The sequence below is a fragment of the Myotis yumanensis genome, unplaced genomic scaffold, assembly GCF_028538775.1.
Source record: "Myotis yumanensis isolate MYYU_CA2020_CCGP unplaced genomic scaffold, mMyoYum1.0.hap1 SCAF_6, whole genome shotgun sequence".
Classification (NCBI taxonomy): Eukaryota; Metazoa; Chordata; class Mammalia; order Chiroptera; family Vespertilionidae; genus Myotis; species Myotis yumanensis.
In genome coordinates, this window is record NW_027223757.1 from 11,170,253 (window position 1) to 11,232,389 (window position 62,137).

The 62,137-nt window shown below is 38.5% G+C and overlaps 2 protein-coding genes across 2 annotated transcripts; one reads left to right on the top strand and one right to left on the bottom strand.

Moving 5' to 3' along the window:
• The first annotated feature begins 2,331 nt into the window (after positions 1–2,331).
• On the top strand, positions 2,332–44,484 carry KPNA5 (karyopherin subunit alpha 5). Its single transcript, XM_070417537.1, has 14 exons — positions 2,332–2,439; positions 6,381–6,514; positions 10,873–10,974; positions 11,083–11,182; positions 16,621–16,715; positions 17,627–17,758; positions 19,897–19,985; positions 24,882–24,981; positions 28,563–28,726; positions 31,246–31,324; positions 33,500–33,625; positions 34,531–34,658; positions 37,225–37,403; positions 40,552–44,484. The coding sequence occupies exons 2-14, from the start codon at positions 6,386–6,388 to the stop codon at positions 40,737–40,739; spliced, it is 1,611 nt and encodes a 536-aa protein (XP_070273638.1). The 5' UTR covers positions 2,332–2,439; positions 6,381–6,385; the 3' UTR covers positions 40,740–44,484.
• Positions 44,485–45,949: 1,465 nt separating this feature from the next.
• FAM162B (family with sequence similarity 162 member B) lies at positions 45,950–53,937 on the bottom strand. The gene is made up of 4 exons (XM_070419207.1): positions 53,722–53,937; positions 53,500–53,611; positions 49,097–49,205; positions 45,950–46,125 (listed from the first exon to the last, which is right to left on the bottom strand). Exons 1-4 carry the CDS (start codon positions 53,891–53,893, stop codon positions 46,027–46,029), a joined length of 492 nt encoding a protein of 163 aa, XP_070275308.1. The 5' UTR covers positions 53,894–53,937; the 3' UTR covers positions 45,950–46,026.
• Between the last annotated feature and the right edge of the window lie 8,200 nt (positions 53,938–62,137).

Sequence of the window (62,137 nt, forward strand, 5' to 3'; positions counted from 1 at the left end):
ACACGTATCTATAGTTCAGTCCTTATTTCATTGGACAAATATTTAATGAGCGTCTATTAGCAAAGCATTCTGCTTGGAACTGGAGCTGCAGTAGAAATCAAAATACACAAAATCCAGGCCCTTTGAATCTTACATTCTGAGGTAGAGAGAAAATGAACAAATAAATAAACTGATCATGATAAGTGCTATAAGGGAAATAAAACTGGGTTGGTTATAGAAAGGACAAATGTAGGTAGCAAAGGTCTTTTTGAAGAGGTGAGTGTGCTTATGAACAATCTTGCACCAACAGAAGGAAGAGCATTCCAGGCAGAGAAAATGATAAGAAGAAAGCCTCCCAGACTGGAGCAAAAAGAACTTTTGTGAGCTGAGCGTAATGTTCTAGAAGTGGTTACAACATGAAGTCAGAGTTGTAGACAGGGGTCAAATCATGTAGGGTCTTGTAGAAAACTATTGGAGTAATTAAATAGGACAGTGGCATGACCTGATGATGTACAATATATATTTTAGAAATCATTCTAGGTGTTGAGTAGTTAAACATGGCAAACTAAACATGTACATTTTTATACCCTGCCTCTCAAAATCTACTAAAATGACAGTAAAATAATAAAAAATAAAAATAAATGCTTAATAAGATTTTAACAAAATCTGGAAGCTAAAACAAAGGATGAATGAGTAGTAACTAGCTTAGCTAAGCACAGAAATTCACTAAAAACAAGTCACTTCATACGCCAGAAGTCTGGAGATGTTCAGAAATTAAAGCCCAGATACTTCTAAGAAAGATGTTAAATTTGGGCCTGAAAAAAGGAAAATTTTGCTGAAATTCTGTATCGGGAGCAATTAGAAGCCTACCTCCAGATGTCCTCTATCACGAGGTTGCTAAGTGGCTCCTCTTTCCCTCCCAGACAGAACACTACAGGTTTAGCTTATGAGGAAAATGAACCAGAGAGGCTATGAAGTTAAAAGGACGAGGGTCAAGGTATTGAACTGAAAATGGGAAATAATGAAAGCTAAATACTGAATTATGAGGCCCCTCGCCATTTCCTCCCCTCACATTCTGATGTCTGATTTGTGGCTCCAAGTCAGGAGATTGGAACATTATTCTCCAGGAAAACCATTGGTCCAAGACAAAAGACTTACAGATAATGGCTTTTAGAAAATCCTCCGAAGAAATACTGAGATCTCATTTAATCTCTCTGTAGGGAAGCCAACAATCAGGGAGTCAACAGGCCCCACTGATACACAGGCTTCCAATGAGTTTCTTTAATGTCTCACTCTTAAATATGGATACTCAACAATCACCAGGCATTGGAGTACAGCCTGTGGCAGGAAAGATGAGAATCAAAATGACCAAAAAGGAAAAAAATAACTCTGAAGAAACAGAGACAGTGAATAAGGGCGCAAAAAAAAAAAAAAAAAAAAAAAATAGTTCAAGGATGCTATAATATCTTCAGAGACAAGAAAAGACATATAATCCCTGAATCAAAAATAGGAAATAGCTTTTGGGATTAAGAAAAAAAAAATACAATAGCAGGAATAGAGAGCTGTCGGATAACCTGGAAAACAAGAGCTTCTTAGGGGTAGGAATTGTGTATGTGGGTGTTTAAATCTTGTATATTCTGTGCCTGGTATTGGGTCTGGAAAAGTCTGTTTTCAGTACTGTTTGTTGAACGTCAGGATGGTTTACCAGGCTATCCAAAATGTGTCATATTAATTTAGAGTACTTTATCTGGAGTTATTTCACATAACAGTGACTACTGAGTGTGAGTGTGTGTGTGTGTGAAATCCACAGACGTTATAGAATCCAAAAATTTAAATGGCAAGTCGAAAAGCTGTAAACAAAGGGGAGCGTATAGGAACAAGGTAATGCAGCTGGAGATGGAAAGAGCCTCTGTGAAGCTCCATGAGGTTAGCATTTCTATCCGCTGTGAATACTGTTGCAGCTCCAATATCTAAAACAATGCCAGGCGCCGATTAGCCTCCATGAATACTGCGCTGGGGGATGGATGGGGGGGATGGAGGCGGGTAGGGATGGAGGGAGGGGTGGGAGGAGGGATGGGTGGATGGATCGGGGGACGGACAGACGAACGCGTGAGTGAATGATCGACTGAGAGCGCGCACGGAGGACCTGGGCAGTCGGACGCGCTCCTGCCACGGGGCCCTCTCGGGTTTAAAACCCCGAGGTCCGAGCAAACGCCGGCTGGTCCTTCGGAGGGCGCGCTCCTCTCCGCCCCGCGGCGGGTCCCCGCGGCCGCCGCGTGCAAGGGCTTCTGGGAGCCGGGGCCCGGGGTCCCGGGGAGGGGGCGCAGGTGGCCGCCATCTTGAGCTGCGAACCGGGTCGCCCCGTTCGACGCTAGGGGCGGAGTGGCGACCCCGCTGTCACCCGCAGCCGACGCGCAGCCGGAGCCGGGCCGTGCGGGCGCGGGTGGAGCCCGTGAACGGGTAAGTGGCGCGGCCCCGCCGGTTCCTGAGCCCTGGGGCTGGTCCCTTGGGAGCCACGAGTTCCCGGCGCCGCCGTCTTCATTGACCTTTTCCCGGCGAAGGTTCAGAACCGGCCCCGCCGGGGTTCCCGCAGGTTCCCAGGGGGTCGGCGGCGGGGGCGTGGCGGCCGGACCTGGCCCCGCGGCGCCGATCCTCCCAGGCGGCCGGCGGGTCCCGGGAGGGAGCGCCCGGCGGCCCGTGGCACCCTCCGCCGCTCTGCCCGCCTCTCGGTTCCTTCCTCGGCGGCACGGGGTCTGGCCAAGGTGGCCGTCCCTCCTGGGCTCGGCGTCTGCCCGTGTCCGGCGGCTGATGACAAGCACCGGGGCCGGGACGGAGGACGGCGGCTGCGTCCTGGGCCCCGCGCGTCGCCCCCTCTCGCTCCGCCGCTGGGGCGCAGGTGCCGGGGAGGAAGGGCTCGTCCGGCTCCGCTGGCGGCGTGGATGCTCCGCTGGCAACTCCGACCACGAACATCCAATGGTGTCCTCCATCTGCCCGAGAGGGGAAGGGGTCCGAGAGCTGGAAACGGGGCGGTGACGCCTCGAAAGGAATGACATTGGCATTTACTCTTGAACTTCTTGAACACGTTACACACACACACACACACACACACACACACACACACACGAAAGAGCGCTTCTGGCTTGATGTCTCCGTTACAACACTGCACGATTCTCATGCTGCAGGAAAGTCACTTACTTCTGGGTAAAAGGAGACGGTTCTGTCCTTTTGATTTCAGTGCGGGTGTAGGGGCTGTAGCCGCCCGCTGCCCGCCTTGTGCCCATCCTGTCATCTTACAGGCGCCCAAGCCCATGGAGAGGGAGGCTGGCGGGTACAAGACATTCCGTTTAACAGATGTTAGAAAAATGTTAGGTACCAGTGATGTGCCCAACCTCAACACAGGTTTTCACAGAGCTGGGCCAAAAAGAAGCTTATGACGGAAGAAATTCCTCTGTTTTGCAACGTCAGAGTGCCTGAATAGCGTTTCTTACATTTGAAATAACTTGCAGGAGACCGCAGCCTTTAAAGCATAGGATTCAAAGTTATTTTCCAGAGAATGAAACAGTCCTCTTAACTGGGGAACCTTGAGAGCTGATTTTCTTTAGGCTTTACGTCCTCTTTAAACTGCTGTGAAGACGCAGGCAAGAAGTTAGTACCGTAGAAGAAAAGGGAATCGATGATATATCAGTGCTGGAGCTAGACTTTAACTTGGTTAACATATTTATGTAAAGCAGTTTTAATGTGGTTACCTAGATTACTGGTCTGTTGTATGTGTTGAGGAGGCACAAGTGATTCAGTTAGATGTGGAGAGAAAATATTAGAACTTCCATTAGATTACCTTTTAAAACTATTACTTTAAAATTGTTTTCTACTTGTGGATTTTGTAATGGGATAGTGTATTAGGCTAACACTACATGTATATAAATAAACATACTGAGGATGAATGTACAAATGGGGAAGATGACAAAGTAGGTTAATAGTTGCTTCTATGGAAAATAATATAATCCTATATAATAAAAGCATAGTATGCGAATTGTCTCCTCAACTGGGAGTTGTCCGAGAGTTTGACCAGGGTCGGGGCTGGCCAGGGGAAGGGGGGAGGCCCTGGCTGTGGCAGGCGGCTGACAGCTGCTAGGAACCCTACCAGTGCATGAATTTCGTGCACTGGGCCTCTAGTAATTAATAATAAAGACAAGAATAAACTGTTTTTTGTACTCACAACTGTAAACCTACTTTTGCGCAACCCTGTATTTTTTGTATACAGACCTACAAGTGATCAAAACAGTTTACAGGTCAAGGGCCTACCCAGATAACGCCTTTTGTATAGGAGATAAATATTTTTAATAGTATTATTGCTGTGAACATTTCACTTTGCTGAAATATTTTCTACTTTTTCAGCATACAGGGGGGGGGGAAGTAGTTTTACAATTGTGAGTATTTGAAACACGAGTTTATTCTTATATTATTATTTATTAATTATTGTGTTATTTTCCATATGAACAACTGTAAACCCACTTTTGTCCCACCCTGTATAAGAGTCTACAATAAGCTAAGTGCCATCCGAGACATCAGACTCGATAATTAGGTCACTGGTAAATAGTGGTGGAGCCTTTTAAAGGTAGAACAGAATGGGCTGAGGACTTTGGAATGATTTAAAAGGTACTTTGTGTATTTGAATTTAACACGTATTATAGCAATTAAGGTATATTTATAATCCACCCAAATCCCTATTTATATATTTAATGAATTGATTTCAGAAATAGTGTGTGCACCAACACATATTTGTCATTAGAAGCAACTCGTTCAAGCTTTATTAATAACAATGTTTAGCATTGTTCTTTATTTCATATATAAAAATTCTGTGTCATTAATAAGAACATAGTCCCTTGAGGGAAAAAATGGAGATCAGAGATCATTACTGATCTTCAACTGAGCTTCAACATGAGTTATTGAATTAAGTATTCTTTATGTTCACTAGCCTCTAATTATTGAATCCATTTCCAGATCACAGGAGCCATACGTGTTCTTACCTACCTTTCTAGCTTTATCTCCTGCTACTGCTTCCATATGTTCTCTTATTCAGGCACACTCAGTTTTTTACCATTTTGTGTTTATGTCAGGCTTCTTCAAGAACTGTCTTTACAGATATTCCCTCTGCTTGAAATGCTTGTTCCTTCCCTTTTCTCTTTTCATCTCCTTCCCTGGGAAATTCTTGTTCATCCTTTAAGAGAGGATAACTGTGAGTACTTTCAGAGCCCCCCAGGCACAGTTTGTTGCTGTGTCTTCTATGTTCTCACAGGGTTTAATGCAGATGTTTTAGTGTACTTTACCTCTTACAGTATAATTTGCCAGTTGAATAGTCTATTTCTTCTACATCAGGGATGGCCGTTAATGTCAACTTTTTCTTCTCTGTGTTTACTTCATAAGTGCTAATTGATCACAACATTCTCTCTGGTTGAGAGAATGGGTATATTATCAAAATTTATCAGACTAATGTTAGAAACAGACATTAATTATCTCATGTTAAATTCAAGTTGAAACCCTGTATTAGACTCATATTTTAATGTGTAAATCCAGGATAGGTTATAATATCAGTAACTTAGTATTCATTTCAGATATCAAAATATCAATGTAATACTATTATTAAAAAGTATTTATAATTATTTTCCTAAAAGTAAAACTATTACATGTATTGCAAATATAAAATTTCGTATTTATATAAAATAAACATTTTAAATATGCTTATAAAATGCTAATGTTTTAAAATGCATTTGTAATAAGATTAACTTCCAAATAAAATATACAAGCATTTCAGTATTTAAAAAGAACGAATTATACTGTAGCAATGAAATCTGGTATTGCAGTCATGACTCAAGTCATGCCTGTGTGGCCTTAGTTCTTAAGCAGAGGCTAAAGTGAGTGAGAGAAGCCAGCCTGCAGTAAATATTTGAGGTGAGCTTATTGAAGCCCAATGCCATAGTCCTTTGGAAATAAGACACTTCCCTGCTGGCTATTTCTTGATCTTGCCAGAAGCTGTAATTTAGAAGTTTTTTACCCAACTATTTCATGATTTTTTCCTGGCTGACAGTGGTTTTAAAATGCATCCCACATCAGAAAGGTTGAAATACCAGGGATGGGGCATGCACCTTAGAATCAGTGAACTTAGGGTAATGACTTTGTGTTTAGACCGGAATCTGTTATTTGTTTGATAGTTTAGTGCTAAAATATTAGGTCATTTTGCTCAAATTTGATATGGAAGTGCGGGAATGTGTTCTTTGTACATAATTTTCAGAATGGGTTTTATTGGACTATTTAATCTGTGAACCTGAATTTAGATGCCGTAGGGTAAACATCTCATGTTTGAGAATTATCAGTATCCATTTTTTTTCTCTCCCAACCTTAAGATGCCATGGCTTATTCAGGGAAAGATAACTATAGAATGAAAAGTTATAAGAATAAAGCCCTAAATCCCCAAGAGATGCGTAGACGAAGAGAAGAAGAAGGAATACAGCTTCGAAAACAAAAAAGGGAAGAACAGGTAGGTGTTTTAAAATAATTATGCTTAACACAAAAACATTATATGCAGATTTTAGAAGTTGTATTATGTTGCTAATTTTTAGAGAATTTTAAATGAAAAGTGTTTTAGGAAATTGAATATAGATAAATCTATTCTTTAATTTACTGGACTTTAGAAATAATATTAGCAAATTCATGTGTCAGAATCCTGTGCTATTTTTAATCACTGATAGGCATAGCTTTTCTGTTTTATTGATAAATATATTATGTTAATTCTATTTCTATACTAATGCTAAAGAAATTTTTTACTTTTGAGTCTATTTAGATCACTTCCATTTGTTATTGTAAAATTTGCCTCCTAAAATAACATTAATTATATTAATTTGTTGCTTTTGTGGTTTTCATAGCTTTTGCCCCTAAGTTAAGTATAGTCTTTTTTCTAAGCTAATCATACTGTTCCTCCTGTAGTTTCATTATCCAAATCTCTTAGCCTTCTCTGTTTGAACTTTGTCTGTATGACATAAGTAATTTGAAAATCTTTTAAAAGAGTACATCTCAACATTTTTCATTCTAAGATATACTTAAATTTAGAAGTATCTATAATAATAAAAGCCTCATATGCTAATTAGACCGGATGTCCTTCCAGACGACCTTCCAGGTGAAGCTGCGGTGGGCAGGAGCCGAGGCAGAGGCAGCCGCTGCGGTGGCATGGGCCAAGGCAGAGGAAGCTGAGGCAGAGGCAGCTGTGGCGGTGGCACGAATTTCGTGCATCGGGCCTCTAGTTTATAAATAATAAGGAGGATGTGGGTTTCACGTACATGAATTAAAATGAATGTGTCAAGCCCTAGCCTGTTTGGCTCAGTGGATATAGCATTGACCTGCAGACTGAAGGGTCTAGGGTTCAGTTCCCCATCAAGAGCATGTACCTTGGTTGCAGGCTTGATTTCTGGCCCCAGTAGGGACATGTGTGGGAGGCAGCCAATCCAGGTGTGTCTCTCACATCCATGTTTCTCTCTGTTTCTCCCCCTCCCTTTCACTCTCTCTAAAAATCAATGGGAAAATATCCTCAGGTGAGGATTAACAAAACAAACAAACACTTGAAAAGGACTGACAATGAAGAAAGTAGAGAAAAAGGCCTGTTTTAGAAATATGATTATGATTTGTCATCTCCCTATATATAGTATCTAGCACAGTCCCTTCTGTATTATAGGTATTAAAAAAAGAGAACTCTTGAATTAATTATTTGAAAGAGAACTGTGTACCGATTGAAGAAGACCAGTGTTTATTTAGCTATAAAAAATAACAACTTTTTTACCCTCAATTTTGACTTAGGAAATGTACCTTTATTTATTTTTTTAAATTTTTACAAGTCATTTGGTATCTTAAATGACAGTTAATGAACCAGGATGAAAATAGTAAAGGGACATTATTATGGCAATTTATATCAGTCATTCTTTAAATACCAAAAAAATGTGTTATTTTATAATCTATACCAGTGATGGCAAACCTATGACACACGTGTCAGAGGTGACACGCAAACTCATTTTTTTGGTTGATTTTTCTTTGTTAAATGGCATTTAAATATATAAAATGAATATCAAAAATATAAGTCTTTGCTTTACTATGGTTGCAAATATCAAAACATTTCTATATGTGACATGGCACCAGAGTTAGTTAGGGTTTTTCAAAATGCTGACACGCCGAGCTCAAAAGGTTCGCCATCACTGATCTATACTAATAATAGAGGAATATGCAAATTGGTCAGGACACCCTCACGCAAAGACCAAACAACAGGCTGCGTGGGGCTACCAGGCTGGCGGGGGGGGGGGGGGGTGCAGTTGGGGGCGACCAGGCTGTCAGGGGGAGCAGTGAGGGGTGACCAAATGACCAAACAGCAGGCTGTGTGGGGCGACTGGGCCAGCAGTGGGGGCAGTTATGGGCGATCAGGCCGGCAGGGGAAGGCAGTTACAGGCGATCAGGCCGGCAGGCAGAGGCAGTTAGGGGTGATCAGGCAGACAGATGAGCGGTTAGGAGCCAGTGGTCCTGGATTGTGAGAGAGTGCAGGCTGGGCTGAGGGCCGCCCCCCCCCCCCCCTCCCCACATACACACACAGGAATTTCGTACACTGGGCCTCTAGTGTTACTATAAAAGTCAATGCAAGATAAACTAGAAAGTGAATTCCATCTACCTAAGTGTTCTGCCACATTTCCTTCAGCATTTTAGGGCTTTCAAACAGACTATTCCTACAGTATCATAAAATCATAGGCTTTTATCCTAGTTCAGTCTCTTCACTTGCAAATGAGAAAACTGCAGAGAAATCAAGTGTTGTATTTACCTCCAAGGTCACAAAGTACTACTAAAGGCAGGTCTTAGAACCAGAATCTAGAATTGTCCTGTCCCCAGATCCAGTGGTTTTAATGTTCAAAAGGCTCCCAAGGACCTTTATCTTTTATGGCTTTGCATTGGTCTTTGGGGACCAGATGCACACGTGAGTTGCAAATTCCAAAAGGGACAATTCTAGAGCTCTGGAGAGTTGGGGACTAAATGTTCAGTATGTTATTCAAGTGATTGCATGCTCCAGTTATTTCCCAAAATAGTTTCAAATAGAAATCTTAAATGCTTTATTTTAAAGAAGCATTAACAAAATAAGGAAATGGAAAGTTCATTATTTCATGTTTAGAAAGAAGAATGGAAATACTGTATTTAGGATGACTTTTCTGTCCAATCTTCCACTTCCTAGCTATTCTTCCAACACTGTAATTGCAGAGCACCATCAACAAAGTCATTCCTGTGTCATCTGTGTCACATATGTGTACATATAATTTTTGTTACGCTTCATACACAGATGTTCCTAGTTGGTCTTGTTTTGCTCTGACCCTCCCAGAAATGGGCAGGAGCAGACAGAAACAACATTGGAACTTTTTGCAAGAGCTGTCAGTTTACAAAAACCCGTATTACTTCTCTCTAACTCTTTTCCCATGGAAGGTGTTTCTTGCTGCCTTGGCTGCTAGCACTCTGCCCCTCACAGACTCAACTATTAGGACTAAGGGAGATCAACTGCTCAGTGGAAGAACCAGAAATGACTGAAGTTCCATTGCAACCCAGATATTCTGCATTTCCTGGTTTATAATTTATAAATACAATCCTTCCGATATGCTTCTGTGAAATTGATAGTCCTGCTGATTCACACCACTAAAGCAGGGACAGTTTGATCAAAGAGATCTTCCCTCAGCTAGCTCACATCAGTCTGGTTTTGACTTTCAAACAGAATATAAAAGAGGGCAGGAGAGGGAAGAGGAGAAATGAAAGAGAAACGAAGCCAAAGAGTGAGAAATGGAGAATGGAATGAGGAAGAAGGAGAAGGAGCAGGAGGAGGAGGAAGAGGAACAGGAGAAGGAGGAGGAAGAGGAAGAAAAGTGTTAAAGAAAAAGAGAGAGTAGAAGAAAAGGAGAGGGATGGCATAGCATGAAGTTGATGTGTTGGAATAAAAAGAACAAAGATTTTGGAGCCTGAATAAATGGGTTTTATGTTCAGCTTGGCCTTTATTCGATGTTGAACAAACTATAATGTTGAACAAGATAGAGAAATCTGTTGTCTCTCAACTTCTCCATCTGACAGAGAAGGATAAAACACTGCCTATGTTATTTCATGGGGTTCTTACATGATGAGGTGACCTATGAAATGTACCTTTAAATTTTCCTTAGTGACCTCATCATGTTTCATTCCTTCTCTCTCTTGTTTTTTTTTTTCTTAATTTTTATCCTGAGTTAATAGGCATTGGGCCATCTTTTGTTAGAGGAGTTCTCTATTCCTTGTTAATCTGATACACTAACTGTTAATATACCACATTATCTCACCCATGTAATATTTACTTTTTAGTTAAGATTTTCTTGGAAAAGTTCTTAGGCATCTCATAATCCAGTGTGGTCATAATGTGCTTTCACAAATGCTATAAATTATAAATGTGTATTCTACTCATGAGACTAGCCATTTTTTATTTGACATAAAAACCAATTTTATTTTATTTTTTCTTTCTTTCTTTTATTTTTTTAATTGTCTAAAGTTTTACATTTGTCTTCTTTTTCCCCAATTGATGCCCCTCCTCCCCTGCCCCAGCCAAGACTAGCCTTTGATAAGACCTGAGATTGACCCAACACAGTCTACAGGACAAGAGCTAACCTAGTCCAGAAAGTATTTAACTTCTCATAAGACAATTTAGGTCTTCATGATATAATGATTTGGAAATATTAAAATATTCAGAATTTTTAATAATTTTAAAAATTATTAGCGTGTTTGTTCACTTACACAAAAAATATAATTCCGTGGGAATTCACTGTTCTATGGAAAACTCAATGTTAGAGTGATTTCTCTTTATTACAGCTATTTAAACGCAGAAATGTCTCTTTGCCCAGAAGTGATGAATCTATGCCAGAAAGTCCTATCCAGGATCCAGATATCAGTTCCACTGTACCCATTCCAGAGGTAGATATTATAAAAATTTATTTCAAATTATACTTCAACAATATTTCGGATGTTATCCATGTAAAGTATTTAAATGAAATTAATTATATTTTCTTTTCTGTGTTTTAGGATGATGTTATTACCACAGATATGGTTCAGATGATTTTTTCTAATAATGCTGATCAACAACTAACAGCGACACAGAAATTTAGAAAGCTGCTTTCTAAAGGCAAGAATTGTTTTCAATATGCTTATTTGATATTACAATATTCTGTAGTACTGTTTTTATTTATGAGGTATTTTTTGAAGTACTTTTCTTTGCTAGAAGGGTCTTGTTCTTTAAAATATATTTTTAAATAAAGTCAATTTTTAAAACATATTATCAAAGTAACACATGTTGATTATAGAATATTTGCAAATATAAACAGAAAAATTACAGAAGCAGATATAGAAATCATTATTCCCACTGCCAAGAAACAGTTATAGAAACATTTTTGTTCAGACATTTTTTAAATGGCAGCATAACATCAGAATATGAATATAAAATAACTCACTAAATCAGACATTTAATTTTTTTTTACATTTTGATTATCTTAAACAAAGCTACATAAATCCTTGTACAACCTAACACTTCCATCATATAAATTCATAAAGTGAAATTGTGAATTAAAGGGAATAACCAGTGTATTAATTTACACTCCCATTTTTAGTTTGTACAAGTATTCATTTCACTATATTCTTAACAGCATGATTGTAAAAAAGAAAAAAATACTCATGTAATAGTAGCTCATTATGTAGCATTTTTTGAGTACTTAAATTGAATATTTTTCTTTAATTTTTGACCTTTGTAATTTGCCTCTGTTATTTGTCTAATTTTATATTGAGTTTATAAAAATTTATTATTAAATAAAAATTTAACCCTTGTGTTTTAATTATGTAATTTATAGAATTAGTAATTCCAATTATACTGAGTTGTATATATGAATTGATAAAAATTTTGAAAATGCTCTTGGCTAGCTGCCTTATCTTCCTAAGAGAGACAGAATTTAGTTCTGCATGAGGAGTAAAAGAAATTTTATTTTCAGGTCAGCATAAATTACAAGACGTTTGCCTTTGCTTTCTTACTGTAGTTCTTGTTTACAGATACATTTAACTTTTGTTTTCCATTTCTGCAAAGCTAATATGGTTTAGAAATGTTAGGAAATCCTTATATAATCAAGAACGGCTTCCTCTTCCTCAACATACTCCACAATTTTTGTTTTTGAAATTGGGATTATTTTTTGAATCAGGATAATATTTAAAAGTACTTTACATTATCATATTCTCTTTCAAGATTTCTTTTTCATATAGCATTATATTAAAACGAATTAACAGGATTCATTTAGATTTAATTCTGTTTAAGAATGTTAGAATATGCCTACAGTGTTTTTATACCACAACTTCCCCATTGAATTCTTTAGTTTTAATATTTTATCCTCATTTGCCCTATTCCTCATGGTATTCTGTTTCTTTTAAACTGTATTATCTTTTTCATAGAGCCAGTGATTTTTTTCTGTTTCTTTATAGTGGGATTATGCTTGCCCAAGTTGGCACATAGCAGGAATTACAGGTGCTTTCTTTTACTGCTTGTTGTGAGTTCCTGCCAAATCTTTTAGGCCTAGAAAAATGTTAGGTTTACTGTCATTTTATTTGGTCCCTTACTGTAGGAAATATGGGAAAGGAGCTAGAACTAGAACTCTGATTTAAGCTATAATAGTGACATTTTGCTAGAATATCCTCTTTACTTCCCTATCATGGCCACTTTTGTAGATGTAAAATCACAAGTTGTTCTTTCTTAAATCCTAGTTTTGTAGAAATTTCTCCAAAGCTTTTTGGTAGTGGAGGACTCTTAGTTTTAAATGCTGAAGCAGATACCTGCTATTGTACTTATGTTTATACTAGAGGCCAGGTCCCTTGGCCTGGCTGGTGATCGGGGCCAGCCGGGAGGAGGTGTCATAGGAGGTTGGCTGTGGGAGCACATTGACCAGCAGGGGGCAGCTCCTGCATTGAGCGTCTGCCCCCTGGTGGTCAGTGCGCATCATAGCGACCACCTGACCAGTTGTTCAGTCATTCGGTTGTTCAGTCACTTAGGCTTATATATATATCCTCCTCCTACATAATAAAAGCCTAATATGCTAAGTATCCAGTCGACCAGTCGGCCGTTCAACCAATCAAAGTGTAATATGCTAATGATATGTTAAGGCTGCTTAACTGCTCACTATGACGTGCACTGACCATCAGGGGGCAGACAGTCGACTGGTTGACCAGTTGCTATGACGTGCACTGACCACCAGGGGGCAGATGCTCAATGCAGGAGCTTCCCCCTGGTGGTCAGTGTGCTCCCACAGAGGGAGCGCTGGTCAGCCAGAAGCCAAGCTCATGGCTGGCAAATGCATCAGTGATGGCGGGAGCCTCTCCCGCCTCCACAGCAGCTCTAAGAATGTCCAAATGATGGCTTAGGCCCGTTCCCCAAGGAACGGGCCTAAGCCGTCAGCTGGACATCCCCTGAGGGCTCTTGGACTGTGAGAGAGCGCAGGCCAGGCTGAGGGACCCCTCGCCCCATGGAGTGCATGAATTTTGTGCACCAGGCCTCTTGTCTGTCTATCTATCTAGATCAGCTGTGGGCAAACTACGGCCCGTGGGCCGGATCCGGCCCGTTTGAAGTGAATAAAACTAAAAAAAAAAAGACCGTACCCTTTTATGTAATGATGTTTACTTTGAATTTATATTAGTTCACACAAACACTCCATCCATGCTTTTGTTCCGGCCCTCCGGTCCAGTTTAAGAATCCATTGTGGCCCTCGAGTCAAAAAGTTTGCCCAACCCTGATCTAGATAGATAGATAGATAGACAGACAGACAGACAGACAGAGAGGAGGCCCGGTACATGGGATTCGTGCACTGGTGGGGGTTGTGACCTGTGGGGATCGGCCCGCTGAGGGAGCAGCCACTCATCCCAGTCAGCCGAGTGGCTGTGGACCCACCTTCTGAGTGGCTGCTCCCGCTGTGGGAACGCTGCTCATCCTGGTCAGCTGAGCAGCACTCCCACTGTGGGAGCTCACTGACCACCAGGAGGCAGCTCTTGGGTTGAGCATCTGCCCACTGGTGGTCAGTGCGCATCATAGCAACTGGTCCACTGGTCGTTCTGGTCGTTCTGCTGTTCGGTCGCTGGGCTTTTATTATATAGGATAGGATTGCCATATTGACTAAAGTCGTCTCTATAATAGTTGATCACCTTTGTAAGATAATATAGGCTATTATTCTGTCAATTAATATAACACCAATGTAAGAGTTAATAGTAGTTCATGATACCTGTTAGAGATTAGCTGATGACCCAACTGCACTTTAATTGCTTTCATTTAAATGAAAGTAATGATAAAGTTATTTTCCAGGAAGAGACCATATTTATGTTCTTAAATCTATATTTATATTATATCTATTATGTCTATTTATCTATGTATTTCTCTATATATTTAGCTATAACCGACAGTCTCAATACCCACATTTCTCACCCTATAACCAGAAAACCCTATGGGTTCTTCCTTCTGTCAACTTCTCCTTTCTCTCCCCTCAAATAAAAAGAGCAAGATAAAATTTTTGTCCCTTTAAAAAAAATGGGAGAGTAAATTTAGAATGTTTTTTTTTAATAAGAGAAAAAACTAGTGAGGTGAAGGTGGTAACTACCACCATGTAATTTTGTTTTAGTTTTTTAAAGATGAGGGTAAAGACATTAATAATATGTATTGTTTTATCCTGTTGATGTTTTATAGCTATAATTATAGTTTAAGCTAGGGTCTAGAATTAACATTTTGAAGATTTCAGACTTTTCATTTAGAACACCCAAATAAAACTTTATGTTTATGGCTTTACTAACTTGGCAGAAATAAACTAGTTTTTGAACAAATGAAAAGGACAGAAAATTTGTAGAAAAAAGAAGAGAAGAGAGAAAGAAATCCATTCCTAAATAAACCTTTCTTAACAATTGAGAACATGATTTCTAAGATTTACACTGATTTAAAATGTAATAGAGGTTTTTTTCTATATTATGACAGGATTTATACTGCTCTTTTATGGCTACACTTTATTTATTACTGATTAAATACAATATTTTAACATGTGTATATGAGTTATTTATGATTGGAAATGCAGCCAAACACCAGAATTTAGAAGAAAAAGAAGAGTCAAAAGTAGAAATGAGATTTTTTATTCTGTGAATAATAGATGGACAGATTACTAAGTAATAGACAAATTTGGGTAGTGGGTACAGGGCAAGGAGAAGGTATAAGCAGTGATATTATGAGTTTGGTTTTGGTTATGCTACATTTTAAAGAAGTTGGGAATAAGAAATGGGGCAAAAGACACTTAAGATGTGGTCTAGCCCTAGCCGGTTTGGCTTAGTGGATAGAGCGTCGGCCTGAGGACTGAGGGGTCCCGGGTTCGATTCCGGTCAAGGGCATGTACCTTGGTTGCGCGCACATCCCCAGTCGGGGGCGTGCAGGAGGCAGCTGAATCGATGTTCCTCTCTCATCGATGTTTCTAACTCTCTATCCCTCTCCCTTCCTCTCTGTAAAAAAATCAATAAAATATATTTTTAAAAAAGTAAAAAGAAAAAAAAGAGATGTGGTCTAGAATCTAAGAGGTAAGGATTCAGTTATGGGGGTTAGATTTGTGGATGATCACAAATGATAATCACAAGGGACAGGTGAATTAACAGGTAAATTTTCTAGAAAGAAAGTAGATAACAGGGAGAAAACCAACCTGAAGGAGCATCAACAGAGAAGTTCTTGGAGAAGCCTAGGGTCTACTTTTTGCTGAAGTAAGGGAAAAGAAAGAGTTCTTGGTACTTAGATTGGAGTAACTGAGATATGTTTAATTTTGAATGTTTTTGTTTTAAAATTTCTTAAAGATTTTATGATTCTCAAAAGCCCTCTGCATTTCATGAAAATTTATCAAGAATTCTAGATAGTCCAATAGCATTTATGTAAATAATAAATAGTACCCTGAGAAAATGAGACATTAGGCAATTCATGGCTAATATGGAGACATCCCTGGAAATTTGGGTATGGTTATAAAGAATTAGTGGGAACATTATTTCTCAGTTGGTATTTTGAGTATTGGATTGAAGTAGCTCCCGTGTTGTAAAGGTGAACTCCTTAATAGCCTTCAACTTATGAAATTTAAATACTTGTACACATAAATTTATTTATTCATTTATTTATTTTTCATCTTTTTAAAACTGAATTTATTGGGGGGACATTGGTTCACAAAACCATACAAGTTTCAGGTGTACAACTCAATAAAACATCATCAGCACACTGCGTCGTGCACCCATTGCCCTAAGCATGGTCTCTTTCTGTCCCTATTTCTCCCCCCTTTGCCCACTCCCACATACCCTCACCTCCCTTTTTCTAAATTTTCTTGTTATTATAGTTATTGAAAAAGAATTGGCTTTGCAGTAAATATTGCAATTATAAGAACATATGTTTTCTTCAATTATATCCAGCTAGAATTTTAAACTTGGTCAGTGAAACCTAAGAAAGAATTATTTTGTGTGCCTGTTAATTGACACAGACACCAGATCATTGTCTCTTTTTGTCTATGTAATAACTTAATTTTTTTTAATTTTTAGAACCTAATCCACCAATTGATCAAGTTATACAGAAACCAGGAGTTGTACAGAGATTTGTGAAATTTCTTGAAAGAAATGAAAATTGTACTTTACAAGTGAGTTCTATAGTTTTTGTTCTTAATTGCTTTCTAGAAATGACATGATTGAAGTTTCTAGTGAAAGCAGCTTCTGCAGTACTGAATATATTGTCAGCTTCCCTGAGTACTTGGCAACGAAAGGAAATGTGGTGTCACTTGTCTTGCCATGGTCATGGTTGTCTTCTAGGAACTGTTAGTAATTTTGGGAAAAGTTTAAAAAGTCATTCCTAATAACTTAATTGTTACTCCTTAGTTTGACTGTGGATTTGCAGGTCATTTAGTTTTTGAGACATGGATTGAATTTTCTCAGTTGCTTTTGTTATAAATCCATCACATATAAGTATATACAGATTCTAAGTGAATTGATTTAACTAACTTCTCAGAGGCTCTGCTGCTTAAAAGAATATCAGAGGTCCTACTTGTGGCCTTGTCAATAGTGAACTCTTTAACCTTGAACAAATCACCTAAATCTCTGGGCTTCTAATTTTCTTATTTCTTAAATGAGGAGGTTGGGGCTAGATGATCACTAGGGAAACAAAACTACCTTTTATATAGTTTTCATATATATATTTTCTATTAAGTAGTGTGTCATTAATTTTAACTGCTTGCTTTAGAACATCTGGCTCTCTAATAGACATTTAGAGTTTTGTGAATTATAAATTCAAATGTGTTCACTTATGGTTCATTAGTTGTAAATTTTTATTATATTCTTCTCAGTTCTTATTTTCCTAGATTGAAAGTTCTTTTTTTTTTAAATTAAGGTTTATTTTTTTCTGTGAAATCTGATTTCAAATTTAATCTTATTAAATATAAGGCTGTCCATATCTCAGACTTGTCCCAATAAGTCTTTACTTCCACTCTTCTTCCATTCTTTCTTTTTCTGACATTTCTTTGGTGCTTTCATTTATTCTACTTTTATTTTTCTTTAGTTTGAGGCTGCATGGGCATTAACTAATATAGCGTCTGGAACTTTTCTGCATACCAAGGTAGTGATTGAAACAGGGGCTGTTCCAATTTTTATCAAACTTCTAAATTCAGAGCATGAAGATGTTCAAGAACAGGTAAGTTTCTATTTGAACTGTTATATTTATTAGATTTTTAATTTTCTCATGAAAGTACCACTGGTGATTATGATTTGAATTTTATTTTTACTAAATTTCCTGTGTATTGCATTTGTTAAAAATACAGTGATTTTTATCATGTCAAATTGGAAAGAAAAATTAACTGTCTCAGGCATCATCCTGGTTATTTATGAATGTGATCTCAGTTACAAGGAACTACGATACCCATTTATAAAAGAGCATACTGAGACCCAGAAAGTTAGTAATTTACCCAAAGTCACAGTAATGGTTGAACCAAATTTTAAACCTGCGCTGTTCTGACTCCTTATTCTTTGCAAGAACATATATTATTTTGTTGTTTCTTTTTTTTTTAAAAAAAAAATATGTTTTTATTGATTTTTAGAGAGTAAGGGAGAGGGATCGGCTGCCTTCTGCACACCCCTTACTAGGGATTGAGCCTGCACCCTGACCAGGAACCGAATCCATGACCTCTTGGTTCCTGGGTTGATGCTCAATCACTGAGCCACACTGGTCAGGCTTGTTGTTTCTTTTTAAAAACATTACATGATTTAGAATAGAACCATTTAAAAATAAACTTTATGAATAAATTCTTATAGTTGTTGTACGAGAAAAATTTTAAACATAAAATTTGTGCCATCCAAACAAAATAAAATGTGTTGGTATTTTGTTTTAAATCCTTTTAATGCATATTGATCACATATATATTTATATTTTCCCACTTAACACTAATATTGGGAGCTTATTCTTATGGAATTAATTATATTCAAAGAAAATTTTACTGATTATTCATCCATTCAAGAAATTTATCTATTTCTCAATTATACATTGGAGTTATTTCTAGTTTATTAGTATTATTAATGTTGTGATAACATCATTATATAGTAGTTTTTATGTGCCTCATAATTATTTTATTAGGGAAAAATGACTTTACCCTGTCAATAGAAAACTTCTTAGAGTTTTTATTTCATAATTCAAAGTTGACCCCCCCCCCCAAAAGTTATACCAATTGATATCCTCACCAACAGAATATTAGACTTCACAGAGGGAAAATGTCATTATTTTAAGAGAGTTTTCTTAAAAACACATACACAAACTTAGGTCTAAAGTAGATGTTAAAGATATTAACTCATGCTTTTAAACCTTAACTATAAAATTTTCCCAATTGAAAAAGTAACTTATGTCTACTTTTGTGCTTATATGAAGAATTTGAAATGAGAATATAATAAAACTAGAGGCCCCCGTGTAGGACATTCCCGCCACCGTGGCTGCGCTCGCCAGCCGTAAGCCTGGCTTCTGGCTGAGCGGCGTTCCTATGTGGGAGCGTGAGAATATAATAAAATGATAATTCACATTTGCATAATTTCTCATCTAATTGAAATTTAACAAATGAAGAATTTGATCTCTTACTACCATTTATTTAAAAAATATAATGAACCTGGACTGATTCTACACTTTTTGTCAAGGATCAGTCCAAGCTATTTCTCTTATTAGCTTTACCTAACTTTTCTATGCTTTGACTTTCCCTTCTTTTACAAATCAGTTTCTTCCCAGTGAGTGGATTCCTTGTAATAGGAGCAAACTTCTAGTATATGTAATTGGAAAATTCACTAAATAGATATATTTTGTCTCTTCTTGAGGATTTGGTATTTCTTTATAGAATAGTATAAACATTTCAGTAGTACGTAAGAAAAAATTAAAAAATGTACTGTCCTTCAGTTTGATTAAATAACACTTAAAGGTTTTCTTTCTTACTGTCCTACTAGCATTTTTTAATTTTTTTGTTAATCCTCACCCGAGGATATTTTTCCATGGATTTTTTTAGAGAGAGTGCAAGGGAAGAGGAGAGACAGAGAGAGAAACATCAATGTGAGACACATTGATTGGTTGCCTCCTGCACGGGGGATGAAGCCTGCAACCCAGGTATGTGCCCTTGACCAGAATCGAACACCGGACCCTTCAGTCCGAGGGCTGATGCTCTATTCATTGAGCCAAACCAGCTAGGGCACTAGCATTTTTTTAACATCTGGAAAACTTTGTTCCTTCTGTACCAAAACCTCACGTTAAGAGGGAGCATTTTATTTACGATATTGTTATAACAATATTTTTCTTTTTCTGAGGCTGTTTGGGCACTTGGTAATATTGCTGGTGACAATGCAGAATGCAGAGATTTTGTTTTGAACTGTGAAATACTTCCACCTCTTTTAGAGTAAGTACTTTAAGTTAGTCACAATTGAAGTAATACTACTTTTGGAAAAGAAACTGTATTATAACTACATTTTTATGTACTTATAATTAAGTTTTTAAGTCATGTTTTTAAATTTGGCTATGTTTAGCCATGCCTGTAATCGCTTGAAAATATTAGAAAAAATATATGTCCTTTACTGGTATGTTTTCTTAATCCATACTTCACAGTGGTCATTGCTTATTTGATGCTTACTGTGTTAAATAATTACTCTACCAAAAAAGGGTATGTAGTAGTATTTTTATTTTATTTGTTTCTTTTTTTATTATTGTTTAAAGTATTACATATGTCTCCCTTTTCTCCTATTGACCCCTCGCCCCCCACCACTCCTGCCCCCCAGGACAAGCCCCACCGCCTCAGTGTCCGTGACCATTGGTTATGCTAATATGCATGCATCCAAGTCCTTTAGTGGATCTCTTACCCACCCCCACCCCCACCCCCCCAGCCTTTTCTTTGAGGTTAAATGGTCTGTTCAGTGTTTGTTTGTCTCTGGATCTATTTTTATTCATCAGTTTATGTTGTTCATTATATCCCAGAGGGAGAAACAGTATGAGAGAGCATGTGATATTTATCTTTCTCTGACTGTCTTATTTTGCTTAACATAATGCTCTCCAGGTCCATCCATGCTGTTGCAAATGGTAAAAGTTCCTTCTTTTTTATAGCAGCATAGTATTCCATTGTATAGATGTACCACAGTTTTTTAAAAATATATTTTTTTATTGATTTTAGAGACAGAGGGAGAGAGAGGGAAACATCAATGATGAGAGAGAATCATTGATCAGCTGCCTCCTGCATCCCTCCCACTGGGAATTGAGCCTGCAAGCTGGGCATGTGCCCTGACGGGAACCGAACTGTGACCTCCTGGTTCATAGGTCGATGCTCAGCCACTAAGCCACGCCGGCTGGGCATATCACCGTTTTTTAATCCACTCATCTGCTGATGGTCACTTAGGCTGTTTCCAAATCTTAGCTATTATAAATTGTGCTGCTATGAACATAGGGGTGCATATGTCCTTTCTGACTGGTGTTTCTGGTTTCTTGGGATATATTCCCAGAAGTGGGATTACTGGGTCGAATGGGAGTTCCATTTTAATTTTTTGAGGAATCTCCATACGGTTTTCCACATTGGCTGCACCAGTCTGCATTCCCACCAGCAGTGCACGAGGGTTCCTTTTTCTCCACATCCTCTCCAGCACTTGTCATTTGGTGATTTGTTGATGATAGCCATTCTGACAGGTGTGAGATGGTATCTCATTGTTGTTTTGATTTGCATCTTTCAGATGATTAGTGACTTTGAGCATGTTTTCATATGTCTCTCAGTCTCCTATATGTCCTCTTTCGAAAAGTGTCTACTTGGGTCCTTTGCCCATTTTTTGATTGGATTGTTTATCTTCTTTCTGTTAAGTTGTATGAGTTCCCTGTAAAATTTGGAGATTCAACCTTTATCTGAGATAGCATTGGCAAATATGTTCTCCCATGCAGTGGGCTTTCTTGTTGTTTTGATGATGGTTTCTTTTCCTGTGCAGAAGCTTTTTATTTTGATGTAGTCCCATTTGTTTATTTCTCCTTAGTTTCCATTGTCCTAGGAGCTGTATCAGTAAAGATATTGCTATGATATTTGTCTGATATTTTGGTGCCATTGGATTCTTCTAAGAATTTTATGGTTTCCTGTCTTACATTTAAATCCTTTAACCATTTTGAGTTTATTTTTGTGTATGGTGTTAAGTTCATGATCTAGTTTCATTTTTTTTTGCATGTATCTGTCCAATTTTCCCAGCACCATTTATTGAAGAGGGTGTCTTGACTCCATTGTATGCTCTTGCCTCCTTTGTCAAATATTAATTGAGCATATTGGCTTGGGTCAATTTCTGGGTTCTCTGTTCTGTTCCATTGGTCTGCCACTATATGTCTGTTCTTCTGCCGGTACCTGGCAGTTTTGAGAATGGTGGCTTTGTAATATAGCTTGATATCTTGTATTGTGATCCCTCCAACTTTGTTCTTCTTTCTCAGGATTGCTGTGGCTAGTTGGGGTCTTTTTTTATTCCAGATGAATTTTTGGAGAGTTTTTTCTAGGTTTGTGAAATATGCCATTGCTATTTTAATGGGGATTGCATTGAATCTATGAATTGCTTTGGGAAGTACGGACATTTTAATGATGTTGATTCTACCAATCCATGAACACGGTTCTTCCATTTGTTTATGTCTTCCTCTGTCTCTTTTTTCAATGTCCTGTTGTTTTCTGAGTACAGGTCTTTTACATCCTTAGTTAAGTTTATTCCTAGGTACCTTAATTTTTTTGGTGCAATGGTAAATGGGATTTTTTTTTTAGTTTTTCTTTTTGTGAGTTCATTTTTGGTGTATAAAAAACAATAGATTTCTGGGTGTTAATTTTGTATCCTGCTACATTGCCGAATTCATTTATTAAGTTTAGTAGTTTTTTGAAGGAATCTTTAGGGTTTTCTATGTACAATATCATGTCATTTGCGAATAAGGACAGTTTTACTCCTTCTTTTCCAGTTTGGATGCCTTTTATTTCTTCTTGTCTGATCGCTATGGCTAGAACTTCTAGTACTATGTCAAACAGGAGTGGTGAAAGTGGGCATCCCTGTCTTGCTCCTGTTCTTAGGGGAAATGGTTTTAGTTTATGCCCATTGAGTATGATGTTGGCTGTAGGTTTGTCATATAAGGCTTTGTTATGTTGAGGTATGATCCTTCTATTCCCACTTTGCTGAGAGTTTTTATCAAGAAAGGGTGTTGGATTTTGTCAAATGCTTTTTCTGCATTGATTGATATGATTATGTGATTTTTGTCTCTCAATTTGTTTTTGTGATGTATCACATTTATTGATTTGCGGATATTTTACCATCCTTGCATTCCCGGAATAAATCCCACTTGGTCATGGTGTATGATCTTTCTAATGTAATGTTGGATCTGATTTGCTAGAATTTTAAAAAATACATATATTTTATTGATTTCAGAGAGGAAGGGAGAGGGAGAGAGAGATAGATACATTGGTCAGTTGCCTCATGTAAGCGCCCAGACTGGGGATTGAACCCAAAATCTGGATATGTACCTTTACTGGGAATTGAACCCTGGAGCCTTCGGTGCATAGGAAGGACACTCCAACTAAGCCACACTGGCTAGGGCTTTGATTATTTTCTTAATGCTTAATCTGGGAAGTATAATTAACATTTTAAACTTATAATGACTTTGTTTGAATTAATACCAACTTTTTCTCAGTATTATATAAAAACTCCTATTCATCTCCGCCCTACCCCCTTTAAGTTGTTATTGTCACAAATTACATCATTATAAATTGTGTTCCCATTAATATAGATTTATAATTATTGCTTTATGTATTTGTCTTTAATTTAAATAGAAATAAAGAAAAATTACAAACCAAAAATACAATAATACATCCTTTTATATTTATGTAATTATTTTAAATGTTCTTTATTTCTACTTATGGTTTTGAGCTATTGTTTATTGTCCTTTCATTTCGACCTAAATGACTTCTTTTTCTCTTGCAAAGCAGATCTACTAGTGATGAATTTCTTCAGCTTTTGTTTTTCTGAGTATCGTTTACTTTCTCCTTATTTTTTAAAAATAATTTTTCTGGAGATAGCAATTCTTGGTTGACAGTTTTTTTCTTCTAGTATTTTAAATATGTAATTGCATTGCCTCTGTCCTCTATGGTTTTTGTTTTATAATATATTTTTACTGATTTCAGAGTGGAAGGGAAAGGAAGAGAGATAGAAACATCAATGATGAGAGAGAATCATTGATCAGCTGCCTCCTGCACGCCCCACACTGGGGATTGAGCTGATGTCACTGCAGAATAGGGATTACAAAAATAGAATATATATAGGTCGACACTCAACCACTGAGCCACGCCGGCCAGGCTGACCTTTATGGTTTTTTATGAGAAACTAGCTGTTGATCTTAAGGAGAGAAGTACCCAATTAGTCAAAACAAAGCCAAGTATCTTTCATTAGTTATTCAGGGAGCACCCAGACAGGTCAGAACAGGCAAGCAGAACTCCTTAAAAACAAAGTCTCCATAGCTCCTTTTGGAACCAGGAACTCATAGTGGGAACTCCAGATTTTGTGTCCAAGGCTGCTGCCAGACTGGGGAGGGGATTGGGTAGGGGTAAATTTTACTGCTAGAAAGCTCTCCTGCTACATTCTAGCTCTTTCCTGGTTAAAAGTTTTCTTGGTTATTGTAAACTTTTGACTGCCTTTGAGAGTTAGAATAAAGTTGATTTTGACAGGATTTGTAAGTTTTTTTCCATATTTCTGGGAAGGTATGGACCCCAGAGCTCCCTTTTCCACCATTTTTGCTGATGTCACTGCAGAATGGGGATTTTTTTTTTTTTTTTTTAAGCATACTTCTAGCAGCTGGGAGATCAAAAATAGTAAGATGGACAATTTGTTAAAAAAGACACACACACACACCAATGTCTCTTCTCAACAACTTAGCTTCACTTAATTTGACCCCACATTCCTTGCTTATTGAATTTGTATAATGTATATTCATGGTTAAAAAAAGTAATCTAATACTCTTTTTAAAGTATAAAGAGACAAGTAAATTAATTTCCCATGGCATCATTTATTTTGAACATGTTTTATGTCTTATAAGAATCCACTTAGATCGTAGATTCAAAAATTTAAAAATAGATGCTATGTTTACTTTTGTTTCTGGAAATATAATGAATTTGAAAAACTACCTTTTCCTATTTTACCAGCTTATTTTGAAGTCCTTATAAAGTATATTGAGAATTTTTATGTTATGATAGAAAATAGCTAAAGAGGAAAAATGAAAATAAAGTGACAATTCCTTTTTTTTTTTTTCACTTTGGCAGGTTATTGACAAATTCAAACAGACTTACAACAACCAGAAATGCTGTGTGGGCCCTCTCAAATTTATGTAGAGGCAAAAACCCTCCTCCAAACTTTAGTAAGGTATGAGTAAAATACACAAATTAAGCAACTGTGTGTATAAACTTTTAAGGCTCCTTTTAATAGGTTTTTAGAGATTGAATGGAAATCATTTTTATTTTAATAACTATTTTCCTTATTGATTAGACAATGTTTGTACATACACAAAATCAAGAGATATATTGTGAAAAGGAAGTTTTCCTTTCTGCCCCTCCCTTACCCATGATTCCCTCTCCTCAGGCAACCACTGTCACTGACGTTGACGTATCTCAGAGTTGACTTTAAAAACCTTCTAGTCTAGTTGTCACTTAGGAAATTGGAGCCCCACACAAGATTAAGGTCATTCATTCAGGTCCACTGTTATAAAATTAAAGTAACTAGTCCAGAGTGGCTTGTGCTTTCACATTGTACTGTTTATGTGTTAGAATATCTTTTCCCCATCTACTAATATTCTGCTAAAAGAATAGATCATTTATAAATTCCCAATCTCAGTTGTATTGTCTTCAGTAGGATGTTGTTAGAAAAATAGGTGGGTAAATTTTTGGGATACCATTTTACTCCTTTTGAATTCCACATTTCATCTCAAAAAGTAGATTAAACAATTAGCTTTGATTATATATTTTTTCTTTCTTTTTTGTTTATCTTTATTGTTGAAAGCATTGCAGATGTCCCCTGTTATTTCCCCATTGACTCCCTCCTCCCTGCTCTCACTCCCTCCTCAGGCCTTCACCACACTATTGTCTGTGTCCATGGGTTATGCATATATGCATGTAAGTTCTTTGGTTAATCTCTTCCTGCCCAACCTTCCCATTGAGATTCATCAACCCATTGCATACTTCTTTGTCTGGTTCTATTTTGTTCATCAGTTTCTTTGTTCATTAGATTCCAAATATAAGTGAGATCATGTGGTATTTGTCTTTCTCTGACTGGCTTATTTAACTTAGCAAAATAGTACAACCACTATGAAAAACAGTGTGGAGTTTCCTCAAAAAATAAAAAATGGAACTGCCATTTGACCTAGTGATTCCACTTCTAGGACTATATTCTAAGAATCCCGAAACATCAACTACAAGGAATATATACACCCCTATGTTCATAGCAGTGTTATCTACAATAGCTAAGATCTGGAAGTAGTCCACGTGCCCATCAGTAGATGAATGGATATTTTTTCCATTGATTTTTAGAGTGGAAAGGAGGGAGGGACGGAGGGAGGGAAGAAGGGAGAGAGAGAGAGAGAGAGAGAGAGAGAGAGAGAGAAAGAGAAACATGGATGTGAGAGAGACATTGATTGGTTGCATTCTGCAGGCTCCCTGACCAGGGCTGGGGATAGAACCAGCAAGCCAAGTACGTGCCCTTGACCTCAGAATCCAATAAGTGACCCTTTGGTGTGCAGGCTGATGCTCTAACCACTTAGCAACAGCAACCAGGGCTCCTTTCCCTCTTTTAACTGCATGTATGGAGATGAAAAATACAAAGATCTGTGGTACATTTTGTACCACTGCCTTGATTTGTGCTAAGGTGCTGATAGTTTTACCCACCATTGCTTTTGTACCTTTAATGCAAATGTCAACAAAATGAAAAAGACCAGTTATGTGTTAGTATAATTGTGAAAATTTTTTTGGCATAAAAGACCTCCAAATGTTGCAAGAATCCCTCAGGGGTTCATGGACCCCACTTTAAGACCCTCTGGCCTACAACATCATGTAATATCTACTTGACTAATTCCCTGTATTTCTCTGTATTTTCCTTGTTTGTGAGAAGATGGTGGAGCAGAATGTTTTTATTTTGCTCTCTTAAAATAGAAATATGTAGCACTTCATTGTTTTTTATATAAGTAAAAGGATATATATCAGTTACACTAGTTTTTTTAATTTAAAAGTTTATAGTTGCTTTTAAGAACTGATTCTCACGTTTCTTTGTTCAAGGAAGAGGAGGTGGTTGGCAAGGGTGAAGGCATGATTGTTGGGGTAGGATCCAGTTGTGCACATTCTATTTCCTAACTTACAGATGAACATGTCTGTTTTGTAAGTGAACTGATTTCTGTTCCTGGGTCCTAGGGTCATTTTTACAGGAAGGTCCCAGCAGGGAAGATAAGTGCTTTCAGAAGATTATAGTGTATGTACTGGCAATCTTTAAAATAGAGGTGAAAAGAACATCAATCTAAAATCTTAGAATGTGAAAAAGCTGTCATCACTTTTTATTTGTGACATTTAACATAGAACTCTTACCTGAGAAGAGAGACTAAGAGATGTTAGGTTGCTGATTAAAAAATAAAAACCTTAAAGGAATATATAGGGTGTCCCAAAATTCACGCAAGAAGTAATTTTGATAGAAAACACAGGTTTATAATTAAAAATTGTAAATTTATTATTGATTCATAAAGTATACAGTATAGGGTTATGTATGGAATAGCACATCGGGTAAATGGCCTCCACAGCTTTGCTGGCACATACGCAAATCTGTGGTCTTCATTGTCCCTGCTCCTGGGCCATAATTGGTACTTGGTAATGCTTACCAAATTGAAGGGATTGAAATCAAAGGGCAACAGATATTAGAATCTGATTCAATAAACCAAGTAAAATTAGGCTTTTATTTGTTGTTGTTGTTGAATACTCACGCAAAATTCAAATCTTGCGTGAATTTTGGGACACCCTATAGAATCAATACTGAGTATGGCAATAAAAAAAATCAACATCTCAGTGCTTACTATATGCCAGGCATTGTTCTAAGATGCTACATGCATTCTTACTAATTTAACGATATTTTATTATCCTAATTTATAAGTGAAGAATTTGGGGTTTAGAGATATTGGGTTATTTGCACATGGTCACACAGCTAGTGAATAGTGTTTGAACCTAGGTCTCTCTAATTTGAGAGGAAGGATCATAGAATTTATTTAATTCAGCCTCTTTGTTTCACAGATTTGAAAACTGAGTCTTGAAGAGATGAAGTGACTTGCTCACCTCACAACTAATTAGTTTTAGTTTTGTGCTAGCAGGATTAAAAATCTCTATTGTCTTATGTATTCTTTTAATTGAAGATTTAGGGTTTCAATACATTAGGAAATGTAGTTTATTAGTGACTTCCATTAAAAGACCCTTCAGATGTCTTTTCGTGTTTTTTACACTTTTACTTCTTAACTGATTATTATACGTACTTCCAATAATGTATATGTAGTAAGTAAAGTAGGATTCATTTAGGTTGGATCATATTCTATGATCATTACATTAAAAACTTAACGGGAATATTTTTACTTCTCTCAGTTTTAGTGTGCCATTTTTGGGGTGTGTTTGTGTATGATTTAGACGTAGACAGAGGATCCCAAATACGTATTTCATTATTTTAAAAAAACTTTAAATTATCATCTAGTGGCTTTTTGTATAAGATTCAGTATAAGATTAATTCAGTATTAATTTATTCAGTATAAGATTAATAGGGGTCATAATCAGTGTCATGTTTATATTTGATAATAATTTTAAAACAATAGAATGTTTAATTTCTCTAGTATTAAATGTTAGTTTTAAAACAAATTTCTATATTTTCCTAAAGAAACTTGGTTTTAGGTAGAGAAAAATTTTAAATATTTCCTCTTTCTTCCCTAACAGGTTTCACCTTGCTTAAATGTTCTGTCACGATTGTTGTTTAGCAGTGACTCAGATGTATTAGCAGATGTGTGTTGGGCCCTTTCTTATCTCTCTGATGGACCCAATGATAAAATTCAAGCAGTCATCGATTCTGGAGTCTGTCGAAGATTGGTGGAACTTTTGATGTAACTATAATTTATAATTAATAATTACATGATTCTGAGTTTAGCAGTTAGAGTAATGGCCTCTCAAATATCCCGAGAATCATATGGAAAGGGTTGAAAAGCTGCTATAACCCCACTTTGCAGAATAGCTATAATACTGAAAAGTTGACCCTTAAACTTGTGTCTTATATCCTCTAGTTGGGACTATTCATTTTGTTCATGAATTTCATTAGTTTTAAGCTCTTAATGAATGAGAGATACAAGTATGTATGAAATGCCTGTTACCTGCTAGAGTAAGATATTAGTGAGTATAGGATGTAGTTCCTGCTCTCCCAGAATGAGTAATTTAGTTAATTGCTCACTACAATTATTAATCTGTGTAAAAGTGAAAATTATTTAGTATTTCACTTGTATTAAAGATAATATGTTTCTCTGTGCTGAGCTATTATTACTATCTTCTTTGAAAAGAACAGATTTTTGATACAAGGAAGTTAAAAACTTGTAAGAGAACTTATTTTAAAAAGGCATTATAATTTTTCATCCCTTTATTTTAAAACATGTATTATCTTCCTTCCTTTCTTCTGCAGTCAGAAAGCCACTAGGTATGCCCAAACAAGGTAGATGGCAGAAAGAAGAGAGGTCTGAAAAGGGGTTGTGGCTCCAGCATGAAGAAGGTGGGCAGGCAGGTCCAGTGGGGGGATCAGGGCCCATGCTTGAGGATGGCACCAACTAGAACGGAGCAGACAACTAGGCTGGAGCAGGTGGGAGCCAGCACCCTGTGGCATAGCAACCAAGCTGGATTAGAAGATTGGTCATACACAGGGGAATTCTGATAATAGAAACTATCTTATTCTCAGAGAATGGATTTATAAATATGGAAAGGAAAAAAGCCAGAAAAATCTTGTGTGATACTAAATTAGAGTTGGAAATGGACTCTAATGTGAACTCATGGCTTTCAACATTAAAGAGCTAGATCTAGAAACAAATATACTAATATATGTAATTTTGGGCGCGAGTGTGTCTGTGTGGTGGTGGGGGGGGGGGGGGGGGAGTGCGGTGTGCACGTGCGTGCATTTCTCTTAAAAGGGCTTGGGAGCTGTGACACATTTATACTTGTTAGCTGAGCACACCAAATGTCCAGGTTTTTAAACACTGCTCTTCATTAACAGGAACCAGGATTCTTGGAGAAATAGCTGATTCCAAGGCTGAAACTGATAAAACATAAGATATACTCAGAAAGTAATGACTGCTCAAAGAATGAATAAATGTTAAAAGAACACAGAAGTCCACTTGAAGGGACTTCTACTGTTCAAACCTGGGATGATTTGAGCATTGAAATAAATTTATAGTAATACTAGAGGCCCGGTGCACAAAAATTTGTGCACTCGGTTGGCGTCCCTCAGCCCAACCTGTGCCCTCTTGCAGTCTGGGACCCCTCGGGAGATGTCCACCTGCTGGCTTAGGTCTGCGCCCAGGGAGATCGGGCCTAAGCTGGCAGTCAGAAATCACTCTGGCAGCCCGGGAACCCTCGGGGGATGTCCACTTGCCAGTGGGGAGCAGGCCTAAGCTGCAGTCGGACATCCTTAGTGCTGCTGAGGAGGCGGGAGAGGCTCCTGCCAACACCACTGTGCTGGCAGCTGTCAGCCTGGCTGTGGCTGAGCAGAGCTCCCCCTGTGGGAGCACACTGACCACCAGGGGGCAGCTCCTGCATTGAGCATCTGCCCCCTGGTGGTCAGTGTGTGTCATAGTGACCAGTAATTCCCAGTTGTTCTGCTGTTAGGGTCAATTTGCATATTACCCTTTTATTATATAGGATATTAGAACTTACTGAATAAAATAGGAGTCCTTGAGTCCACACTAAAATAAGTACATAGGCCAATAGGTAGAGAAGGCATGTAGTTGGGATGATAATATTAGAAAATCATCATTGGCAACAATATTAATAATTATTAATAATCCAGACACTAAGCATCGATAGATGCTAAAACTATTGGTGAAAATGGGGTAAGGGATGGGATTTTACATAGCCTATAAGTATTTCCTCACAAAATGTGAATTATAAAAGGAAAAATAGTAATGTCAAAGTGGAGAATCTAACAGACACCATCTTAATTAAGCAAGCAGAGTTCAGTGCCACTATAATGGACAAAACAGATACCATATACTATCCAAAACTATGTAATAAAAAGACTGTAGCATTTGTGTTATCACAGCCAAAGTATATACCTTGTGTCTTAATCATGAGGAAACATTGGACAAAACCAAATAACTGATTTGTTTTCATAAAAAAGGTCAAGATCAAGAAAATCAAGGAAAAATTAAGTAATTGTTTTGAATTAAAGGAGATTGACAGCTGGGTGCACCACATGATCCTAGATTAGATTCTTTTTATTATGGAGATAATTATGGGATAATTAGTGAAACTTGAATGGATTCTCTGGGTAAAGAGTATATGGGATTTTTTTGGGTACTATTTTTACAAATTCCTGTAAATTTTAAATTCTTATGTAGTGTGTAAGTTAATATTTTTATTATTTTAGGCACAATGATTATAAAGTTGTATCACCTGCATTAAGAGCAGTTGGTAATATTGTGACTGGTGATGATATTCAAACACAGGTGAGTTCAGACTTTTTAATAGGATAAACTAACATAGTTATATAGGCATCTATAATGTAAGCATATTCTTGATAATAAGTGATCAGGCTCAAATACATCCATGTGAAAGTACTATCCTAGAGCTATATCAATATGAAGAAGTACATGATAGGAGTTAGGCTCTTGAGAGATTTGCAATTCAATTGGAGAGAAAAATATATATTAAAACAACATAAATTACCCTAGGTAGTATATGTTTTCTGAGAGGTGATTGATCAGTAAATGCTATAAAAGTTTAAAGAAGAAATCAGTGTACTAAGAAATCAGTAGATTCCACAAAGGAGTTAGAATGAAAGCTAGATCTTAAAAGTAGAGGACATAATTAGACGAGAAGAGATTTATGTGCCAGACATGTATGGAGGTATGTTTAAGAGGCATTAAACTTGATTGGAGCCGAAACCGGTTTGGTTCAGTGGATAGAGCCTCAGCCTGCGGACTGAAAGGTCCCGGGTTCGATTCCGGTCAAGGGCATGTACCTAGGTTGCGTGCACATCCCCAGTAGGGAGTGTGCAGGAGGCAGCTGATCGATGTTTCTCTCTCATCGATGTTTCTAACTCTCTATCTCTCTCCCTTCCTCTCTGTAAAAAATCAATAAAATATATTTTTTAAAAAATCAACAAAATATATTTAAAAAATAAAAAATAAAAATAAACTTGATTGGAGAAGAAACTGTTAGTAAGAGGATGATTGATTATAAATAAGTTAGAAGAGGGGTTAGAAATGAAATGGCCTTTTACAGTAGACTAGAGGCCCGGTGCACGAAATTCATGCATGGGTAGGGTCCCTAGGCCTGGCCAGTGATCAGGGCCAATCGGGGCCTTCCAGCTGCTGGCCCGGGCCTTCCTTTGTTCCACACCGTCCCCTGGTGGTCAGCGCATGTCATAGCAAGCAGTCAAACTCCCAGTCAGTCAAACTCCTGAAGGGACAATTTGCATATTAGCCTTTTATTATGTAGGACTGAAGACCTAGGTTATGATAATGAAAGGAAAGACAGCAAGGAAACACTTTCTGAATTGGTAATTAACTATGTGTGTGAGATATCATAAAAGGTGTGATATCAAGATTGATATCAGATCTGGTATAGATAGTCTTTCTAGAAACTTCAACTCTGTAACACATATTCTGTTTTGTTTGCCACCATATAGTAAACTTTTTATTCTAATTTTTGAGTTTTGTTTTCATTTTAATCCTTAAAAGTTCTATTAATATACCTTAATTATGAAATAATTGATCCTTAGTAATTGATAGTTATTAAGGAATGTAAAAGAACAAAGCAGAATATACTTCTTTACAAAAGAAAAGTGTAATAGTAAAATTTTTAAAATATATTTTTATTGATTTCAGAGAGGAAGGGAGAGGGAGAGAGATAGAAACATCAATGATAAGAGAGAATCATTGGTCTGCTGCCTCCTGCATGCATGCCCCCTACTGGGGATTGAGCCTGCAACCGAAGTATGTGCCCTTGATGGGAATCGAAACTGGGACCTTTAGTCTGTGGGCCGATGCTCTATCCACTGAGCCAAACTGGCCAGGGCTATTTATTGATTTTAGGGAGAGGTGAAGGGAGAGAGAGAAATATCGATGTGAGAAAGAACATTGATTGGTTGCCTTCTGTACATGTCCTGATCGGGGATCGAACCTAAAACCTTTCAGTATACAGAATGATGCTCCAACCGAGTCACCCTGGCAAGGATGGGACAGTAAAATTTTTAATGAAACTAATAGACTTATTTCTACATGTTAAGGTTTCTTAACAGTTATGGAATTAATTACTTTCAAGCTATTTGGTGTGTGTGTGTGTGTGTGCGCGCGTTTTCCCCATCAATTCATTTGGCAAAACTAGAGGATGGATCCTAACCAGTCACTATATTGTCTTCAAATAGTTATTTCAGTTAAACTGAGTGCATTTATAAACTAGAAGGACACAACTCTGAGTGCATTTCACTACAACAACACTAGAAAGGTTTTGGCAAAGTGGGACGGTAGAAGACAGCAAGTGCCTAAGTTTTACTTTGAGAGGAATTTTTTTCTTAAGTTTTCAGAATGGTTTTTGCATTTCTAAATAATTCATGAGTATATTTTTGTTTAGTTTTTTATTTTCTATAAAACTGTTTCCATTTCTAACTTTTGTTTTAGGTAATTTTGAATTGCTCTGCATTACCCTGTCTCTTACACTTACTGAGTAGCCCAAAGGAGTCAATCAGAAAAGAAGCCTGCTGGACTGTTTCTAACATTACTGCTGGAAATAGAGCTCAGATTCAGGTAAATGCCTTTCAGATCTGAGAAAACAGGAAGATCTCAGAAGTTAGTTTGGAAAAAAGTCAACATTTTATCAGTGATGTATTTTAGTGAGTTACTGAAAAAGATTATTGAAAAGTATTTGAAAATTATTTTCAAGAACATAGCCTTTCCTCCTCTAAAATAATTACTTATAGTATTCTAAAGAGGAATAGCAATTATATATATACATGTACATATGCATATACATATGCATATGCATATACAATTATGTGTAAATGTGGTTGTCTCCCACATGTGTCCGACATAATGGTTAGGCTTTAAAAAGGGATTGCTTTTTGTTAATTTTTAAAAAGTTAGACAATGATCTCAAAACTGTTAAATAATGATCTATTAGGGCCCTATTAAACTCTTCAGTCAGTAATTACCTGATCCATCATCTGCCTTATGTTTTATCATCTTTAAAATTTACATTCTTGCTAATATATTCTCCAGTCTTTGTTTTGTTTTTCTGTATATTCTCACCAGAGGATATTTTTCCATTGATTTTAGAAAGAGTGGAAGGCAGGAGGAGAGAATGAGAGAGAGAAACTTTGATGTGAGAGAGACACATCAATTGGTTGTCTCCCACATGTGTCCAACCAGGGCCAGGGATCGAGCCTGCAACTGAGGTATGTGCTCTTGACTGGAGTCGAACCTGGGATCTTTCAGCCTTAGGGCTGGTGCTCTACCCACTGAACCAAACCGGTTAGGGCTGTATTCTCCAGTCTTAAAAAGAAAATAAGTGAACTTTTGTTGAAAGACTAGAAATAAAATATTTCCAAAGAGCCTACCATTTTAAAGCCATTGAGTTTCAAGATTCCTCTTCTTACTAATATATTTAAAACTATATCTGCATTGATTTTGCTGTAACAATTTTTTCTCTTCAGTCAGTTATAGATGCAAATATTTTTCCTGTTTTGATTGAGATTCTTCAGAAAGCAGAGTTTCGCACCAGAAAAGAAGCAGCTTGGGCTATAACTAATGCAACATCAGGAGGCACTCCAGAACAAATAAAGTATGATACAAATTTTTAAAAATTGTTTTTTAAATGTAAATGAGATATTTACAAATTTTAAAAATACATACTTTTTCTTTGTTTATAAACCTAAAACATTATTTCTGTCTATTTAATAAGAATTTGTAATGTGAAAATATAGCATTTGTTATATCAGTTATTTATTTATAGTGGTTTTAATTTTTTCATATAAAGTATGATTAACATCATTCTCGTCAGACTACGAAAAATCAGAATTTAAAAAGCTGAAAAATATAGTCTATGTTAATTGCAAAATATACTGACATGGGCATTATATTTATCTTAGATCATTAAAGTCATATACATGTAACTTTATTATGTAGAAATGGCTAATAAATTTAAATATCTACTTATTTGAACTATAATTGAAATAGGAAATAGACATTTCTTTATATAATAATGCTCTTCCAATCACTGTTAGCCTTACCTGTAGATTGGATCTTTTATTTTTCTATAGTAGTTTTCTTCTTCATGGAAGCTTTTTAAATCTAGCCCTTTATTGTTTATTTGCTTCTTTCTTTTACTAACAATACAAATGGTAGGTACATGGCCTTTGAAATCAGCCTGCCTCCAAATCCTGCTTCTTCAGAAAAGTTGTGACCTTGATAAAGTCATTTAACTTCTCTGATCCACAGTTCCTTCATTTTTAAAATGAATTTAATAATGGATACTACTTTATAGAAGTATCTTGACAATTAAATGCAGTTTATACATTTAAAGTGCTTAGCAAGGTACCTAAATATGTTCTGTACTAAAATTAGCTGCTATTATTATTTGTATTAATCATAACTTTTATTATCAGATTGATTTCTAAGTCTCTTTTCATCTTGTGCTTTTATTCCCCCCCCCACCCCCCCCCCCACCCCCCCCCCACGCATAGCAAAGTTCCACTTTGCACCTCTATGAAAGCCTGACTTCCTACAGACTCTTCTTGTTCTGAGGATCCCTCCAAGAAACTCAGGACTTTTTAAGTTTGCGAAGTGACTGTTTAGAAAGTATTTTCTAATGAGTATTTGATTTGTTTCTTAATATATAAAAGAAGTCAGGCTACTATGCTATTTTACAAATCACAGGATTTTGAAGTCTACCTATTGGGAGATCATTGTTTAATATTGCCTTCTCTCCTGCTCTCTCAGATTCCTATCACTATATGTTAATGACATTCTTCTCTGCTTTTTATTTTCCATTCCACCTATTTGCTTTAATCAGTATTTTCACTTCATTTGTATCATGAATACAAGAAGTAATAAAACAAGATCTTTCTTTTGTTCTGGCTTATATATATATTTTTTAATGCTAATGTGATTTTTATCTGCTTTGGGACCCAAAGTTAGTTTGTTTACCTCAAACAGTTGTATTTTTAAAAAATATATATTTTTACCATTATGTCTATTCCATTTATTCCCTAAATTTATTAGTATGAGTCAAGTATCTAAACGGAGATTATTTTTCTAACCATTTCACCATTTCATTTAGTCTACATATATGGGAAGAGGTCTCTTGATCTCAGATTAGGTTTAGTGTGCATACTGCTAATACTGTGGCGTGTTTAATGTTGCCGGTTGTGTTCAATCATTTCAGTTATTGAGCACCAGGTGCTTTCACGTCTTTTATCTCCTTTTACTTCATAATTCTGTGAGATAGCTATTCATTCAACAAATATATTTGATGGGTTACAATATGATATATGAGTGCTCCAGTAAAGGTATGTGCGCTTTAAAAAAAAGGATTGAAACTAACTTTTATTGAATGCCTACTGTATTCTCATAGCAACCCTCTGAGTTTGGTACGGTTATTATCCCCATTTTAAGATGGAGAAACTGAGGCCTAGAGCAGTTAGTCAAGGTCACACATAAGGAGTGAAATTGGGATTTGAAACCATGAAGTCTGACTTCAGAGCATGTTTATTTTTTTTTTATCTTTATGTTTAAGTGGACTATTTGTCAAGTCAACAAATCAGTTACTTTATTTACATTATAGAAAATGGAAAAAGAGCTAACAGGAACTAGAAAAGAACAAAGCATTATAAAAATGATTTCGTGAACATTATTTATTAAAATTATTCACAACATGGCCTGTTTTGCTCCTAGAAGGCTTCTATGCTTCTGAAACAAAACATATGTTTCAGAACATTAGCTATGATTATATTTGTGGGAAACTTCCTGAAATTTTTTTTAGATGCCCCTCCTCCCTCTCATTTCTACCTGTCACCTCATATGACCCCTTAAAAACATAGGCCCACCCTTAAAAACAAACAAGCCTCTAACCCACTTAGTGTTGATGTGCCAGATTATGTCTATTTTTGTAATATTTGTAATGCCATTTATTGTTAATTATGAGAACAGGAAAGTAAAAACATGTTTTCAGGTTTCTGTGTAAGTGAATATTTAATTGTTTTTAATTTTTGAGTTAACAGGGATACTTTACTTAATTGTTTATATAACATTTCACTAAAGAATATTTTCATGTTGTTGCCATAAATAATATTTAAGTCTTTTTCAATGTTATTTCTCCCCACCTTTTTTTTTTTTAAATTACTCTGAAGGTATTTGGTAGCTTTAGGCTGCATTAAACCACTATGTGACCTATTGACTGTTATGGACTCTAAGATAGTCCAAGTGGCTTTAAATGGACTTGAAAATATTTTACGTCTTGGAGAACAAGAATCTAAGCAGAATGGGATGGGTATTAATCCATACTGTGCTCTCATTGAAGAAGCATATGGTAAGCAGTCAGTTAAAAACATAATTACATTGATGTAATTGCAGTGCACATGTAGATTTGTGTTCCACGTTTTAACATTTTGGGGAAATTTTATATTTCTACATAACATCACTTTTAATAGCCACATAATGTTATATTGAGTGAAGATTGCAGGTCGCTTTAGCCATATTGAGTGCAGTTTTAGCCATATTCTTGCAGTTGATCCCTAGTTTGTTTCCGTTTTCTTTACCACTTTACATATGCTAAAATAAGCATCTTACCAAATATAATTTTTTCTGTTGAAATAATATTTTGGGATGAATTTTTAGGAATGCTATTGCTGAGTTCTACTTCTTTTTAAGCTTTTGGTATGTTTTCTATTTTGCTTTCCAAAGGTATGTTACATGGTGGTGTCACTGACATTGAATGAATCTACTCTGCAACCTCTTGTTTTGTTGATTTTGCTGATTTAGCAGATGTAGAATGGTATCAATAAGTTACTTTTATGTGTCTTTTGTTTTATTTCATGTATAAGTTGGTGTGTATTTTCCATGTATTGATGTATTTATTCATCCGAATTGCATGTTTATTATACTTTGCCCAATTACCCATATGTCTCTCCTTTGCTAAAAATTTGAATTAATTTTATTTTACAGTTGTTTACTTAAATATGGCTCTTCTCCAGTTTTTTACCTTTTTATTTTAATAAGACAAATCATGTTCACTTATATTTAATAAATTACTCAATCTAATCTTTTATTCCTTCAAAATTTACCAAAGTCATTGCCCCTACAGAGATTTGGTGAATTTTTTTTTTTTTACTAAATATTTCTTTTTTTAAAATTAATTTTTAGAGAGAGAGGAAGGGGGAGGGAGAGTGAGAGAAATATTGATGTGAGAGCAAAACATCAGTGTGAGAACAAAACAAGGATCAGCTGTCTCCTGCACACTGCCTACCTGGGATGGAGCCCACAACCTCAGGCATGTGCCCTGATCAGGAATGGAACCAGCAACCTTTTGGTCCACAGGATGGCATCCAAGCAACTGATCCACGCCTGCCAGGGCTTGGCTAGATATTTCTGATTGGCCTCATTTAACTTAACATTTAACTTAACTTACATGAACTCACATGGAATCTATTTTAGGATGAGGAATAAATCTAAGTTGATTATTTTCCTTTTAATATATTTCTATTAAATATTCACTTCTGTGTTAAGTATTTTATGGTGATTATATTATATGGTGATTCAAGCTTTTATTTATGACTAGAGGCCCGGCGCACAAAAATTTGTGCACTCGGGGGGTCCCTCAGCTCGGCCTGTGCCCTCTCGAAGTCTGGGACCCCTCGGGGGCTGACCACCTGCTGGCTTAGGCCTGCTCCCCAGGGGATTGGGCCTAAGCTGGCAGTCAGACATCCCTCTGGCAGCCCGGGAGCCCTCGGGGGATGTCCACTTGCCAGCGGGGAGTAGGCCTAAGCTGCAGTCAGACATCCTTAGCGCTGCTGAGGAGGCGGGAGAGGCTCCTGCCACCACCGCTGTGCTGGCAGCTGTCAGCCTGGCTTGTGGCTGAGCAGAGCTCCTCCTGTGGGAGCGCACTGACCACCAGGGGGCAGCTCCTGCATTGAGCGTCTGCCCCCTGGTGGTCAGTGTGTGTCATAGTGACCAGTAATTCCCAGTTGTTCTGCTGTTAGGGTCAATTTGCATATTACCCTTTTATTATATAGGATTTTTTTAAATCCTCACCCAGGATATTTTTCCAGAGAGTGGAAGAGAGAGGGAAAGACAGAGAGAAACATTGATGTGATTGATTGATTGCCTCCTGCATGTACCCTGACTAGGGCCCAGGCTGGGGAGGAGCCTGCAACCAAGGCAGGTGCCCTTGACTGGAATCGAACCTGGACCCTTTGGTCCACAGGCTGACGCTCTATCCACTGAGGCAAAACCGCTAGGGCTTAGCTTTTTTTTTTTAATGACTAGAGGCCCAGTGCACAGATTCGTGCACCAGTGGGGTCCTTTGGCCTGGCCTGCAGGGATCGGGCTGAAACCAGCTCTCTAACATCCCCTGAGGGGTCCCGGGTTGCCAGAGGGTGTAGGCCAGGCCAAGGGACTCAACCGGTGCATGATTGGGGCTGAGGAGGGACTGAAGGAGGGCTCCAGGGTGTGTCCAGCTCATCTTGCCCTGTCCTGCTCATCTCGCCCAGTCTCGATTGGCTGGACCCCAGCTGCAAGCTAACCTACCAGTCAGAGCGTCTGCCCCCTGGTGGTCAGTGTGCGTCATAGCGACTTGTTGAAAGATCAAACAAATGGTCAGACGCTTAGTATATTAGGCTTTTATTATATAGGATTCTTAAACCAAACCTGGGATATTAATTTTTATTTCCGTTTTTTATAATGTGATTGGTTAAGACATTACATAATTATAAAATATTAATCACTGATTTAAGAATATTTCTTTACTACAGTCATTATTTTGGCTCCAAATTATGGAAGATTTTGGGCTATTCTATGTTTGTGTATAGATATGACTACTTTGCTAATTCTTTCAATCCTGTAATTGGATAAGTGAAGAGGTTTGTCTAATTAAATAAACATTTTCAGCATTACCCAGACCTATATGTAGATTTCTTTTTCTTGTGAGCTATAGATTCTCTTATCAAAATGGTCTTTTTCAGTTTCATTTATTTAGGTTGTAAGTTATACAGTAGCTACATTGGATTTACAAATATTACTCATTTATTATATATTGATACTCTCTGGTTCATTCTGTGCGAGAATGTGTTTGCACACATTTTACTTTTTTTGTTTGTTTTGTTGCTTTTCATTTTTGTGCTTTCCATTTAGCATAATTACTCTGGAAGAGACCTGTGGATAATCTAAAACTGTCATTTTAAGATTGAGAAACTGAAGTAGAGAGTGACTAAACTTATTTGGACAAAATCACAAAGCAGAAAGGAGTCTGTGATCTTCTTACCCTCAGGCCTGTGTTACTCTCTCTTAGCACACTGCTCCATACTCTCATTTTTAAGTAAAAAGCATAAGTGTTGGCTATCAGTAAGTGCAAAAATTAGATAAAAATAAGTCCCATTACCAGTTATTTGATTGGTTATTTTGGTTTAAATATATATTGAAACTTGAGTAACAATTTTATGTATATATGCTTTGAATAACAGGTCTAGATAAAATTGAATTTCTACAAAGCCATGAAAATCAAGAAATTTACCAAAAGGCCTTTGATCTGATTGAACATTACTTTGGTGAAGAAGACGACGACCCCACCATTGTACCTCAGGTGGATGAAAACCAGCAACAGTTTGTATTTCATCAGCAGGAAGCACCAATGGAAGGGTTTCAGCTTTAACTGGGTGGAGGAAAGAATTAACGGCTAAAAAGGGTAGCTTCCGATAGCTCCTCTTTGTTACCATGTCAGTAGGAATGTTTGATATGTTCTTATGTAGAACAGAAAAGGAGTTGATGCACTTTTAAAAGCAAACAAAACAAAAGTTTCTAGTCAGCTGCAACCTCTCAGTATAGTTTTGTTTTTATTTTGCCGTGCCTGTATATATGTATTTTATTGTTTTATCTGTTCCTTAATCTATTCATGAGCAATTAAATACATTATGAAGTTATTTAATAACTTAAGCTTGAAAAGGAGAACTTTGGTAAGGTATTACATATGGTTCTGAATTTTTTTCTAGCATTCTTGAAAACTGCATATTAGCAGTCCAGGTAGTTAGAATTGCATTGTGGCAGCAAGTCTGACAGGCCCAATCTCTACTAAATCTACCTCTATCTTGAAGCAAAAACACGTCAGAAGCATTAGTATAAAAGCTAAATTAAAATGTGAAAATAATCTATTACCTTAAATTATAAATCACTGTGCTGGAGGTTATACTTTGCAAAAATAAGTTGCAACAGAAAAAGCTGTAACATTTATTTATAAAACACAGAAGAAATATTGATAATTAAAATGTGGCAATTGTGAAGAGAGAAGCTGTTCTTCATGTTGAACACAGTAAAATGATTACACATTAAATATTTGTGTTTTTAACATATAAATGCTATTGTATTAGCATATTTTGTATTTTGACCAAATATGCTACCATTTTTGAAATAGTGTTTTATAATTTTTCACTCTTTATTTAAAAAAAGCATAATTTTAAGGGATGCCAGCATCAGTCTAAAGTAGTGCTGATAGCAAAAATAATTCTATATGTAATTCTCTGATTTTTCACAGCAGTAATTGTAGTTTCATTTTCTGTGTATTAATGAATTTAGGTACTTGAATGGTGAAATTATCCTGAAGAAGTCACCTTGATATGTGCTAGTCAATATACTTAATGTTTGGACACGAAAAGATGATATTTATGAAAATTGATAAGGATTCTTTAATATAGTTGAAATCTGCATTAGGATATTTTTAATATTCAGATTTTCATACTGCTGTGTTATCAATCAGTGTATTACATTACATTTATATCAGATTGGTCAATATAATGTGTGTGTTTTATGTATTAAAGGCAAAACCTCTTCAAACTGAAACTTTTTAAAAAGTTTCAATAGAAAAGTGATATATATTTATGTGTGGGTAATATACATGTATGTGTCTGTGTGTTATTCTCACAGTACTATACTTGGTAAAGTTTACGCAGACATGGTACTGTTGAACTCAGCTTTTTCATTTATAGTTATATGCAGGCTATTTACATTTCCAATTATATAACTAAAATACTTATTTAAAAATTAGCTTACAACTGTTTTAAGATGGGAACTGAAGCATTTTTTATGATTCATAGTCTATTCTGTAAAGAAAGATTTCACTTATGATAGCATTTATAATGTTTCTGCTGGAAATCAGAGGCATGTTATAAGAAGAAAATGTATATATGAGTACTTTTAAGTAGTATGAAACTTTGTAAATTATGTATCATGAAACTAAGCTTTTGGCAAGAGACTTAAAACCCACAACTATAAAGTACAGGTTTAAGTGGTGTTTAAATGCTGACTGTATCTGCCAAACTTCTTTTATATTAAGCAGAAGATTGTATTTGTGTCCTTTTTATTGTAGTGGAAGTTACGAAGTTTAGTATAAAAAGTTTCTTTTGCATTATGTATCTTCAAAAGAACAGGGTATATTAAAGATTAGCAAATTTATCAGATAAACATTTTTTTGTGGTATAGATGATTCTAAGTATAAGGAGACAGGGTATTCCACTCTTTCTATTCAGTTGAACTTAATAATATAGCATAATTCATAAACTAGCCAGCCGTGCCTGCTTTTATTTTGAGGACACTGTAATCACATTAATAAATCTCTAAGCCAAACCTTTCAAACAAATAGTTCTTATAGAAGGAAAAATAATATATATATGTTTGTGCCCATGCACACACATATAGAATGATGTCAGAGGAGGATTTTAATTTTTTTGCCACTAAAATAAACATTATAACTCTAAGTACAAATGTGACCATATTTTAAGCATTCAAATATAAAATTATGTTTAATTTCATGGACCTGTTATGTGGGTAATTAATTTGATTAGATTTGAATGCAAGAGATAGTAATAGTTGGAATCAGCTATTGGTGTGGTGGTGACTATTGAACCAAGACTAGCAAAGACTTTGTTTGTAAATTTATTTTTTAATACGACTACTTTTTTCAAATGTATTATTTAAAGTATTCCAAAATGTGTTTTCATTAATCTTCACTGACCCATAGGGGGGAAAATGTTTTAACTTCTTTTCCTAAGATTCATTATATTTAAATCTGAGAAAAACTGTGCCCTACCCCCAAAATTAAAACATCTAAAGGGGGAACACATGCAACATTAATGCAGAAATTAATATAATACTTGAAAGAGTCCTTTACATTTATTGCAGTAAATTCGGTGTTTTGTTTTGTCTGAATTTGAATTTTTAATAGTTAATCTATGCAATTTTGCTTACTGTTGTATATTTGTAAGTACTTGAGTCACTGGACTGTTCTTTTGTTTTTTTTTTGTTTTTTTACTATAAGTTTTATTTTTAAAGGTGTGTTCCTAGGACTTAATTCTTAGTGTCATTTTGTTCTCTTACTGGTAGCACCAGAACAAGAAAGCAAAAAATAAATAAATTTTTTTTATAATAAAAAAAGCATAATATGCTAATTAGACCAGACCCTCGCATGAATTTTGTGCTTCAGGCCTCTAGTAATAATCCTATCTAATAAAAGAGTAATATGCAAATTAACCATCACTCCACAACAAAGATGGCGGTGCCCATGGTGGGGGGTGAGGGGACGCTGGCGGCGTCGCCCCGGTGACGCAAGCCTGGAGATGCGAGCCCAGTGTCCCGCGCCCCGGCCAAGCGGAGGGAGGGACTGAGGGCCCAGCGTCCCATGCCCCGGCAGTGCAGAGGGAGGGGCCTCTGGCCAGAGACTCGGGAGTGGGACGCTGGCGTCGTTGCAGGCTGGGCTAAGGGACCCCCCCCCCCCCCCGCACGAATTTCGTGCACCGGGCCTCTAGTAATAAAATAAAACTTGCTGGCACAGAAATAACATATCATTTGGTAACTATAAAACCTATTTGCAGTTAAAGCTTGATTTGTTTGATAAAGGACTAAAAGAAGCATTACCTTTGCCTTCATATTTTTCTTCTCTTATGAAGGAACATTATGGAAAAAATGTTATAACATAAAAGTCTTAGTGGATTTTGGTTGCTGTTTTAAACTCGGCAATCTACTGGCTGCTGTGTGAAACTGAAATCCAAGTATTGTTAACGTTTACTCATTTTAGTTCATAGCATTATTGTTTTATGTAATGTGACATATTAGGAGCCGTTATGTAGGCTCTAAAAGGATAACATATCTTTAAGTTCTGATTGGGGAATGGGATGAGGCAGGGATAATGTTAGCTAACTAAATAAACCAACATTTGAGCAGTATGCAATATTATGAAATGTTACAGCACTCTATTAAAAATAATAAAATACTATTTTACAATTGTATTTACATATGTCTATTTCATTTGCTCTCAGATTATATATGTATTCGTAGCACAGCAAAAACAGACACCCTCATTGATTAAAATTCCATCCACTTTCTAAAACCAATAAGACTTGTTTGTTGTATATCGGATTGAAGCTGTGTGTTGTTTTTATTTTAGAATCTATAAATTTTGCTCTAAAAAGGAAAATGTCTAATATATTTTTGTATCTCAAGCCATGGCAACTACTTCACAGGTTTAATTGAGATTTTTCCTTTTCTGTTATTTAATGCAATACGATGCATTTATCTAAGGAATAAAGTTTTAAACCTAATAAATAGAAATCAGAGGGTTTAACTTTCTTAATTACTCTGGAACATAAGGTCACACAGTAGCCAAGCCTAGGCCCCCCTAACCTAGTGCTTTTATCTTCTTTTACCACTATGTTTTTTCATTGGGTGGCTTCATTTCCTTCAGTATTTGAAACTGTTGACCACAGAGCAGTGAAAGTAATTGGATCAGTTATTTTGAGGGCATGCTGTTCCCAGTAAGGCAGTCTGCAACTTTAGGGGCAAATGAGTTACTGAAAATGTGTGAAGGAACAATGTACAGGTCAGAAAGTAGACTTCAGTGTGCAGTAGCGTTCTACTGGTCCCTTTAAAAGGGGAAAAACGTAAAAAAAATTGTTTTCCCTTCACCGTTTTCACCCATCTCCCTTCTGGCAACCATTGGTTTGTTCTCTGTTTCTATGAGTCTGGCTTTGTTTTGTTTGTTTGTGTTTGTATTTTTAGATCCCACATATAAGTGAAATAATATAGTCTTTGCCTTTCTCCGAGTTACTTCACTTAGCATAATATTCCCTAAGTCCATCCATGTTGTCACAAATGGCAAGATTTCATATTGCTGAGTAATACTCTACTATATATACAGGGTGGGGCAAAAGTAGATTTACAGTTGTGAGTACACAAAACAAAGTTTATTCTTGTATTATTATTTATTAATTATTGTATTAGTTTCCATATGAACAATAGTAAACCTACTTTTGCCCCACCCTGTATTTTTAGATATCTTTATTTAACTATTTCTATTTTTTCATTTTTATTGATTTCAGAGAGGAAGGGAGAGGGAGAGATAGAAACATCAATGATGAGAGAGAATCAATGATTGGCTGCCTCTTGCATGCCCCTTAGTGGGGATTGAGCCCATACCGGGGCATGTGCCCTTGACCGGATTCAAACCCTGGCTCCTTCAGTCCACAGGCCAATGCTCTATCCACTGAGCAAAACCGGCTAGAGCTTTATTCATCTATTTATAGACACCTACTTTGCTTCCATATCTTGGCATTGTAAATAGTGCTGTTAATAATGCTGCAGTGAACATAAGGGTACATGTATCTTTTCAAATTAGTGTTTTCATTTTCTTTGGTTAAATGTCCAGCAGTAGAATTACAGGGTCATATGGTAGTTCTAGTTCTAATCTTTTGAAGATCTTCCATACTGTTTCCCATAGTGGCTGTACCAATTTACAATCCCACCAACAGTGACCGAAGGTTCCTTTTTTTCCACATACTCGTCAACACTTGCCACAAAAAAACCCACAAAACCCAAATATTTTGTCAAATATTCTATTTTTTATTGTTGCTGATAATAGTGGTAATGGTCTGATTAACACTTCATCACTTAGAGTATCATTTAGCCTTAGCCTGTGCAGCCAACGCAGCTTCTTCACGCCACTTAGCTTTCTTTGCCAGGTTCCAACTTGTTAAAGATTCATGTCTTTCTACAGCCTGAAAAAAAAAAAAAGCAAAGCATTGTACCTGGAAAGAACTTGTGTGTTAGATATATAGAAGAGATTTTGTGAAAAGGAGAAAAGTAAAGTAAAACACTAGTCACAATGTCAGAAATGGGCCCCATCCTCTCTTGGTAAGCACATATATTTTGGATAAAAAGCAACAAAAATATTAGTTCAAAATAAATAAAGAGAAATGAAAAGAAATCAAAAGGCATGAACTGATGGGGAATGAGAAGGATTGAAAACAGGATAGAAGGAAATGGTTTCACTGTGGGGGTCATTAGGAAAAAATATTTGCTTCAAAAGCTGTGGGCTTGGAGTTTAGCCTCTTACCAACAGGCAAGTCCAGGATTTGGATCATGGGCATAGAGTTGAGCTAGCAATAAAAAGTTTGGAGTTATTAGGAAAAGGTATCCCTACGAAATTACTAAAACATCTCTCACCAGCCCTGGCCAGTTGGCTCAGTAGGTAAAGATCCGTCTGGGAACTGAAGGATCAAGAACACATGCCCAGGTTGCCGGCTAGGTCCCCAGTAGGGGGCGTGCAGAAGGCAACCAATCAATGATTCTCTCTCATCGATGTTTCTATTTCTCCCTCTCCCTTCCTCGGAAGTCAATAAAAAAGTAAAGAAATTAAATAAAACAGCTCTCACCAGCAAGAGAAATTGGCAAAGAAAGTAGGCATTTATCTACTTGGCAAAAACTTATGGGGGTGTATCACCTGTGAAAAGAAAAGTTAATCAGCATCATGTTTGGGAAGTCAGAACTCTGGCTAGAAATAGATCTGAGGAAATAATCATCTAAATGCAGCACAGAGATAAAGATACAAAAACAATAAAAAAAAGTTAAGAGACACAGAATAGAGTTAGAAGTTCCAACATACATTCATAATAGGTGGATTGAAAATAGATACACTGAGAGTAGGGGCTATATTTGAAGTTATGACAGCTTTTTCAGAAGTGAGAAAAGCTATAGGTCCTCAGACGAACATACAATGTTCTTAGCAGAATAAATAACAGTTTGACATTGGTGGGTGTCTAAGACGCATCTCACAGCTAATATATCCAAAACAGAGGACTGCCATGCCTACCAGTTCTTTCCCCAGCATTACACATCTCAGCAATGCATCACCATCCATCTAGTTGTTCAAGGCAGAAACCCGGGCTTTTGGGTTTCTTTCATTTTCTCTCCTCTTCTCACTTTGAATTTACCATAAAGTTCTCTTCTTTGTACCTCCCCAAATATATTTCAAATTGCTGACCTTTTCTCCACCTCCATCTGCCTCAATCTTAGTTAAGGGACTAGCATTAATGACTAAAAATGAAAGGTGAATTGAAGCGAGACCATTTCAGAATATACTGCAATCACCTAGGCAACAGATGCTGGCTATCTCAGACCAAGGTGATATCAGGACAGATGGTGAGGACTGGTCCAGTTGTGCATATATTTTAAAGTAGAGCCTGCAGGATTGATGGCTTACTCATGAGCACCTGGAAAGATGATAAAATAGTGAGTACCGGGAGAGGCCATTAGAGATGGGGTGGTCAGCGAAACTTTCTCTAAGGATAATGAGAAGAAGCCATCTACGGCAAGAACAGGGAAAGGAAGGAAAGCCTAGAGAGTGGAGGTTGATATATTAAAAACTAGGCGTTGGGGGGGGGGGGGGGACAATGCCGATGAAGCATAATGAACAAAATGAATATGGTATGAAACCAGGGGTGGGGGTGTCAAGTTCCAATCTGTGGTTTAGGAATGAGAAAATCATCAACGTGGTGGCCAGTCATTTTATCAAGGGTAGGTTGAAAACAAGAGATGACCAAATTTCTTTATTTCTATGTTTAAGTGTTCAGCCCTGCAAATATTTAAGAAATGTTCCATTTGATGAGAATAATTTCAAAGCATAAGTTTTTTCCCAAGATAGAATAATAGAAATGAATGGACATGAACATCAGTAAGCTTAGAGGCCCTAGTCTATATGTGAAGTATTGGACTCAAATACTCTTGAAAACCTGGGAAGTAAAGAAGAACAGAATCTTAAGACGAGGCAAGATTACTATTCTAAATGAGCATTCTTTAGGCATTGGATAAACTTGCTCAGAGACTGAAGATGTATGGATCCAAGGAAACGAGTCTGTGTGACGTGGCTCTCAAAATCTAGTCCCAACTCTAACTGTGCCAGTAAAACATGATGTTCATAAACAAGAAAGTTATAATCATGCTCCAATGGGCTTATTTTCAGGTGCCACAATGAATAGAGACACAAATAAACTGGAGGGTGTCCAGAGGAGAGCTCCAAACAGAGGGAAGTTTTAGGGATAGAGTAATTAAGACTGGAGAAGACTCAGGGATGTGTGGGGCTGCTCTTCATGATAAAAAGTGATCAGCAGATGGAAGGATTTGGGGAAGCAAGGGACAAAATTAGCAAGTAATTAATTAGTTCTTAATTTCTCTCTAGACACTACATATTGAAGATGGCAAGAAAAAGGCTCAGATACAGGATATAGACAAACTAGTCAGCCTTGGTGATCACTTCCAACTTTTGCATTTCTAACTACTTCATGATTCTATATAATAGCCAACTGAGTTCAGTGTTTAAGGAATGATCTAGTCTGGATAAAGTTCTTGCAAAGATTTTAACCAGGTAATGTACTGTTCTGTTTTGTTTTTGTTTACCTTACAAATGGAAACAAGCTTTTGTCCCTCCTGCTCAGATAGTTAATCTGTTGACTCAAATTTCCATGAAGAAGTTTGTTTCCAGTCTAGACAGATAAATGTGGCTCAAAGTGTCTAAGACCAAATTATTCTTACATTGAAAGAACAGCAATAAACCCTAAATTGAGAACAAAACTCATAAAATACCTTAAAATTTACAGTCTATTTCCCCCCCCATAGTCCTAAGTGAAAACATGTGGTACTTCCGTCTTTCTTTTATTTTAAAGTCTACCTTTAACTTAAAGAGGTACTCACCCTTTTGGCTGACGCTATCACTGCAAAGCAGGCGATAATTGTGAGTCCAATCATTATGTAACAGGCTTTCACTCGAGCTTTGTTTCTTGCGGCATCTATCATTTCTCGCCTGCATTAAGGTAAGTATTCTGTTAATTATATTAAAGCAATATGATTTTCTGACGGGCATAATAGACAATGATTTGTAATGTAAACATTCCAAAAGCTTTCCCTGAATGCAAATCTAGATGTGAAAGACTTCCAAATGCTATGTCACTGTCTTACCAATTTTAAATTAACAGGCATTTATTTAGGTGTTAACTAATGTTAGCCACTAGAAGAGGAAGTGTAATATTTCTGCCTTGGACCAATTCCAGCATGCCATAATTTCAAGAGTTTCATCAAAAGGTTGATGAGACTTGGGGACTCAACAGGGTTGAGTCACACATGTAGTCACCTGTTGGGAATGGCTAAAGGCATTTCCCCAAACCTGAATAGGAAACTGATTGTGGCTGCCAGACAGTTAAAGGGCATCTTAATCTACATGTTATTGCCTCCTACTGGCCAAACACCTGAACAGCCGTAGGCTATTCCCCAAACTGACAATGCTTCTGTACCCTTTGAAACCTTACTCTTTGAAGTGTATTATCTCCACCTTGCCTTAGGACAAATTGTGTTAATAAAAGCTAGGGTCCTAGGCAAGGAGGTAGTCTTCAGTTCCTTTAGCTGAAGGTCCTCTGACCCCCAATGCCTTTCGAAATTATATCTCGTCTCCGGACTCTCTATTAGTCTCTGGATTCCTATGTCATCTACGCACAGCCCCTTTTCCAGATTCCTGAACCCTTCTTGATGCTGGGACAAGAACCCTGGCAATTTCGTTTCTAATTGCTCAAAATATAACTACTAGAGATTGTGGCCTGACTCTCCATCCTTTTATTTTTTCCATTGGTGGTGTGTGTGTGTGTGTGTGTGTGTGTGTGTGTGTGTGTGTATGTGTATGTATGTGTGTGTTTGGGGGGGGGGGGGGAAGTAAAGGTAAGAATTAAAGTGTCTGTATGCCTGAGTTGTGTTCATTTGTTCCTTGTGTTATTAAGTGGCCTTTGTTTTCAGTCTTAAACAGACTGTTTTTTAAAACTCATTTTCATCATTTTGTTTTTTTGTTTTTTTTTACTGGCCTCCCAATCTCTTCTTGCCACCTCCTATCCTATCCCAATTAAAGAGACTATGATACATTTTGTGAGGATGACTATCATAATGTTATATTTTATATTTTTGGGAGAATAACTATAGAGGAAAGGTTTTTCCTTCATGGCTTTTGCATGAAGTTTTCAAAAGAAATGATTAAAATCATAATAATTTGTCAAAGAAAAGAGAAAAGATATCTTCATTTCTTATCATTCTGAAATGTTATATGCTTACTTGAAAACTGAGTACTCTTATTCATTAATAAAGTTTATGCAAGTTGTCGAAAATTTTAGATATACTACTCACAAAGTAGTGTTACAAAAATAATCTTGCCTGTAGGCCTTTTATATTGAAACTAGAGGCCCAGTGCACGAAATTTGTGCAGGGGGGTGGGGTGGGGATGAGGGGTGTCCCTCAGCCCAGCCTACACCCTCTCGAAATCCGGGACCCTTCGGGGGATGTCTGACGGCCAGTGGATCAGGCCTAAACTGGCAGTCAGACATCCCCCTTGCCATCCAGGACCACTGGCTCCTAACCGCTCGCCCGCCTGCCTGCCTGATTGCCCCTAACCACTCTGCCTGCCTGCCTGATCATGCCTAACCACTCGCCTGCCTGCCTGATTGCCCCTAACCACTCTGCCTGCCTGCCTGATCACGCCTAACCACTCGCCTGCCTGCCTGATTGCCCCTAACCACTCTGCCTGCCTGCCTGATCACCCCTAACCACTCGCCTGCCTGCCTGATTGCCCCTAACTGCCTCTGCCTTTGGCCCCTGCTGCCGTGGCTTTGTCTGGAAGGACATCCAAATGACATCTGGAAGGTGGTTTGGCTGTCCGGTCTAATTAGCATATTATGTTTTTATTATTATAGATCAACTTTAACAATTCATAATAATATGAAGTAGCAGTTTATAAATGCATAAAATTGAAAAGTGGTTCTTGAGAATGTATTCAACAGTATTCTTTCTTATCTAACGCAGTTACATTAAAAAATTTTTTTCATACAGACAAGATGCAGTTTCTCTTAAAAACTTTTCCACTAGTTGAAAGAGCACGGAAAACCAATACCTAGCCTGTTAGCCTTAGATTTTAGGCAGATTAATATAAGTTTTAAGATGTTAGCTGCAAACAGGTGAATATAAAGACATTATTAGATTATATTTGTTGTTGACTGTTGTCCAGATGGAACCTAATAGATCTGATCTTTTTTATCTATTCATCTGACTTTCATCTACTATACCAAATTAGTTTAACACTGAAGGAACAAGAAAAAGTACAGTTATTATTAAATTTCGTGAGTGTCTGGTACAAACTTGGTAATTATATGTTCCTTAAGAGCATAAAAAGTGAACGCTGTTTACACTGTAAGTCTAACAGTTAGCAGAGGAGATGTATCCCTCCTAAGTAACAATACTTTTAAAAAACTATAGAAAATAGTAAAATGAAAACAATTCAAACATTTCATGTTTCCAACGCAAAACTATACTACTTTTCATAGGCATCTTGTTCAAACTAAAACTTCCCTGTTTATAATACTACTTTTAACTGTAATCCTGGGGAAATAAAATTATTTCTGTAAAATGGGTCTCTTTACACTTACAACTATTTTAATCCAATGCTGAGCTTAGAATCTCTTGACAAGCATTAATTTACAATAACACCGGTTCTTTACATTCTTGATTACTTGTTGCAGCACTACAACTCAGACCCCCCTCCCAAAAAAATTAAAATTAAAATTAAAAAGCGAGGGTAATGTTTTAGATTTGCTGAAGCTAAATTATGCTTTGGGCTGTCTGCAGTTTGGAGTGTATAAATCTCAAAGAAAAGAACATGTGTTTTATATTATTTAAAAACATCTCTGTGGAAAAATAAATGCTTAGAACAGATTTCAAATTCTATGTTATTTCAAATTCCAAGTCCATTCCTCATTAAATAATTTGACCCAAGCAAGGAATCTTTGAGAATTCATTATTGAGTGAACATATCCCAACACGTTTTATTTTTTCATTTAATTATGATGCTTTTGGTAACTAGTAAATTAACGAGCAATAAAAGTGTGGGTAATATGTACAGAACAAGATGTAGGCCCCGGTTTCATTCTCTATTCCAACAGGCATTGACCATCTTGCATAAAGATAATATACAGAACATCTAAAGTCCTTATTTGACATTATAGTTCTAGTCTAGCTTTCAAATCAGTTTAAACATATTAGATTGATTTTATTCTTAGTTTCCTTCTTTCCCTTTTACCCACTCTCTCGCAAAAATGCTGGGAAGTTTTCTGGGCTTTGCATGAACTGAAACTGCAGGGAGAATATTCTGTACGGTCCTGGCTGGTTTGGCTCAGTGGGTAGAGCGTGGGCCTGCCGACTGAAAGGTCCCGAGTTGATTCCAGTCAAGGGCACATGCCCGGGTTGTGGGCTCGAGCCCTAGTGTGGGGCGTGAGGCAGTCGATCAATGATTCTCTCTCATCACTGATGTTTCCATCTCTCTCTCTCTCTCTCCCTTCCTCTCTGAAATCAATAAAATATTTTTTTTAAAAAGAAAATAAACTGATCTTATTTAAAAAATGAATATTTTTTACAGGTTACATTTACCCTGAGGGTGAAGTTGTCAGCTTGTTTTATCATTTACCGAAGCTTTTGGGTGGGTTTGGGGTGGCGCAGAGGCCAGCGATGCTCAGGGGGGTCCTAGCCTGACTACACCCGCTGCTCAGAGGGGTGTAGAGCCACCACCACGCCAGGCGTCTCCCACCCACAAGAGGAAGTCGCTCGGATGCGGCTTCTTCCCGGAGATTCTCCAGCCAACACCCGGGCATGATCCTTCCTTGAGTTTGGCAGGGAGCCGACCCCGGGCGCCCCGGTAGCCCCCTGGGGTGCCCGCGAGGTCTGCGCCTCCTGTTGGGCCTCAGAGCCCCTCTGCCTCAGGGCTGGAGCTCGCTGCGGGCGGGGGTCTGAGCTTGGGGAGGTGCCCACTAACTCCTGGGGTTTCACGCAGCTTCTGCAATCTCCCCGTAAGCTTAGCTGCCCACGTACAGCCAAGGACCTTGACATCTAGCCGCGAGGGGGGCCTGGGTAAATGGCTGAAGGTGGCGGGTGTTCCTGCAAAGCACTGTGGCACTGCGATCGCCTCCGCCCCGTGCGCCCAGGTCGGGGAGTGGATGGACCCCGCACCCTCGAGGCCCGGCCGGACGGCTTCCCCCGACGCGCGAAACACCACCCGCGGCACCGAGCACACTCACGGGATCAGAGGCGGAATGTCCTCCATCGCTTTGAAGCGGCCGGTCCACAGCAGGATTTTCTTGTCGAATTGGGAAGGCTTGTGCTCGGCGGGGACCCTGTGAACCTTCCCGGCTGCCAAAGAGAGAGCCCCGCACCGCGGGTCAGCGCGCGCCGGCGCCCCCAGCCCCCGCCCGCCCGCCCGCAGCCCTCTCCCTCCCAGGCCATCCCCACCCCTGACTCACCCGGACCCCGGGGCCCAGAGCCGCCGGGGGTCCCGCCGCTAGAGAATCGGGGGAGACCCTGGGGCCGGAGAAGCGCGACCGACCGTCGGGCGGCTTCTCGAGGGGTCCCCGGGGCGCAGCGGAGGATGCGCCCCGGACCGAGGCGCAGGAGGCTCCCGGCGGTCGCAAGCATCGTGCGCCCTGCTCTCCGCCTGCAGCCGCGGGTCTAGCCTGAACGCGAGCTCCCGCACCCGGTCCCCCCACCCCCCACCCCGCGCTCCCCGGGGAGCCGGACGCAGCTGGAGCCTGTGACGCGCGTCCTCTCGGCTCGCAGGCCCCGCCCCGGCGGCGACCCGGCCCGGGCGGTGCGACCCCAGCGCACATTCCCGCTGCAGCCCGGCCCCCGAAAGCTCTCAGCGCCTCGGCAGTTTCCAGCGGCTCAGTGTACAGGCACGCATTTCTCTGTATTTGAGTAGAAACGTGTTTCTATCCGGTTTGCACCCTTTGGTTCCACGTTTTGGTTTCCAAGACTAAATCTAACCCCCTCCTTCAAGTGCAGGGCACTTCAAATGTTTATCAGATAAGTGTGAGGACATCGACAAACTTCTGATTTTGCTATTAGCTGCTCACCCCACCCTCCGCTCCCAGGCTTTTCCTTTTTCTAGGCAAAACGACCCCAGTTGTTGCAAAGTTTTTTTTCCCACCTCTTCATTTCTTAGTAAGACCACAGACTCTCCAAGCTCTCTTCAAAATGAGTCTTTCTTTTACCTTCCACCATCTTCCCTCTGTAAAAAGCAGGGAGAATCTACGGTTCTCTGTGTCCAAATGGGAGCAGGGACTCCGAAAAGCGCTGTAGGAAAGCTGTCACTCTGGAGGCATTTACTTATTTTACTCATATTCCAGGGACAGCAGACCCAGCCCGCTCTGCAGACCCAGACCAGGCCCGCTCGCCCTCCCTTGCTCAGTCTCTGGGATTCCTTTCATACCTAGACATTGCCTTACACTTCACTTGGATCTCCAGATTTTTTTCCCCTTGATAACTAGATTGTCAGGCTCTTGAAGGCAAGGTCTCTGCACCTCCAAGTGTCTTTCCCATAATTGTATTTAACAAAAGAAGACAGAGTCATATCTCTGTAAAGAAATGCGCATGTAGAGGAATCATTGTAGAAAGAACATGGGCTTTGCCTAGCCGGCCTGACTCAGTGTTGAGCGTCAACCTATGAACCAGGAAGTCATGGTTTGATTCCCGGTCAGGGCATATGCTCAGGTTGCAGGCTCAGGCGGGGTGCAGGAGGCAGCTGATCAATGACTCTCTCATCATTGATGTTTCTATCTCTCTCTCCCTCTCCTTTCCTCTCTGAAATTATATATATATTTCCATGACAGGCTTTGTCTTCATATCAAGGTTTAACCCCCTGATCTCTGAGTTAAGAGTTGTACAATCATGTGCAAATCATTTAAGTCACTACTCTTGGTCTCATTTGTAAAACAAGGATTTCTATCTCTGGAGTTCATTCTTGCCATGCCTACAAAAAACCTATATCGGCTACCTCTGAGAGCTGGATAGAACAGTGAACAATGTCAAGTAGGGATTAGTAGGAAGGAAAAAAAAGCAGGATTAAAAAAGAAAAGGCTGCGGGGGTGGGGTGGAAGCTATTTAGAAAGGACGATTAGGGATACCCCTCTAAAATGGGCCTGGCACAAAATAGCACTTCAGAAAACGTTATGGTTTCTTTCCCTTCACATGTTTTGTTTAACTAAGTCCCACAACAAAAAGGCATTTTAATTCATGAAATCTCCTGTAAGGATTCTGTCTTATTCACCACTATGTCCCCAGGAGATAGCTGGGAATTTGGCATTTAGTAGATACTAAATAAGTATTTGTTAAATAAATGAATTCATGCATACAAGTCTTCAGAAGCCTCCACCTGGGCTAGTTTAAGACTGAAAATGTGTGACGTGCTGCACAGGAGCTGAGTGAATGGAATGCATGAACTGAGTGCATGCCCGCCTGGCGAAGAACGCTGCCGGACATAACATTCGATTGTCTCAGGAGTATGCTACTTGACAATTCTCCCGTTATTCAATTGTGGGTTTTTTAAAATATTTTATTTTTTGTCATGTCATAGCCATAGAGCTAGAGAAAAACATCTCTGCCAAACAACCAATCATTGATAGTTCACCAAGGAATACTAAGTTAGCTAAATAAGTTTATTTCCCTGGAGAGAACAGAATGTCAGGCATCTACACACGACTTTTCTATCTCAAGTTTCCTAGCATTGCAGGACAGGCAAGAGAATAAGGGCTTATGTCATGAGAGAAAGAACAATTTCCATTCTATTCTCTATTCCTGATGGGATTAAAATACCACTGTTTGGCAGTGTTCCACATACAAAATTACTTCCAGATGCATGAGAAATGTTTTCTTTGGTTCTAGAACTGGAACAAATAATAATAATAAAAAGACTCAAATCAACTTCTAATACAAAAAAAGCTAATTGTCTCCCTCCCTCCCTCCCTCCTTCCCTCCTTCCCTCCCTTTCTTCCTTTCTTCCTTCCTTCCTTCCTTCCTTCCTTCCCTCCCTCCCTCCCTCCCTCCCTCCCTCCCTCCCTCCCTTCCTTCCTTCCTTCCTTCCTTCCTTCCTTCCTTCCTTCCTTCCTTCCTTCCTTCTTTCCTTCCTTCCGGGATAGCATTGAGTGTCCCCTGTGTGCTGGGCCACTGTTCTAGGCTCTGAGGTTATAGCAGGTAAACACAAAAATCCTTGCCCCTCACAAAGTTTATTAATCCACGGTGTTTTCAGTTTAACCATTCTGAACTGTATTGTTTTTCAGCCCTACGGCTCGTCTGATTTGTATATGGTATTTTCAGTTTTGTTCCTTCAAGCTTTGTTTTTGATTAGTATGGTTTATGCTTCCATTTCTTTTTTTTTTTTAAATATATTTCATTGATTTTATACAGAGAGGAAGGGAGAGAGATAGAGAGCCAGAAACATCGATGAGAGAGAAACATCGACCAGCCGCCTCCTGCACATCTCCCACTGGGGATGTGCCCGCAATCCAGGTACATGCCCTTGACCGGAATCGAACCCGGGACCCCTCAGTCCGCAGGCCGACGCTCTATCCACCGAGCCAAACCGGCCTCGGCATATGCTTCCATTTCTTACAGTTAATTCGTTACTTCCTAAGATATACTGTTGTAACTAGGAATATATTTTAAATAAAGTCATTATGGAGGCTGAATGGAAAGTGTGGATCATTTTCAAGATATTATTATTTTTTATTTTTAAAAGCTACTGTGTGCTGGGCAGGAAATGCAAAGATTGCTACGGAGCTGTCCCTGAGAAGCTCCCAGTCTCGCTGGGATATTCCCTCATCAGGAAATGCCTGCTCCTAAAGGAGGGGCTGGGGGACCTTAACTAACTTGTTTTCCAAACCCTGAGTAGTCTCTCTGTAGGGAAAGTTTTAAAGTGACAGTTTACCTGCAGACACAGCTCACAGTGGTCTCCAGTGCTTCGGGCAACTTTATCAGTGGGTGGTCTAGGTGAGGGCCAATTACTCACTAGTACTAAGCATAGGCTTTGTACACCAGCAAAAGCTCAACCTGACATCTCCAAAACCATGAATGAGCTCTTACATCAGCTCTTCATGTTATTCTCTTAATTACCATTTTCATTGCTGTAGTTCAGTCTTTTATTCTCTCTCAACCATCTACTAGTATATATAAAACCCTAATATGCAAATAGACTGAACGGCAGAACAACTGAACAACCGGTCGCTATGACGTGTGCTGACCACCAGGGGGTGTGTGCAGAACATAGCGGTGTTGGCAGCAGGCAGCAGAGCACGGAACATGGCGCACATCGGCTGCGGCAGGATGGTGGAGTATGTGAGTGGGGGCGCCAGACCAAGGCGGAGCACCCGTCACTGTCATTAGAGAGAGCCTCTGGTGGTTACTGAAAATTCTTTGCTCCTGTGTGATGTGGTCCCACCAAGGGCTTGCACCTGCTGCTGGTGCCGGCCCTGCTCGCAACTGCTGCCGGCACCAGAGCTGGAGCCGCCGCTCGCACCCGCTGCTTCCACCAGCCCCAACCGCTCCGCATCTCAGCAGGTGCAAGCGGTGGCTGCTGGCCCTGATCATCCCTCAGGAGCAGCCTCCCCCTGCTCCTGAGGGGTGACTGGGGCCGGCAGCCACCTTTTGCACCTGCTGCCAGCGATAGCTTGCTCGCACTCGCTGCCAGTGCCAGAGTCACCGCTTGCACCCACTGCTGGCGCTGCCCCGCTCACACCCGCAGCTGGTGTGAGCAGGGCTAGTGCTGTCAGTGTGTGGGATCAGCAGCGGGAATGGGGCTGCTGGCAGACAGGGGACCGGGGGCCGTGGTGGGAGGGGCCAGGCAGGGGTGCAGAGGATGGGCCAAGACCCACCCCTGTGCCCACCACAGCCTTGTGGCCCACAGTTCCATTCAAGGTGCACAAATTCATGCACTGGGCCCCTAGTCTATAATAATAAAAGTGCAATATGCCAATTAGACCGGACAGCCGAACGACCTTCCAGATGTCCTTCTGGATGACCTTCTGGACGAAGCTGGGGCTGTGAGGGCTGAGCCCCTTGCACGAACTTCTTGCATCGGGCCTCTAGTAGTATTATAATGACTTTCAAAGTATTTTCCCATCTCTGGTCAATTCTTTCTCCAATCCTTTCTCTGCCTAGCCTCAGAGATAGTTTTACATGTAATCAGGTAAAACTCATGGTGCCAATCTCTTCCCTATTCTATCTCTAACCCTGTACCCCATACTCCTAACCACAGACTGCAAACACAACTCTGAAAAAATCATAATGAGGCACATCGAATTCTTTCCAAGCCTCCTGCTTTGATATTTTGCACAGTCTGATTCAAAATTTTCTGCCCTTGTCATATCTGCAGACATTTAAAATGTCACTAACCACAGGTAGGGAGGTCCCATTGAATTACTCTGTGCTAATAGTGATGCACGACGGCTATCAACTAACATCACAGTTGTTCTGGCTTGGACGGCTGGGTAAGCACTGTGTGTGTGACCAGTGCTCAGGGCATGGCTGAGTTCTGGCTGGTTGAGTTACTTGACTCACTGGTCTAGACATTAATCTGAGAAATACATACAGAGGAAAACAGGTTGGATTAACTGCTCCCTGACCTGTTCAAAGCCTTTTGTGTTTCCCATACCACATAGATTTTATTTATTTATTTTTATTATATTGATTTTTTCAAACTATAAGAGAACGTTTATTTAGAAAGTCACAGAGGTGGAAGAAATGGGTTCAGGAAACAAGTTACAGAGGCAAAAGAAGGGGCCTTTGAGCTTAGGGGGTCGGGTGGAGAGAGAGAGAGAGAGAGAGAGAGAGAGAGAAGGAAACCCCTCTGGGGGAAGGGATTTGGGGAGGAATGGGCCAGGGAAAGGCATGGGCATGCTCCATAGCAAATCTGAAATGCATGCATATATAAATAAGTACTGTTTATGCAAACTGCCCTCAGTACAGTGAAGGGGTATCTGCAATGGCCCCAGTGGTCAATTTCAAACTCCAAAGTTCCTCATAACAATCTTGTATGAAAAAGTTAGCATTTTGTGGTCCCGAGAACTAAATCTACAACAGACTTTTCACCCTTGAGGCACAATAATGACTTTACTTGGTTCAAATCTGTATGTTTCAATGGAATTTTATGCTGACTTCCTAGTACTTTTCCAGCTCCCCTTCCCACACCACCCTCCACGTACATGCACATACTCATACGCATATGCATGCACATAGGAAAGGGGTCTTGCAAAATTAATCACACCCACTATAAATGTACAATATAATACCTATACATATGGTTACAAATTAAGAAGGCTGTTCTTTTATAAGCATGATGTGAATGATACCACCTCAAATTCTCCTAAGACAGTAACCTCTTGTCCTGCATGTGTTTGTACAATTCTTCTTCAGCTTCTTTCAGCTGCTTATCTCTCTCTCTTGGCTTGTGTGGTCATATTTTCTCAGAAATTTGGAACTGACCTATTTGAATATTGACTCTCTCCACCCCGCCCCCTAGGCCTTTACTGTCCTATTGTCTGTGTCCATGGGTTATGCATATAAGCCCCCCCTACCCTCAGGTTCTCTTTTATATCCTTAATATACATTTGGTTATTTCTCCATAAATATAATACTGTATTTGAGTTGATTTCTTCCCACTTTTATACTGCCTTGTAATCATTGGTTATGACTTCCAGAACAATGTTTATGAGAAGATATGATAGTGGATTTTGTCCCTGAATTTAATGGGAATACTTTTAAAGTTTCACCATGAAGTCTAGTATAGGTGCTATGATCTGAATGTTTATATCCCCATCTCCTGGCCTTCTCTACCACCAATTTCACATGTTGAAATCCTAACTGTCCTGATAGTGGAATAATGAGGTGGGTCCTTTGGGAGGTCATTAGGTCATGAAGGTGAAACTCTCATGAATAGAAATGGTACCTTTAGTGAAAATGCCCAAGAAAGCTCCCTTGTCTCTTCTATCATGTGAGGTTACAGTAAAAAGACGGCCATTCAGGAATTTAGCATTAGTGGGATTTTAGCAGACTTGGACGCTGCCAGCACTTTGATCTTGGACTTTCAGCCTCTAAAACAATGAGAAATAAATGTTTGATGTTTATAAGCCACCCAGTTTATGACATTTTTGTTATAGCAGCCTGAATGGACTAAGACAAGTGCCTTGAGAGTTTGGGTGGTATATTAGTTTCCCAAGGCTACCATAACCAATCATCACAGACAGCGTGCCTTAGAACGATTTCTCTCAGTTCCGGAGGCTAGAAGTTCAAAATCAAGGTGGTGGCAGGACCATGCTTCTTCCGAAGGCTCTGGGAAAGAATGCTTCCTTGCCTCGTCTAGCTTCGGGTGGTTTCCAGCATTTCTTAGTGTTCTTGGCTTATAGATGCACCATTCCAGTCTCTGCTTCTGTCTTCACATGTGTCCAAATGTCCTTCTTATAAGTGCACCAGTGATATTGGGTTTAGGGTGCACCTTAACCAAGTATGATGGACTGTATCTTAATCAAATTACATCTGCAAGGATCTCATTTCAAAATAAGGTCACATTCATAGGTTCCAGATAGATGTGAATTTGGAGTTGAGCTGGGTTACTATTTAACCCAGTATAAGTAGATAGATTTGAGTAGGTTAATAATGTTTCTTCTATTCTTAATTTGGAAGGGTATTTTTAAAAGAATAGAAGATAATTAACTTAAAAGAGATGCTATACTTTTTTCAGGTAAAATTGGGATATTACATTAACAGACTTTGGAGGCCTTGGTTAAAAATTGCCTGTTATGTTATACTAAAGGCCTGGTGCCTGAAATTCCTGCGGGGGGCAGGGGGAGGGGGCGTCCCTCAGCCCAGCCTGCACCCTTTCCAATCCGGGACCCTTCAGGGGATGTCCGACTGCCGGTTTAGGCCAGATCCTGGACATCCTTCTCTCAATCCTGGACCGCTGGCTCCTAACTGCTCACCTGACTGCCAGCCTGATTGCCCCTAACCACTCTGCCTGCCTGCCTGATCACCCCTAACTGCTCTTCCCTGCCGGCCTGATCATCCCTAACTGCTCTCCCCTGCTGGCCTGATCGCCCCTAACCACTGTCCCCTGCCGCCCTGATTGCCCCTAAACGCCTCTGCCTCAGCCCCCACCACTGTGGCTTTGTCCAGAAGGATGCCTGGAAGGATGTCTGGAAGATGTCTGGTTTAATGAACATATTACCCTTTTATTAGTATAGATTATTTTTGATAGACTGGTGATTTCATTTAGTCAATAGATTTCTTAAAAAAATTTAAGATAGTAAAAATATTATTTGCTTCTAAGAATGTATCTTTGCATATCTATTTTTAATTTTCTCATGTTTGGTAAACTAGTAAAATACGTGTTTTAGTTTAATGCCTGTATTCATCAGTATTGGACTAAATAAAAACATCAATATTAGTGTTTATCATGAGATTGTAAGTGTTCCTTGAAGGTCTTAGTTCCAGTTATACAGGGTGGTAAAAGTGTGTTTACAGTTGTAATACAAATACATAATACAATAATTCATAAACAATAACACAAATAAACTGTGTTCCACTTACTCACAAGTGTAAGCCTACTTTTGCTCATGCCCGTATTATCTATAAGCAAAAAATAAAAGTGTTATTGCCCACCAGGTGGCAGTAGTATTTCAAATTGTTGTACAAACACCAGACAGAATAGGGGTATTCCACTAAATTCATGGAAAATGAAGAAGATGAGTTCTTTCCTTGCCCTCCATTAACTCACAGTGTGTATTTGGATTCTCAAACACATATACTTTCTCTCTTTTTTTCTTTTCCTTTTGGTAGTTAAAAATTCTAAGTATAGACTATTCTCAGGTGTCAGAAGAAAAAGTGAAACGACTA

Excerpts from the sequence above, each read along its gene's own strand:
- KPNA5 (XM_070417537.1), top strand. The coding sequence starts at position 6,386 with ATGGCTTATTCAGGGAAAGATAACTATAGAATGAAAAGTTATAAGAAT. Across the intron at positions 19,986-24,881 it reads ATACTTCCACCTCTTTTAGA|GTTATTGACAAATTCAAACA; the intron begins GTAAGTACTTTA and ends TCACTTTGGCAG. Across the intron at positions 33,626-34,530 it reads GAAATAGAGCTCAGATTCAG|TCAGTTATAGATGCAAATAT; the intron begins GTAAATGCCTTT and ends TTTTCTCTTCAG.
- FAM162B (XM_070419207.1), bottom strand. The coding sequence starts at position 53,893 with ATGCTTGCGACCGCCGGGAGCCTCCTGCGCCTCGGTCCGGGGCGCATC. Across the intron at positions 49,206-53,499 it reads GACATTCCGCCTCTGATCCC|GCGAGAAATGATAGATGCCG; the intron begins GTGAGTGTGCTC and ends ACCTTAATGCAG. Across the intron at positions 46,126-49,096 it reads TGATAGCGTCAGCCAAAAGG|GCTGTAGAAAGACATGAATC; the intron begins GTGAGTACCTCT and ends TTTTTTTTTCAG.